The sequence below is a fragment of the Quercus robur genome, chromosome 10 (assembly GCF_932294415.1).
Source record: "Quercus robur chromosome 10, dhQueRobu3.1, whole genome shotgun sequence".
In the NCBI taxonomy this organism is placed as follows: Eukaryota; Viridiplantae; Streptophyta; class Magnoliopsida; order Fagales; family Fagaceae; genus Quercus; species Quercus robur.
Genome location: NC_065543.1, coordinates 45715696 through 45767108, shown reverse-complemented (window position 1 = coordinate 45767108; position 51413 = coordinate 45715696). Strand labels below are relative to the sequence as shown.

At 35.7% G+C, this 51413-nt stretch overlaps 5 protein-coding genes and 1 pseudogene across 5 annotated transcripts; 2 read left to right on the top strand and 4 right to left on the bottom strand.

The window, feature by feature from the left end:
* Positions 1-376: 376 nt before the first annotated feature.
* Positions 377-1837, top strand: LOC126702604 (uncharacterized). Its single transcript, XM_050401353.1, has one exon. It carries the CDS (start codon positions 606-608, stop codon positions 1572-1574), a length of 969 nt encoding a protein of 322 aa, XP_050257310.1. The 5' UTR covers positions 377-605; the 3' UTR covers positions 1575-1837.
* Positions 1838-13871: 12034 nt separating this feature from the next.
* Positions 13872-17363, bottom strand: LOC126701904 (carbamoyl-phosphate synthase small chain, chloroplastic-like; annotated as a pseudogene).
* Positions 17364-17474: 111 nt separating this feature from the next.
* Positions 17475-21867, bottom strand: LOC126701903 (uncharacterized). Its single transcript, XM_050400345.1, has 3 exons — positions 21700-21867; positions 18314-19769; positions 17475-18209 (listed from the first exon to the last, which is right to left on the bottom strand). Exons 2-3 carry the CDS (start codon positions 19753-19755, stop codon positions 17606-17608), a joined length of 2046 nt encoding a protein of 681 aa, XP_050256302.1. The 5' UTR covers positions 19756-19769; positions 21700-21867; the 3' UTR covers positions 17475-17605.
* Positions 21868-23341: 1474 nt separating this feature from the next.
* On the bottom strand, positions 23342-27261 carry LOC126701975 (protein CURVATURE THYLAKOID 1A, chloroplastic). Its single transcript, XM_050400455.1, has 5 exons — positions 26992-27261; positions 25550-25650; positions 25264-25371; positions 24991-25062; positions 23342-23672 (listed from the first exon to the last, which is right to left on the bottom strand). Exons 1-5 carry the CDS (start codon positions 27158-27160, stop codon positions 23607-23609), a joined length of 516 nt encoding a protein of 171 aa, XP_050256412.1. The 5' UTR covers positions 27161-27261; the 3' UTR covers positions 23342-23606.
* A 3166-nt stretch (positions 27262-30427) lies between these two features.
* On the bottom strand, positions 30428-35762 carry LOC126701677 (1-deoxy-D-xylulose 5-phosphate reductoisomerase, chloroplastic). Its single transcript, XM_050399982.1, has 12 exons — positions 35577-35762; positions 34679-34857; positions 34135-34221; positions 33847-33972; positions 33696-33758; positions 33423-33572; positions 33145-33212; positions 32444-32555; positions 32223-32327; positions 31932-32053; positions 31448-31594; positions 30428-30868 (listed from the first exon to the last, which is right to left on the bottom strand). Exons 1-12 carry the CDS (start codon positions 35668-35670, stop codon positions 30700-30702), a joined length of 1422 nt encoding a protein of 473 aa, XP_050255939.1. The 5' UTR covers positions 35671-35762; the 3' UTR covers positions 30428-30699.
* A 10755-nt stretch (positions 35763-46517) lies between these two features.
* Positions 46518-47003, top strand: LOC126704233 (uncharacterized). The gene has a single exon (XM_050403250.1). The coding sequence runs from the start codon at positions 46518-46520 to the stop codon at positions 47001-47003; it is 486 nt and encodes a 161-aa protein (XP_050259207.1).
* The last annotated feature ends 4410 nt before the right edge of the window (positions 47004-51413 follow it).

Here is a 51413-nt window from a genome sequence, read left to right as displayed (position 1 = left end):
CAAAGGCAATAGTAAAACCCACGTTAACATATGCCTCTCAAGTATTAGATTTTGAAACGACTAACGTGTATCATTTAATACTAATTTTTTTTTTTTTTTAAATCTCTATTTGATTTGAGACACCCTACGTAACAAGAAAACGAGGCACCAAATTAAAGCATTTTTTCATTCATTCTAGAAATGAAGATAAGTCTAGCAAACACGTGTGAAACCTTCACAGTTCACACTCTTCCGCCTCAATAAAGTGTAAACACAAACAAAACCAACCTGTATTGTTTCCGTGTGAAAGAAGCAAAGAACAACAAAATGTCAAATTCAATTCAATAAAGAAAAAAAAAAAACCTCCTCAGATAATAACGCCGACTATCGATCACACCCTCCCAAACTCTACACCCAGTCTCACCCGATTAAAACCTCCCTCTTCCACTCTCTCTCTCACACACACGCAAAATTGAAAAATTCTCTCAACCACTCACACCTATATATCGCAACCCAAAACCCCACACTTTTTGGCCATTTCAACCAACCCCTCTCTCTCTCTCTCTCATATCTGAAGCTAAAAAGGAACAAAATTTGCATTTGAGGCAAGTGGGGTTTGCTCCAAAATGCAAGAAAGTTCAGTGCTTTCCGTATCTCCATTATCTCCACCAAGCTTCAACAGCTACTCTTCGGAAAAGCTCTCAGATATCGCCGCCAGAGTCGTGGAGGAGCTTCGAAAAGAATCTGAATCCGACCCAGATTCTGATATCTTCAACTGGGCTCCGAAAACTACACAACCTCAACCTCAACAACAACAACAAGAAGAAGACAAAGCAAAAGACAACAACAACAACAACAGCGACAAAGAGAAGCGTGAGTACGAGGAAGAAGAAGAAGAAAAAGAAGATGACGATGATGATTTCGAGTTTGCTTTTGTTTGTAGAGAGCCAGACACGACAACAATCTCGGCCGACGAGATCTTCTCCAACGGTCAGATAAGACCCACTTACCCAATCTTCGACCAAAGCTTGCTTCTATCTCTATACGATTCCCACATCGAAAAAACAAACACCACCACCGCCACCACCACCACTATGAGAACAACAGCTATCTCCACCACCAAAGCGCCGCCGTCGTCGTTTCGTCGTCCTCCTCTTAGAAAGCTCATGATCGAGGAGCAAGAACGAGATCGTGACACGTCGTGCTCTTCCTCCGAAGCCGATGACCTTGAAGGTGTCCCAGATGGGAGCTACTGCGTTTGGACCCCACACAGTTCTTCTTCATGCAAGAAGAGCCACTCAACTGGGTCGTCCTCGAAGAGATGGAGATTTCGGGACTTGCTTTACCGGAGCAATAGTGATGGCAAGGACACTTTCGTCTTTTTGACACCGAGCAAGAAGGCTGAGAAGATTCCTGTAAGAAACAACAGCAGCAACAGCAATAGCAATAGCAATAGCAACAACAACAAGAAGACTACTGTAGTTAATAAGGTTGCAGAGGAGAATAAGAGGAAGTCATTCTTGCCTTACAGGAAGGACTTGGTGGGTTTTTTCACTAATGCCAATGGCCTCAGTAAGAGTTTGCAGCCATTCTAAACACAGAATTGAGAGGTGGGTTGGGTTGGTTTTTTGTCAATTTCTCTGAGTGTTTAGTGGAGTAATTTTTGTTAGCTAGCTAGGCCTTCCTAATGATTCATTAGGATTCTAATTTTCAATGGGCTTTTTTTTTTTTTTTTTTTTTTTGTTTGTAAATATTTGTTATGTTTCTTTTTAGACTTCAATCTTCCTATAGTGTTTATATGTTTTTTTTCTTTTAAAAGAAAAAATTGAAATGATAGTTTTGTTTTGCTTTGGTTTTTTATATCTAAGATTTCTCTATTAGAAATATGAGGAAGTGTGAGCAATTTAATTACAAGACTATTAGCAGAACGATGATTGTGTTTTGTATGGTTAATTAGGTTCATTTTCTTGAACTTCCGAAGCCTGAAGTGGCTCATATGTGTATGAAATGGATTGCCATTGCGCCTATTGTGATGTTTAAAAAAAAAAAACTTTTGTTCTTGTGAAATTATTCTTTCATATGAGTTTGATTCATTTCGTAATTTAAATTAATTTTAAATTAAAATGGTCTAGTTAACTAATGCTCTTTTAGAAAGTTTGTTAATAAATTATTTTAGGGAAATTTTGATTCCCCTGATATCGGAAATATAAAAATCCATTGACTACTATTTCAAGAAAGTTTTAATACTACTATTATGAAAACTATAAAAAGCTGTTGATTACTTTTTATTTTTTCATAAAAATTTTCTATAAATATTCTCTAAATCAATGTTCTTAAGATATCTGACTTTTTTCTATTTAAAATAAGGGTCATGTTAACAAATGCTTTTAGGGCAATTATGAATAAATTATAATAAAAAAGTTTTGACATTATTTTATGAAAAATATAAAAAGTTATCAACAATATTTATTGTTTTATCATTTCCTTAATAAAATGTTTCTAAAAATAAGTCCTAAACTAATGCCGTAAAATGAACTATTTTTTAAAAATAAAAATAAAATGAAGATTTCAAACGAAAACGACAAGTTCAAACGAATATATGTGATCAGTCCTAACGAATATCTTAAAGATCTATAACTAACCACAAAAAATATATTAGATCAAGATTTAGTTGTTGTGGTTGAGGATTATATTTCAAAAAATTAAAAACCAAGCCTACAAAACGGCCTGAACAGCTCAATTTTTGGAGTGGCTTGAAAACAATGGTTAACGTTAATTTGGGTGTGTAAATGCGTGTTAAACTTAAAATAATTAAAAGTTAGTTTTGCTTTTATGTTTATGAGTAATCGTGTGGGTCTCACACGCCACAAGTGTGTACCCAAACTAGCCGTATAGGAATTCCCAAAGTTTTTAAAAAAGCGATTGAAAGTGAAAAATTTGAAAGTATTTCTATTTTAGAAGCATAAATGGGTGTCTCTAGCTTGTATTATCTTCCACAAAAATGGAAATTTGACTTTTAAAATTTTTTTTTCTCACCTAGTTGTTTACGTATTTAGTTAGTATAAGTTTTGGGGTTTTTTTTTTTTTTTTTTTTTTTTTTTTTTTTTTTTGTTGTTGTTGACATAGTAAAAGTGGATGACGTGATTTTCGTGGCTTAGTTATACATCTTGATTCTAGAACGAGCTTGATAAAATTAATATTTATATATATCACTCACGGAGAGATTATTATATTTTTCTTTTGTATCATGATTATCTACAGAAGATTAAACTCCATGATGGAAAAAAGAAGTCAAAAAAATAATCGATTTTTGGTAGTAATATAAACATAGATCTCATCATTGCAAGCCGATTTAAAGCTCATAAGTTAAAAATTAAAAAAATAATAATAATTATAAGGGAAGAATACTACTATTTGGCTAAGTATTAATTGTATTAGTAATATATTAAAAGGTGCATGCAACATTTTTATTTAGTACGTTGAATAAGAGATTTGTGGTTCAATTTACGTCTACATCAAAAATTAATTGGTATCTTAGTTTGATGATAAATAGCTATCATCAGGAGCAGATGTCATAAATTGAAACTTTCTCCAAAAATAAAGGCTTAATAGTAGATTCTAATTAGTTCAACTAGTAAAGCTATCATCAGGAGCAGATGTCATAAATTGAAACTTTCTCCAAAAATAAAGGCTTAATAGTAGATTCTAATTAGTTCAACTAGTAAAGTTTCTTGTCATTAAATAAAAGATCTAGGGTTTATCCACTTATACCAAAAATAATGCTAGAGATACAAACTATTTTACAAAAAATTCTACAAACTGCTGATGTGGTGAGTAATTATTGGTAAATAAAAAAGTGATATTAATGATAGGCCTAAATAAAAACTAATAAGAGCTAGTCACATCAACATTTTGTAAAATTGTTGTAAAATAGTTTGTGTCTGTAGCATTACTCAAACTAATTTGTGTATTGGTTTGATAATAAAGAACAACCATAAAAAACGGAGGTCATAAATTGAAACTATCTCAAAAAAAATGTTTAATAAAGAATGCATAAATTACTCCATATTTTCTCATTCATTATCATTTTTTTTGGGATAGAATTATCATATTATTTTATAATCTTTTAATATTAAAATTGTTTCTCATTTAACAACATTATCACATGGCGATTTTTACATGGATATTGTCCCACGTGATGTTTTTTTGTTGATTTTTTCTTACGACAATTCGGGTATATACGCCGTATGCATTTTGGTTTTGGTCAATATAATATTTTTCTTGTTGATCCCAATATTTCCTAATCATAAAATATAAACCCTATAGGCTGCGTTTGAAGCAAGTGGAAAATAAAATTATAACGTAAAGAATTGGCTATCGAAAAAAAAAATTATACTAAAAATCTCAATAAATTTTCATAAGTTATAAAGTAGATATCAACTATAATAAAATAAAATAAAAAGTCTGTTGTAAAATAAACTATCTTGAATTGCACTTGTTAGATGTTACGTTAACATTATTTTATATCCAAAAGCTTAGACACTATGATATGTCGTTATAGTGTTGTACACAAGAAAGCCACTGTTTAAGCCATTATAGCATTAAAGTTTTTTTAAAAAAAAAAAAAAAAAAAAAAATCAAAGTCCTAGCGCGTGTTTATAAGGTATATCCTTTTTGGTTAAACAAATATTAGAGACTAATGAGAATGCAAAAATAATCAAAGAGTTGGTAATATCCATGTATGAGCTTAGTGTGTATATATATTTTATTCCAAACCAATTTTGTATATGGTGGAGTTGTGGTCCAGTGTTCAAACAAAAGTAGATAACTGAACTTTTTAGATATATTTTGTGTCGGTAGTATTGCGTCCAGTACATTGAAGCATTGGATTTAGATATGGATTGAGTTATTTTGTATAATTATTTATATATAAATAAATAATTCCATGGTAGATCTTTAGAATTCAATTGTTTGATGCTGCCAATATAAAAAATTATAGTCATTCTAACATATATTAATTTCACTAAAACATTAGGCTGAATTTGATCTCAAAAAATAAAATTAAAAACAAGATTAAAGATGATCACATATAGATAACTTTTTAATCTTGAGCTTTTTACATTTTTTATTTTATTTTATATAATCATCTTATTTCTTCTATAGTCTGACTAAACAGGAAAAAAAAAAAAAAAAAAAATCTTGATACAAAACTTTGCTCCCCAATTATTAGACTATTAGCGTGCGTTTGCATACAAATAAATGTTTGTGCTTGCATTTTTGGTTGGGTTCCATGACATTGTTCATAACTCAGTCAAAAACTTAGCAAAAACGTAGATAAATGGCACTGTTCACAATCCACGTATAGATAACTTTTTAATCTTGAGCTTTTGACATTTTTTTTTTATTTTATATAATCATCTTATTTCTTCTATAGTCTGACTAAACAGAAAATAATAATAATAATAATAATCTTGATACAAAACTTTTTTCCCCAATTATTAGACTATTAGCGTGCGTTTGCATACAAATAAATGTTCGCGTTTGCATTTTTGGTTGGGTTTCATGGCATTGTTCATAACCTAGCCAAAAACTTAGCAAAAACGTAGATAAATGGCACTATTCACAATCCACGGCATTATTCATCATTAAAAAATATTTTGTTATAGTGTTTTCAGCAATAAGTTTTCTGTTTTCTATAAAATAAGTGGTATCCAAACATACCCTTACTAAAACTTAAAAAAATCTATTTTATTTTCATAAATTTTCTCCTGCAATCCATAGTTTTGATACTTATTTCAATAGTTTTGATACTTATTTCAATAGTTATGAAAATGATATTACTGATTAAAGTGAAAAATCAATCTTTTTATCTTTTTGTAGTTTTATAACTAAATAATTTATCTTATTCTCATAAGGGAAATTGTCTGAAGATCAATTAAAGCCGCTTTAGTAGGAAGATAGTTCCACAGGGAAAGCTCGAAGTAGTGTGTATCATGTGTTGTGTGACCCATTTGGTGCATTTTTTCTCAGTCTTGGTCTCTCTCTTTTGTCAGATTTCTCATCTAATCCCACTGCAAAAGGCATAGACCAAAGCCTTGGAAAATGTGTAAAGTTGACGGGCACAATACACATTCTCTGTGTGAGTTTTTTGAAGTGGGAATTGTGGAAAACTGAGCTGAGAGTGAGGAGAAACTGAGAAGCTTGAGAATTTTCGTCAAAGCAGACAGATTTTTAGCCCTTTATTCTGTTCCATTTTCTTTTTTTGACGAATATCTTTTAAAAGATTGGATAATTATTGGAACTAGTTTTTAAGTTATGAAAAGATAGAATAATTGGAACTATTAAAAAGACCATGATAGTACATATGATTCTACTGCTCGGAATATAGACAAATCATCTCAGATAAAGGGTCAAGTACTTGGGATTCTATTATTCATGAACCAAGAATAAAACATAAGGACCCTGGACCGTACATATATCGGTATATGGTTCTTGGGGTAGAAGAATTATTCTCATCCATAATCCAAATCAACATTTGGGTCTCACTAGTGTACAAGTCTCACCAATTGTAAGACATCTAATCTAGATAAACGAAATGTTTTTTTCTTAGATGGTGACTTAAGTGATTTGGTACGACTTTCAATGAGGAGATATCTAATGGAACTGTAGGGACACGATTTGTTTAACGGCCCAAGATTGACGTTGGACTCATATGCAAAGGGCCCCAACAATATGATTTGTAGAGAGTGGGCTTGAAAGGCATGACCTTGGGCACAGGTGGACGGTTTGATCGTGGCGTCTATGGAAATTCTTGTACGGGCGGGTCTGGCTTGACTAGCTAGACCCTCCATTGGTGCGGGTTGTAGGATCCCAGTCCTCGGACGCTGTCCAAGGATCTCCTCATCCTTCCCTTTCTCCCCCCTTTTATACTCATGTTTGTTTTCCTCTTTAAAGTCCACGTGTAAGTTTCACTTTTCTGGGGTGCAGACCTATCCTGTCAACCCATACCCAGTATGGTTTGGGGTCGTTGGGAAAGCTAAAGGGTATGGTTTAAAGTATGGACTTGTCAGATATAGGGATTGGTATTATGATGTTGGCAGTTTTTTTCCTTACCCTGCCCCTGAACTCAGTTTCCCCCTTTCTTCAGGCATTTCGTGAGGTGCCGAGCAAGAGGTCGTCCTCGGCAATGGCTCTCCTCGGCTTGGACTCTAGGCCCTGGGCCCCCATGTAGAGTGGGACTGGGCCGCGAATTCACTAGCCCCACAGGAACAATTTTATGGAACAATTTTATACACTTCTCTTAGGATATATAAGATTCATAAAGGTAAGATAGTTATTTTATGAAGTTGGTCTATAAATATAATTTCCCACTTTCAATTTTTTTCTTTTTAATTATCTTCCTTGAGACAATTTTGCAATCATGGTAAATACAAGAACTAGTCTTATGAAGTGAAAAGTAAAGGGAAAAATAATGATGGATTTATATTGAACTTGTGCTATTACCGATCACTAAACTTCTTGAGGTGCACTGCTAAACTCCAAAATAAAGATTTAGCGACAGCATTATGTGGTAAGTTAAAATTTGACTAAAAAGAAGTGAGAGAAAAGGATTTGAATCCAAACTTTCCACTCAGAGAGATCAAACCATGACAAAAATCTATAGTAGTACTCTTCACAACTTACTAATTTGAAAATGGAATCACAATTGAACCAAGTTCAATATTGTAGTATTATCAAGCGTAGGTGAGTCATGCCAAAGTTACCATTTGGGAGAGGATAAAAAGCCTACCAAAAAAAATATAGGAGGGGTTAAAATATGGGGGGAATATATACAATATGTTAATGGAAAATGCTTTTGATATTCCTTTATGATTAAAAGAGAAAAAAGAAAAAGAAAGAACAAAGGTAATACAAAAGGAACAGAAAATAAACAAAAAGATGATTTGTAAATGATTGAAATGAATTACTTTATTCAAGCTTCTTCTACACTTGAATAAAAGAAAGAACAAAGAAGTTGGCAAGAAGGTATCTGGGTCTTGCTGTAGAGTATTCTATTTTCACTATTTTTGTCATCTTATCTTTTATTACTTCTTTTGGGGCATACAATGCCAAAGCCTTTGGCCTGTAGCTCTCATAAGAGTACCCACATCTCTTGGATACCCAACAAAATCAGCACATATATAGAAGAGTCACAGACCTAGCTTCCATGAGTTCCACATCAACACCCCACTTTGCTAAGCCTCTTTTTCTATTTTCCAATCAATATGCTACGTACCTTTTATTTTCGTGGATCAAGCTAATTCCAACCAATAACCCATCAGCGTCAACTTTAAAATTCTTTCAAAATTTTGTATTTATCATTTTTTGTCTTTGAAATCTACATCTCTTGTCATTACATAGTTCTATGTCATAGTGTTATTACACTATTACGTCAAAGAGCATCTAATAACGCCATGGTTATTTGAGGTTCAAGTGATAATCAAACGGTAATAATATTTTTTGTGATACTTGAAGTTTATGATTTGAACTCTATCCCTCATTTTCCCTCTATCTATCAATAAAAAAAAAAAAATATATATATATATATATATATAAACCGTGACTATTTGAATATATCATGTTATAATATCTTTTAACCAATTATATTTCACCATGCAACAGACTAATTAACACAGTGTTGGTTGAATGGAAGCAAATGGGAACGCAGGGGCGGCTTGATATATTTGGGGGCCTAAGGCGAAAATTGATTATTTTGTTTTAAATGCAAAATTACTACTAATTAACATGAACTACATAGAATTTTTCTTTTTATAGAAATTTTATAAACAGAAAAAACTTGACAAAATTTTTCATACTTATTGATGTGGCAGATTGTAGTGGTAAGTAAAAGAGTGGGGTTAGTGATAGACTTAGATGAAAACTAGTAAAAGTTTGCTAACTCACCTCTTATTATTATTCTTATTTTTTTTAAGAAGTGCAACATTCACAATATTTTTTTACAACAAATTCTAGGTTTTAAGTTGTTTTTTGTTTTCTTTTTGAAAATATCACTATAATTATTTTTTTGCCATTAATAACAAGTTATAACAACCTACTACTTAGCATTAGTTGTAAAATTGTTATGAAAAATATTGTAAATGTTGCATTTTTCTCTCTTTTTTATTTGTTTCTCATATGGGAAAAAAAATTATTTTATTTATTGATTATAAATAACCCTATTGGTTAAAATTTGGGGGCCTTTTTTTTTACTTGGGGCCTTAGGCGATTGCATCTTTTGCTCACCCATTCAGCCGGCCCTGTGGGAATGGGAAATGAAGGAGAAGGTAACCCCGTGAATGATGAGCCAAAATAAGGCAAATATACAAGAAACGATCTTCTCTCTTTCAAATTTTTTTCTTTTCCTATGTAAGTACGTATTTGGATGAGTTTTATTGTTTTGCATATTTATTGAAATTTGGTTAAAATATAGTTGTATTTAGAAAAGGTGAAATGTTAAAAAATTGTGCATAAAAAATTAAGTAAAAAAATACTATATATAAGACAAAGTGGTTGACAAACAAATATTTAATCTGCAGAAAAAATGTTGTAATAATTAATAGGAAAGATTTATTTTACCTTCTTTTCCATCAACTAATAGAAAAATCTTATCATTAATAATCTTGTAACTCGATTACATTATTTTTAAGTTCTAACTTTTTTGTAAGTTTTCTTTTAACAAAAAAAAAAAAAAATTCTTGTAAATGGGATAAAATCTTTTGTCGTTGAATAAGAGATCTATATAATTTAGTGAGAAATCATTCAGTCTTAATAATTCATTTTAATTCTCAAGGAATGGAAGAGGTTGCTTAGGTGGATCCCAATCAAACTTCTACCTCTTTCCTAATGCAAGTGTGCCATGCACCAATCAAGCCACTTGCAAAATATCACCTAAAAATGAATAGCTTCCAAAAGGAAAATTCTTCAACTTTGGATGTTGGTGCATTGTTTATTCATCTTTTTGATTGGTTGATTTTGTCTGCTAGAGTGGGTAAGATTCCTAAAAGAATAGCTGGCCATGTTCACAAAGAACCCCACTTTAAATGCTCTTTCATCTCAAAAAGCCTTCATTGTTTTTCTACAATTAAGTATTAGTCTCAATCATAACCATATCAAAAGGTATTTCTATCTCTCAGAAGCTATATACAATTATACAATTTAAAAAGCTAGAAAAAGATCCTAGCTAGCACTACTTTCCTCATTTTACATCAAAGTTCTTTTTTTTTTTTTTGGTTTCCCACAAAAAGTGTAAAATGTACTAGAGAGTTAGATGCTTGATGGAATGGAGTGGTAGACAATGTGATTACTTACTGTATGACTAACAATACTTTCTTCCATTGGTGGAACACACTACTACAGTGTACCGACCTCCTATTTATGTGAATGATCCAATCTAACCAAATTGGATGTCACCAAAGAGAATGAAAATACACATAATGCAAAATAGAGATCTATTTTCTTTCTAATTGCACAATAAGCCTTGAAGCCCAAGTTAGTGGCCCATTTACAAACAAGGGCTCTATGTCCACTGAAAACACATTTAATCCTTTCATAAAACCATGGCCCAAGTCCATTGGTCATTTGAATTTTACAGCGAGGGGAGATGTGGTTTGGCAAATAGGAGAGTTTTTTTTTTTTCTAATTGACTCCCTTGTTAGTCATGCCCTTAGTCAACATGCTAGCTTAAGATACATCAACCAAGGGTTTGGCTCTATTTAGCCGTACGGATGTTTAGTCTTCATGATGTATCACTGAATGCTTCATGGTGTCATCATCAAATAATTCAAACCGTTATTTGTTAATTGTTTTAATGTAACACTACTAAATGTCTTCTTCCGCAACAAATACCTTAATCATGTCTGAATGTTTTCTACCACTACTAACGACCCACGCAATTACAAGATAAGGTTTGTATCTTATTATTTCAACTATTTTTTACATTAGATTCTCAAAAAAAAATAATAATAATAATAAAATAAAATCTCTATAACACCATTTCTTATCTTATTTCAATTTTCAACTACTCATTAATCATTATGTTATGTCCTTGCCTAGGAAAAATACAATAATAATGACCAACATGCTACCTATTGACAAAATTTCCAAACTCGGTTCCTTAATATTTTTAAGTTTAATTGTCGTTGTATTGAAGTGCGACACTTGTACTCTTGTCTTAAAAAAAAAAAAAACTCCAACAATATGAAATGGGCTTAAATCTCTCTCTCTCTCTCTCAAATGGCCTAATCTTAATGTATGGCCAAAAAAAAAAAAAAATGAAAAATGCGTTAATTGCACTTTCCCCACCTTAATTATGGGTTACATTGGCAAATTTAAAGTTTATGGCGTAGATTAAAGTGGATCCCATAGTTAGGGGGAAAGTGAAATTAACCCCTAGAAAATTATTGTCCTTAGTTTACCAACACCACAGCTTGAATTTCTATTTCATGCATTATAATTCCGTTGCCTCCGCTCCCTTTTAAGGGATTTATTGCTTCTTTAAGCCAATGAAACATTGATACTCTCATATACAAATATCAATTTCCTTGACTTAAAATCTCATTCCAAGTTTGAAATTAGCATGGACAATGAATGAAAAGCCATCACATAGAAAAAAAATTATTTAATATTTCGAGAGCAATATTATTTAGGCTCACATAAATGACGGATTCTATTTTAAATTTAACTAATTTTATTCACTATTATGCAAGATGAATAAACAACTTCCGGTCTACTAAATACTTATTCTACAATAAATTAATTTAATTTGTGTATACCTAGTCACATGGATTTTCAAATGCGCTAATCATCTTTTTGTCCAACATATATACCTTCTAAGTTTGGCTTTGTTTTTGTTTTTGTTTTTTTTTTTTTTTTAATTTTTTTTTTTTTATTGCGAGCAATGTCCACTTAAAAAACACATGAGCTTTTCTTCTTGAGAAAGTGAGAGGTTGGAGACAATCAGACAGCTTATACTACATACGACATCCATGTTTAGTGGGAGTGTTTGAATTTTATTGTATTTTGTCTCCCATTATAAGAAGCTTTTTTTTTTTTTTTTAACCCCATTATAAAAGTCAATATGTGCATTGAATCTCTTACTGGTTTTAATTTAATAAAACAGCAGATTCTAGAAATGAACCTTCTATATCAAACAAGAAAAAGCGGCTGTGGTAAAATGCACAATAAGCCTTGAAGCCCAAGTTAGCGGCCCAACCACCATATTTACCCATGGATGACATGGGCCGTGTCAGATGTCCATTTACAAACACATTAAATCCTTTCATAAAACCATGGCCCAAGCCCATTGGTAATTAGAATTTTGCTGCAATTGGAGAATGGTTTGGCAAATAGGAGAGTGGCTTTTCTAATGGGTGTTAGTCATGCCCTTATGATCTATGTTAGCTTGAGATACATTAACCGAGGGTTTGGCTCCATTTAGCCTAGTGTTCATGTTTAGTCCTCATGATGCTTCACCAAATGTTTCATGGTGCAATGATTCATATTATTTTGTGCTGATTACCTCAATGTAACACTACTTAATGTTTTCCACCATGACAAAATGCCTTGTCAAGTCTGAATGCTTTCCACCACTACTGACAACACAAGCAATTACTAGATAAATTTTGTATCTTATTATTTCAACTCTCTCTTACATTAGATTCTCAAAAGAAAAATATCTTTTACATTATGAACATTACTTTTGTTACATATTTATCCCTTATCTTCATAAAGGAAAAGTACCATACCACTAAGTATCTCTTTTACACCATTTCTTATCTTGTTTCACCTACTCATTATGATATGTCATTGCCTATGGAAAATACAATAATAATGACCAACAAGCTACCTATTGACAAAAGTTTTAGACTCCAATTACTTAACATAATTAAGTTTAACTACTGTTGTATTGAAGTGTAATACTTGTTTTAAGAAAAACTCACCACCGCTCACGTTAGACGAGTTGGTACTTCCCCAAGTCTTAAAGGCTTGAGGAGTTCATGAACCTAGGTTCGAGTGATCCCGGGGTAGGGTTGTACTGTCGATTGTCAAAAAAGAAAAGAAAAAAAAGACTCCAACAATATGAAATGGGCTTAAATCTCTCTCTCTCTCTCTCTCTTTCTCTCATGAAAACAGCCTAATCTTAATATATGGTCAAAAGAAAATGAAAAAATGGGTGAATTGCACTTTCCCCATCTTAATTATGGGGGCACATTGGGCAATTTTAAAGATTATGGTGTACATTAAAGTGGATGCCATAGTTAGGGGGAAAGTGCAATTAAACCCTAAAAAATTGCTGTCCTTAGTTTACCAGGGCCACAACTTTAAATTCTATTCATGTGCTATAATAAATATGAAAACTTTATTATTCTCCCCTAGAAAGCATCAGTGCATTACAACTCTTAAAACATAAGACTCAATACTTATTCCTAGTTGAAATAGGACTTTATTTTAAACCCAAACTAAATAACTAAACTCAAATGAGACCAAAATAAGACCCAATGGACTGCACAGCCCTACCATAAATTATGAAATTACAAAATTACCCCTACCACTTAAAAATAAATAAAACAAAATAAAACTGAGATTGACCCTATGCCTGCATCAGCATGTCTTAAATTATTCATTCTTGTACAAATCATCAATGGCTTGTTCAATTTAGCACATTGTCAATTATTTTACCAATCCTATAAACATTAGCAAAACTGACAATGCAACACTAGTCTTCTCCTCTCCACATAAAATAGCCGATGTGAACTTCATGGACATTACAGAGATTGCTTAAACTGTCATCTTGTGTGCTCAAGCGTTTTCTTTTGCTCGCTTCATCAGCTCTATGAATTCCAGAAAAGCTGTAGCAAGAATACCTTATGTCAATACTGTGGTGGAAGTTATGTCATACAACCTATATAAACATAATTCACAATATGGGCTAAGAGAATTAAAAAGGAAATCCCCAAAACCAGCTCTTCTCTCATTCGTTTAGCCTCTTCGACTTAGCCATGACTTACTTTAATACATATCTCAAGGAATGCTCTAATACAAATGATGTGAGCACCTTCCCAATGGGTGAAAATTGATTCTATACGTTAATGATAAATGTGTGTGCATGGGGGGGAGAGAGAGAGAGAGAGGGGGGGGGGGGGGGGGGGGGGGGTATGCAAGACCAGCACAGCTTCCATCATTAAGATTGACATGAGTTACTTCCACACCCTCTGGAAGTGATGCAGGGTCAACTGCATAGTTGTGATTCTGCCAGTTTATAAATTTAAAGTGAAAAATACTCCCATAGGAAAAAAAAAAATTATATAATTTACAAATGAATTACATTACTTTGACGAACTGTGAATTCTTAGGTTTAAATTACTAATATATTACTGAAAAAGAAAACATTCGTCAACGTCATATTTAGCTGTTCCTCAGAGAAAAGTTTAAATGTGATTTAGGGAGAGAAAAAGTCAATAGGTAGAGTTAAATAAAATTAACACACCTGAGCACTAATTTCAACATGCCCACTCCGAAGGTTACGAACTGGATGAGTTCCACCATGGTGACCAAACTTCATTTTAAAGGCTGTACCTCCTAATGCCTGGCCAAGCAACTGAGGACCCATGCATATTCCAAAAACAGGAACCTTACCCAGAATTTCCTTCACTGTTTCAACTGCATAAGGAACCGCAGAAGGGTCTCCAGGGCCATTGCTGAACCCCATATGGCTTTATCTTAAGAGTCTCTGAAGCTGGCCATGTTGATGGGACGACTGTAATCTTACAACCATAGGATGACAAGCGTCTAAGTATGTTATGTTTGATCCAAAATCATATGCAACAACCTTCAGTTCATACACAAACACGAAAAAGAGTAAGAACAAATGCCAATTTATTCAGGGATGGTACTTTCAAAAAAAATTAAATAATACTTACAGGAAAAGTGTTTCCATCTCTCCCATTGGTGTTAAAATCCCACTGTGACTTTGTGTTGTCAGTCCATTCATAAGGGGTCTTGGATGAAACACCACTTATCAAATCAACACCTGCAAATTAAAAGCATGAAAACTGTGGACTTAAAATTTTGGCAAGAAAAATAGGGACCTAAAATTTTATTATTTGGCCAATGACCTTTAGGTTAACTGGCACCTCTTGGTGTTTCCAATGGAGATATCCAGGATATGAATCCTCCCTCCCCCACTTGAAATGTTTTTTTCAAAAAAAAAAAAAAAAAATTTGCAAACCCCTTTAACTAACAGCATCAAATCCTTACCAACAATGTCCCATGAATGTGACAATTCCAATAGTTCCTCATCTGATTTAGATTCTTCTGTGCTCAAAACACCGATAAGACTTCTATCTTGCCTTAATCTACAGGTAATAGCATGTGTGTCAACATCATCTGTAGGATAATGACACAAAATCAAAAGATGAAGGGAGGTCAGAAGTTTCATGGAGAGCAAAGCTCAATAATTTAAAATTACACATGTCGAAAGTATTGGTCTTTAAGATAACTCATGCTATATTAAATAACATTTACAAATCCCCATGATGTTCCTTTCTGCTAAATAATCACCAAGTGTTTCTGCACATCTCCAATTTGAAGTACTGGAAGAAATTTATAAAATTATAAATGAGCACAGCTCAACAACAAAGTTGCTAGCATGAAAGTTTCCAAAGCAGCATTAACAAACTGTACCTGATACTTAAGCTTCTAATGACTAGACCACCAAGGAAGCATTGCATTGATTCTTCATTATCTGACATTAAAGACATCAAACTTAGATTTCAAATAGTATCCAAGACATAAGAGTTTGCAATGACTTAAAGTACAAATTTCACCCACCAAAATTTACACCAGTGTTGCCAATATGTGGGTTTGTCATCAGGACAAACTGTCCAGCATAACTAGGGTCTGTAAGAATCTCTTGATACCTGCAGAACACATGTATTACAACCATAAATCAAATTCCAAATATGAGCATCCGTGTTGCACAACTAGTTAACTCATGAACCTTAATAATAAGTTCTCTCTGTTGTTAAAAGTGCACCTAGGCATGGTTAAAGCACAAAGTACCAAAGGAAAAGCACTTATTGATCTAAAATAGAAGCATGTTACAAGTGTTAAATGTGTAACAGTATGAACTTCTTGTGGAAGCTCCAGATGCAAAAAAGTACACCTTACATTTCCATCATAACATAGAATTCAAACAATCAAAATCAATCAGCATCATCCAACTAAGAATAACACTTGATTAGTTTTCAGCCATCAAGTATAAATGTTACTGCACATTCAAATGGGCATATAATGTTCAATACTTCGTGTTTTGTGAATCCCAACTTTTCCATGCAACTTGCTGAACATACCCAACAATGGCTTGTTTTCTGATAGATTAACAACATTGTAAAGCTATTTTCAAATCAATCCTAGAAAAGCTAAAATTCTGTTATCTTTATGAAAAAAAACAGTTCTCAAATCTCAAATCAGCACTGATATGTTGGACAGAATTTGGTCATAATTGGCAACGCAGGTATCTGTCAGCATATTGATGTGCTAGAAACACGGAAGATATTTGATATAATGTATGACTTCATATGTTTCACATCACTTTCTTCACTAGCTGATTCTTTTTTCTTTTGATAGGTAAATTTCTTCACTGGCTGATAATATCTATGGTATCACTTTTCACTACACCACGTCCTTGTGAACAGCGTAAATGTGGGAGCATCTACATCACTAACAGCTATGTTACTGTAAATTTAGTGAGAAAATGCAAGTTCCTTGACTTAGTTGTACTACCAGAAAACATAAATTAGCTTCAAAGGTGTGCAGTTATTTGTGTAAGTTAAACCATAACCACAAGTAAAATTGACGAAACACCATCAATAACAATAGAACAGTTTCTTCTAGCTTATGGAAAAAGGCCACTCTATCTTCATATCAAAAGTCCAAGCCAACGCAAGGGTGCCCAGTGGATAGTTGAGAATACACCATGAAATGTGTTGGGACAAACAATCTCTCACAGAATAATGACAAGGGATTAACCTATGTGGCATGCTTAATAAATCTTAAGAAATGAAAATTTCAAAACAGCTTATCCGGGTATAAAGAATTCATAGACCAGCTCACCCTGTCAAAGATGTATTGAATACCACTTCACCAACTTGTGTTCCTGAAGCACCAAATGACTTAGCCCTCCAGATTGAACCATCTTCAAGCACAAGTCTAGCATCTGAAGTTTTCCAAGGCCTTTCTACCAAACCTAAAAAAAATCGAAGTTGCACCAACACGGACACGGGTACGACACGAGTACGGATACAGGAGTACGGCAATTTTTGAAAAATAAGGGTATGACACGGCATGAGTACGGAAATTAAATAATTAATTAAATTTTATATGTAGGCATATTTTTAAATATTTTTAGACATAAAATACATTTATGTCTAGAATTTAAATTATGTAAGAACTACAAATAAGTAAACTAACACCCAAGTAGTACAATAATACACATAAAATGTTTAGAGTACAAACCAAAAGTTTAAATAGGCTACATTCAACATCAAACTAAAAACATAAAAGGAAAACAAGTTTTAAACTTTCAAGATTATCCCAGAACAACAACATCATCATCATCAACATAGTCATCATTCTTAACAAGACTTATCTCCATCTCTGGCTCATCTAGTGTGAGATGAGCAATCTCAAGCAACCCAGGTCCTCCAAATGGTTCATCCCAAGTATCTCCACCAATGTCCCACTTCTTAGAGTTTCCTTTAGTGTACTCTTCCCTCCTCCTTGAAAGAAGTCGAAGATTAGAATGAACAAACACTAAATCTTCAGCACATTTAGGAGCAATTCTATTCCTCCTCATACAATGGATGAAGCCATATGTACTCCAATTCCTCTCAACACATGATGATGAGCAAGGCTGTCCAAGAAGCTTTAGAGCTAAAGTTTGAAGTTTTGGTAACTTGGACCCATAATTTGACCACCAAACCATTGGATCGAAGGTCCACCTATCATCCATGTTATCATTATCATAAGCCATAATTCTTGAAAACAAGCCAAACTCCATAGCAACATTCCTCCTATCATCAGGATCAGGAAAGAATCTTTTGAGGCACTTGTTTCTCTCCCCAGAAATTTCAGCATCCTTATGTGGCACAACACGGCCTCTGACTTCCTCAATCCATTGATTAGTATAATACCTAGTTAAAAGCAAATAAATAAGTATAACTAATGAGTTTAGTTTATTTGTTTAGAAATGCCTAAAAGAATATAAAAGAAAAGATTAAAGAGATAGAAAAATTACTTCGGATTCAAGGAGTGTGTTAGGCAATAAAGTGGTGTGCAATTTTTAGTCCACCGTTCAATGAGTATACTATGTACCACCTCATAGAATGGAGACTCCTCATAGTCTTCCTTGCCTTCATGCCGGTATATTTCTTTCTTCACATTTTCTATCATGGAATCCCACATTTCATACACCTTATGAAGAATAGGTGCATCCATGTTAGCCACTCGAAGCATCTCATAAATAGGTCCTGTGAATCTCAGAATATATGCAACCTTGTCCCACCACAAATCATTCAAAACATAATCCCTCACAGTTTGAGCTTTTCCTACATCATCTTCTCTATATGACATCCATTCCTCACCAATGACCATATTTTGAAGATGCTGTTTTACTTGAAACAATCTTTTAAGCATGATGATTATTGAAGCAAATCGTGTTTCAGCAACAGCAAGTAGCTTCAAAGGGGAATATGAATTAAAAATTGCTAATCTCATAGAATGATTTGTGATGAAAATACGAATGAAAGTTGCCTCATCTGCAACTTGTGCAATCCATTTACATTCATTATATGGAACCTCATTCTGCAAAGTGTTCTTAGGTGCACATATATTCCTCAAGGCCAAATTGAGGGTGTGCACAACACAAGGTGACCAAAATATATGAGGATATTCAGCTTCAACAATAGATCCTGCAGCCTTCATAATAGATGCATTATCAGTAATAATTTGGACAACATGTTGATGCCCAACCTCACCAATGACCCTTAGAAACAAGTCAGAAATGAAGTGTTTGTCTTTATACTCTTTGGTACCATCAATGGATTTGATAAAAAGTGACCCTTTCTCTGATGTAGCCATAAAATTAATAAGTGGCCTTTTTTGAATATCTGTCCACCCATCACTTACTATGCTTAAACCCTTTTCTTTCCAAGTTTCTTTAATTGACTTCAACAACTTCTCAATATGTGCCCTCTCTTTATGCAACAAACTTGTTCTTAATTTATTGTAACCCGGAGGAATATAGCCCACTAAATTATTATTAGCTGCAAATTTGATCATCTCAATCCAATACGGGTTCTTAGCAAAGTGAAAGGGTAAACCAGCAGAATAAAATGTCCTAGCAATAAGAGAATCTAATTGCTCTCGACATTGATTGTTAAAAGCCTTCTCCAAAGGAGAATTCCCAACCCCTTTTTTTTCCTGAAAAAATGGATGACTTGTAGCTGTATCACTCTCACTAGGACCCAAATTAGGATTACTAGCAAAATCAGTTGGTAAAGACACTAACTTAGGCTTCTTCAGTCTATGCAAAGATTCCTCATACGCATCTTCTAATTTCTGCATTTCATTCTGATACTCATCTCCAACCTTAACACAAGCTTGTATTCCAAAATTAGGCAGTTTAGTAACAAATTTCCATAGAGGAGCAGCTGACTCATTTGATTCTTCAGTACTCATTTTAGTAAAATCACCTACAATATTTAACTTTAATAGATAAATAAAACTATAGCAGGACACACAAAAACAAAAATCACTAAATTCATAATAAACATTATAATTTATAAGGCAAAAGGCTGAGTAAAGAGACAAAAAAAAATTAATATATATATACATAGTATAACACAGTGAGAGTGGGATTAAAAAAAAAACGCGTGAAAAAGAAAGATTATAAGTAACACGGTAACAGTACACCCAAAGCAAATAAAAGAAAAAAAAAATCAAAAAACAGAGAGAGAGAGAGAGAGAAGAGAAGGTTGGAGGGGTCAGACTTGTCCACGTCGAGAGAGAGAGAGAGAGAGATCGGAAGGGACAGAGGGCACAGCAATTGTCTATGGAGCTCGCCGACTCACCAATTAGCCCGATCTAGCACCGGCGAGGGATAGAGGGCAATGGGTGGAGGGAGGGTTGGGCTGTGGGTTTCACGGTAATGATTTCTCACTTCTCACTTCTCAAACTCAAGCTTTTTTTGTTTTAGGGTATATCACAAAATCAACAGTAATGATTTGTCCATTTGTCAAAATCTGTGATTTTTTTTTTTTTTTTTTTCACTGCTGGCGTGTCCACCGTGTTGGTGCCGCGTCGGCGCCGTGTCGAAGAAGCGAGAAAAAAAAAAAAAAAAGACACTGCTCGGACACCAGAGTCTGGCGAGTCTTACCAGTATCGATGTCCAACACGTGTTGGACACCAGTACTTTGCCAAAAATGGCGTGTCGGTGCAACCTAGAAAAAAATATAAGATTGCATTGACTTTTAAGTACCATAAGTACATAGACAACAACATGAGTAATGATGGATACAGTGATATGAGCATTCACATCAGTTCGACTAAAATAGCATAAGCCCCTAAATTTGGCCAATGAACCCAAAAATAAAAACACCCCATCAGCTCATATATCCATTATACAAATAAGATTTTGCTATAGTGCTTGTTCAAATTTAGGAGGCACTGTAGCTTATGCAAAACAATTTTTTATTACTTTTCTTTTGCTTTACCAAAGGGTGAATGAAGAGAGTGAATGTTGGTTATTCTGTGTGAAGAAATTTTGATATTTTAATAAAATAAGAATATAGAATAGATAATCAGTGTGGGTGTTTTGAAAAGCAGTTTAGCTAAAATAGAAAAAAGCAGGTTCTTATTCTAAAATAAACACAGTAATTTTTACATAAGCTTTCTGTCTAAACTACCATTTTGGGTCTCTCAATTATGTTTTAGTGTTCAATTTAGTCTTAAAAAATGGGTTCAATTTTACACCTTGCCTTCACTTGCCACCAAAATTAAAATAGAAAAAGCAGGTTCTTATTCTAAAATTGATTTTTACATAAACTTTCTGTCTAAACTACCATTTTGGACCTATCAATTATGTGTTAGTGTTCAATTTAGTCTTAAAAAAAGGGGTTCGATTTTACACCTTGCCTTCACTTGCCACCAAAAATTTAACTGCCAAAATCAAACAAATCATGCTTTGCTTTGAACCCTTTGGTCTTTTATCAATAACAATCGAATTTGAATCACTCAATCAGTCAATTTATAAATCAAATTTCACCATAGACAGAATTGACACAATCAATAGTTGAGAAACAACATCAAATATATGATACATATATGCAAAAGTAGTGAACTTTATTAGAACACAGGAATGACAGAGCTTAAGGAATCACCACAGTATGATACATATATGCAAAAGTTGTGAACTTTACTAGAACACAGGAATGACAGAGCTTAAGGAATCACCACAGTATGATACATATATGAAAAAGTAGTGAACTTTACTAGAACACAGGAATGACAGAGCTTAAGGAATCGCCACAATATGATACACACAAAAAAATCTAAATATTTACAGTCTTTTTTTTTTGGGGGGGGTTTTAAATGTTGAAAATAAAGAAATGTAGAGAGGGTTACCTAAGGAGGCACGGTGGTGGTTGGAGGAGGAGAAAGAGACAGAGCATCGACAGTGAAAGGCGGAGACTTGATCAAGCAAAGCAGCTGAGTGGGTTTGTCACCGTCACACCCAATTCCATTGCTTTGCTTCCCATTCTCCAAGTCTCACACAGAACGAAGCGGCACTTTTGAGTTATAGAATAAAATATCTTTTTTCATGTGCTTATTTATAATAGTATTGCAAAAAAAAAAAAAAAAAAAAAAACGTATATGAGCTTATTTATAATTGTACCTTAAAATATAGGAGTAATACATTCGATTTATTTTTCTTATTTTATTGTACAAAATTATAGGATTTGTTTAGTTAGGTGTTTGGGAAACTCAAAACTCCATTCATAACAGCAACTTTTCGTACCTTTTTCACAAATGCTCATTTTAGAGCCAAAACATCGATTTGCATCAACTTATCTAAATGCACCCCTAGTAAACAATTGGTTTACTTTGGTCCAATTGGTCAACTTGGTCAATTTGGTCCAGTCGGTATACTTCGGTCCACTTCCATTCAGTTTGGTTCATTTGGTTCATTTCAATTTAATTTTTCCAGTTCGATCTACTTTGGTCTAATTGGTCTACTTCGGTTCATTTAGATCTATTTAGTTTTAATTAGTCTACTTTGGTCCATTCAGTCCAATTCAATTTACTTTAGTCCATTTTGATCCACTTAAGTTCATTTTGATCCATTTCCGTCCAATTGGTCCACTTCTGTCCAGCTTCAATCTTTATATGAAAATTGATTTAGTTCTCACAGGTGTCAAGACTTCGATTTTTTTTTTTTCTCTTAAAGTGAAAAAATAATAATAATAAAAATCAGCTTTAGAATCTATATTTTTTTCATTCTTTAGCAAAATGTCAGGTCATATTATGTTCAAAAAGTTACATGAGTACACATTTGAAATGGAAATTACCAGCATTCATATCAGGCTCAATACACTTTCAATCAAATTTAGTATAAAAAACCTCACTTTTGTTATTTTAATTAATCTATTATTCATAGACAACTACATCAATCTCAATATTCTACCATTATTTTATTTAAAATAGTATGATAAAGAGAGACGTGAGAATACGAATAAAAAAAACCTTTTTTTTGTTTTTTGGGGTATCGAGTGTATAGTGCTCTATTAAGCCAATGTTCACTTTTACTTTATTTTTTAAACAATTTATTGAACATGATGCATGAGTCTTTTGGCTGAGTGTAGTTAAATTTTTGGCTAAATGTGGTTTTGAAGAGTCTGATACTAATGCTGACAGCCTAAGACTAACCATTTTGGCCCAGATTGTCCACAGCAGTTAAAGCTACAACCTAGTCCACAAAATGTAGCCACATAGACAATCAACATGTCCAAACTTAATAAAAGCTTGCTACATGATGTAATCTTCACCTCTGGCTGGTTTCTTGCAGAAATTTCCACAACATGAAACATCCTAACTCTAGTTTGATTTTGTGAACTTTGCTAGTGTAATATAGCTGGTTTTGACTCTGGCACTGGTGGTTCTTATCCTAGTAGGTGCATCAACCGGTTTTCTCTTTTGCCTCCAAGTAGCTAGCTCTTCTCTTATTGCAATGACAAGGGAAAGAAAAATCAAAATGCAAACAGCAACAAGAGCTAATATTTCATAGGCAGCGTAAGAGCTGCTTCATAATCACTATTGTGGAAGTATAATCAACAACTGCATACATTTAGAGTTGTAAACACAGAATTGCCCAAGTCTTATTTTAGGGATAAAATGGGAGAATACAACAGTAATGAGGATTAATACAAAACCTATTCTACATCACAGGATACAGATGCCTCTCATAAAGGAAATACAAGGAGACAAAACATGATGATAATCGCAGGCTTCAATTGCCACAAAATCAAACAGATCTATTCAGTTCCAGCAATCTTCTTCTTCAATGATTCAATATCTGTAGCCAGTTCCTTTCTGCTTGACTGAAGTAAAAGAATAACATCATTTGTTAGAATAGGTGATCTATATGCTAATGAAAAATACATGAGGTCTATCAGTATCATGATAATAACTAGCTTATCTTGGATACAGTAGATATTCTGAGATTAAGGTCCAACCACATCGAACCCTCTCTCAGGTTTGGCTCCGTTTTGTTTTTTTTTTTTTTTTTTTTTTTTTTTTTTTTTTGGTGGATAATCAAGAGACCTTTATTGAAACAAGCTGGGATGGCAGAAACTACAACAAATCACACGGCCAAGCCAGTAGGCCAGACCCAAAACAGCAAGAGCCCACGAATAGGATAAAAGCAACACCTCCTAGGCCTAAAAACCAGAATTACACCCCAACTAAATAAACAGGAACACGAGCAGGGACACCGGCCACAACATTCTGACAAAACAACTAACACCACCCCCATAAAAGCAACAAACCACTCTAGATCACTACGGCAGCCTTCAACTGGACCATAGATCACTTAGAACTAAGCAGGGCCTTCCCATCTTTAGAACGGAATCTGCAAAACCCCATCTGTAACAGAATTCTTGATTAATTATGGAGCAAGCATAGGGCATGCCACCCTCAATTTGAGATTTGACTTGCTTCCTAATGAGTTCCCCAATCTGGTCCTCCGTTTTGACCAAGCCTAGGAAAATGATAGCGTTCCTCTTAGCCCATATTTGATAAACAGCAGCACTGAATGCTAGCCTACTACAGACAGCCTTCAAAGAATTCCCTATTCAATTCTTCTCAGCCCAATCAATTAACTTATCCCATTCATCCCCAGTGAAGAAAAGACGCTCCCTATTTTCCACAGCAGATATGGTTTGGTTTGGCATTCTCTGGATTCTTTTTTTGGTTACAGTAAGTTGAGGGGACCTTGCCCCAGGGGACAAACCTGAGTCCTCCGCCTAGTGCTACTAAGCCAAGAGGCTCTTGGCCCTTTTTGACTAGTTAAAAGTTAAGGCTTAATAATGTGATTTTATTCACGCTGATTTGAGGTCAAGGGGTGAAATTTCTACTTTCTAATGTGATTTTATTCACATCGATTTGGGACTGCAGGATGAAAATTCGAAGCTTTCCAAATTGAAAATGAAACAATTCAAGCTCTAGTGATTCAAAGGAACAATAAATCATGAGCTACAGAAAAATGGGAAACCGAATCAATTGGAGTATTGCATGTGGAATGAAAACATAAATGCAACAAAACCGATCTAATTGCCCCTAAAACCACAAATTCTATAAATAAAGTACTTATGATTTTAAAGCAAAAAATATATAAAAATTGTAGTCTCTTCGATTTACCTTGAAGAGAAGGTAACGGTATACAAACCATCCTGTATATCCTAGCCCTACCAACTCCATAATCTTTGGAAGCTGGCAAAAGAAGACAACCATGTCAGAGTGCTTGAATAATCCGCTCTTATGAGAGAGAGAGAGAGAGAGAGAGAGAGAGAGAGAGCAATTTTTATTTGCTGAAAATTTATCAGCCTACTAAGGACTTAAACCACATAAATTTCTTTGATATAATCCAGTTTAAGAAAATAGAAGCATGTGCTATTTAAAAAAATCACCTACCAATGGGACCGAGTTGATGGCACTAACGAGAATCGAAGAAAGCCAAACAGCAACTACTGCCCCACCCCCATAGAGAATTACTGTGGACTTGTTCTCAAGTGCATCCCACTAATTATTACAAAAGAAGGAAATGACTTAAACCCATAGAATTTTTCCTCAAAACAAAATAAGTACCATTAGTAAACTGTAAAGAGTCAGAAAACAAAATCAGTTAATTCAAAAGACACAATGCACGAGAAAATTGGTAAAATTTCTTCAGTAGTACTATGCCAGCTTTCCTTCTTACCTTCTCCTTCAAGTCTGTAAAAAGTTCATTAGCATCAAGGGAAGTGGATGTGTCTTCTGAGGAAGAGGCTCCGATCTGAGACAGAGAGGACCTACGGCACTCTGTTCAAAAGAGAAACAAGAATCTTAGTTATACAATTTAAACAGTTTCAATAAACTGTTTTACTTCTTTTTCTCCAAAAAAAAAAAAAAAAAAAAAAAAATCATTTCTTTCTTTTTATGACAAGGCAACGTTCAAGCAACTTTTACAAATAGAAACAAATTAAAAATGGAAAACTCAGCTCAATCACAAACCAATAAACAGTTAGAACCAATGATATTGAAGAAAAAAAATACTCAATACATAATACACAGACTCATGCATTCTCCAAAAAGCCCATCAACGTTATCTTCCCTTGCATGTCTTGCACATAAGTTTTTAAGCACCCTCCAAAAGTGTAGTAAGTCTTAGAATGCCTTTATTAAGCATTTAGATGCTCTCGGTCAATTCCCACATTTAATTGCAATTCACAATATGGGAACTTAAGTTCCATTTGCTCACTCATCACCTACTATCAATCATACTAGAAATTGAGTAGGCTGGCCTCATTCCAACTACAAAGTTTGTACATTAGGTTCAGTTATCCTCTGCTTCAATTAGAAGTATGTTAAAATTGGATTACTGTTTTATATCTATTTTCATATTTTAACTCCCTGATGCCTATTCCATCAATTAAATGATCGCAAGTCAGCAAATCCCAACCACATTCCTTCAAATCACCATTTTCAACAAGCATTTAGGCTATGACTCACTCAACTAAAAACACACATTCGTGTACATCTCAACCACCTTACGTAGCAAATAACGAAGTTAAAAAATTTGTGGGGCTTTATGAACCAATATGTAATGTAATTTCCAGAAATTTTACTATATTATTTGGTTTCCAAAAGTTAAGAAGAACCCAGTTGAGTGACACACAAATGAAACCCACACATTACTAAAAAATCCTCATTCCCAATCTACCATAAGTCCATAAGCTGGGACCACATGCTCCATAGCAACTCAAACTCAAAAAATAAAATAAAACGATGACCCATTTAAATACATTTTTAAAAGATTACTTTAGTTTAGTCATTAAGCTCTAAATTTTTTCATATATTATTTGGTTTCCAAAAGCTAAGAAGAACCCCGTTGAGTGATACACAAATGAAACTCATATCACTAAAGAAAAGAAAAAAAAAAAAAAATCCTCATTACCAGTTTCCCATAAGCTGGACCAAAATATACACATAGCAAGTCAAACTCAAAACTCAAACAGGAAAACAAAACAAACAAGAAAAACAAAAAATAAAATAAAAAAAATGACCCATTTAAATACATTATAATAAGATTAGTTTAGTTTAGTCATTAAGCTCTAACTAAGTGCTTCACCAAATGCCAAAAAGAAAAAAAGACAAATATACCTGCAAAGTGCTTAGTAGAAGCTGGGAAAGAAGCAGAGGACAGGCGAGGAGGTGGGAGGTAAGGCAAGGCAGAGCAGCGAGCGGTGGTGGTGGTGGTGGTGGTGGAGAGTCTAGGGACTAAGACGGCGGTGTTAGTGTAGGCCGTCGCATACGGCGTCGCTGCTGCCATGGATATTGATGATAGATAGACTGAAATGTGGACAACCAAACAATCAATGTGTTGCTCTCTTTCTCTCTCTCTCTCTCTCTGTATTTTTTTTTGGTCACTTCGAGTTTGTGTTCTGAGTTCTGACTTTGATAATGTTTTTTTTATTTTTTTATTTAATGTTTTTTATTATCCTTTCCTCGGTGGTTGATAAATTCGGTCTAACGTTTTTGATTGGCTACTTCCCTATCCGATATCCACGTTTGTGGTTCCATACACTCTCTATTCTCTTGGTCTTCAGCTTCTCTTTTGTGTGTCTAGATGCACACCAATATTTCACTAAGAAAAACGATAAATAAATAAATTAATTAATTAAAATTACGAAACAATGTCATGAGAATGTACTTGTTTATGTGACTTAAATAATATAAGGGTTTTATTAATGAACGCCCTCAGGGCATGCATTAAAATTACAAAATGATGTCATGAGAATGTAATTGTTACTATTACTTAAATAATATAAGGTGTAAAGAACTGGTTTGAGTTTCTAGCTCAAGATATGAATGGACTTAAACTCAAAAAGCCCAAAACAATGAATTTGTATAGAAGGGTTAAAAAAAACTGGGTTTTAGCTAACCAAACAACTAGTTAGGTAGGCTTTATGATAAAAGAGTGAAAATATACAAGTTTACACTAAAGAAAAAAGTCTTCGGCAAAATCTGAGGAGACTGATTCTTATATAATGTTCTTAAGTAAGGTTACAAGTCTAGTTCTAAATTGCTACAATGTTTTTTTTTTTTTTCTTGATTTTCCCGATCCCTTCTCTATAGAGGGTCTCTTACATTATATAGTTCCCTTTTGATGATATTGGCCTTCCATTTGTTGATCATCCAAGTCATCACTTGAGTGTTTGTCGTATCGGACACCCTTACTGGCCCCTTGTGAGTTGGGGTAGCTGATACAGCATTTTTCAGGAGTCTTCTCCACATAAATGCGGTCAGAAAGTTAGCAGTAAAGCATTTAATGCGGTGGCAGCAGCTTTCTCTTAGATACCTCTGGACCTCCATCCCTCTTGTACGTTTGTAATGCACATTCCTACCAGTAGATCTTCCTGAAAGGCTACTTTGATCGACATGATATACCTTTGATCTGTGTTCTGTTTATCCGAGGATATTCTCCTCCTCGGATCGCCTTCCACAGCCTTTCTGTTTGCATCTTACTTATGAGATTTTGAGCTTGACACCCTTACTATTGTTTACTCATCCTCAGACCAACCAACGTCCTCGGCCAAGGCCCAATATACAAATTCGAGCCTTTATCGCTACATAAGGGTTTTACTAATGTATGTTCTTAGGACATGCATTAATAAATCATTTTAGGTAACTTTTTATGAAAAATATAAAAGTTACCAATTTTTTTTTTTTTTACAGCTTTTTTAATTCTCCATAAAATGACAAATGTTTCCAAAAATAGATGACTAATATGTGCTTTTAAGGCGCACATTAATTGGACCCAAAATATAATAAGTAAATGTTTAATTTTTTTGGATAAGATAAAATTTTAATTTATAGTAAAAATAAGAAACTGAACCCTTTTTTTTTTTTGGATAAGATATAATTTTAATCTATGATGATTGTTCTTAACATGCATGTTCTTAGGACATGCATTAATAAATCATTTTAGGTAACTTTTTATGAAAAATATAAAAGTTACCATTTTTTTTTACAGCTTTTTTAATTCTCCATAAAATGACAAATGTTTCCAAAAATAGATGACTAATATGTGCTTTTAAGGCACACATTAATTGGACCCAAAATATAATAATTAAATGTTTAATTTTTTTGGATAAGATAAAATTTTAATTTATAGTAAAAATAAGAAACTGAACCTTTTTTTTTTTTTTGGATAAGATATAATTTTAATCTATGATGATTGTTCTTAACATGCATGATTTTAAAAATCGAAATAGTCAAATAATCGAAAATATGCCCGGCTTTCAATTTTTACTAGTTGAACTAGTAGTTTTTATAGTTGAACAAATACCGATCGATTTTTTATGTAGGTTAGATTTGAACCTCATATTTTTATTTTATAATTGGTAATATTTTCCAAACTAGTGTAATAAAATTTGTAATATCATTCTTGTTATAAAATATTTCAAATCTATTAAGGTCGGAAGTTATGAATGGTAAAAATGATAAAATAACATCAGTGATACACTAGTTGAAAACCATAAAAACTTGTTAAAATTTAAAATACATTATGAATTTTTTTTTTTAGTGTTTCTATGTTTGGTTGAATAAATCAAGTGATTCATTAAAAATAAAATAACATGAAATTATTTAGTGCACATGGCACATAACCCTACCTGTGAGTCTTACACATGTAGAGACAAAGTACCCCATGTGCACAAAAATTAACAGAATGGATTGAGGCTTGTCAAGTTTCAAGTCCAGTCTAACTCTGGGCCTAAAAGAAGCCCAAATGTACCTATGCAATGCAAGGGCCTAATCATTGTGCAGATTGAGCTTGGTTCAAATCCGGGTTGCAGCCTAATGTGTCAATTTGTCCCCAATCCAATCCAAAGTCCGACGAAAATACAAAATTGTTTCAGACCAAAATCTGTCACTCTCACTCATTTAAGTCAAAAAGATCCAACTGGTCTATAATACAATCCACATTTAATGTGCCAAACTTCCACTTAGATTTTTAGGTCCTGGTCAAATTTTGCTACCTCTAAACTCCACTGAAGATACAAAGAGAAGTATCCTACCACATGCTACAGGATCTAGAACATCAAAAACAATAGGCACTACAAGCTTATCAGAATCCAGAATCCAAGGGGTAGAGGGTTCCCATGACTTTTGTATCATTTTCAGTATCTGTTTCTTGCTATGAAATAAATAAGATAGTGAATTGATAAGATAGTGACATTGTTTTAACTCTGCAGAAATATCTTTCTCAAACTACATCCCTGTTGGGAGTGGAACACACGCAAGGAAATTAATTTAGTTAGTTAGGAGATTTGAGTCTTACCCATCATTAAATGCACGAAAAAGCCAATGCTTTCTAGAAACAAAATTTGTTTAGAACAAGGCCAAAGGCATTAGAAATGATTGTCATAGTGAAGAGCTTTCTGATCCTATTTGCACAAGGTACTGGAAAAGAAGTGGTCAAGACAATCACAGAAGTTGCATCCTCGTGGCGAAGTGAGATTATCATCAATTTTTTTGGTCTTTCTGTTAACATTCCCATTGATTTCTTCTGAATTAAGCACTTAAATGGCCAAGATACGCATTCAAACATTCGAAAACCTATCATTGGGAACACATTTCAGATACCTATTTTCATTTTTATACATGTTCGATACAATTGCTCAATTTTCCCCAAACCCATTAATGATACAGTCACTGGACCCACACCCACCCCCCCCCCTCTTTCCTTTTTCTCTCCTCTTTTTGCCAAAACCGGCAAAACCATCCTTAGCAAAAATGCTAATTTTTGGCAACATCTCCATTCCAAGTTGGACCAACTTTATACAGGCCAACAAGGGCTAGCTTCACTCATGCAAGAACAGGACTTGCACGGGAAGACTCTTGCAAACTGGCAGCATATTTCCGTGCCCACAAGTCATAATGTATAATTTCCTCAAGGGAAGGTGAAGTCACCAACTCCTTCTGATGCTGATCACATGTTAGCTCCACAACCTTGAAAATATCTAGATATTTAATCCTGAAAACAAAGCAAACTATTCAATGGCGAAGAAATCACATCGGGAAGCAGTATTTATATAAGAACAGGATTGCATTATAAATGACTAAGTAGGCAAACATCTGAGGTAATTTAATAATTGGATTCCAAATAATATATGTTAGGCAAACCAGGATAGTGAATGCAAATGCAAAGGGCAAGAAAGCCGGTCCAGTTTGAAAGTATTAGTTTCATGACAGATGCAGTTTCTACAGATGTAAATAAGTAGTCATGCAGGTTACTTGAGGTGGAAGAGGATGACAGAGGCTCAGGGCCCATGGAAAATTTCCCAGGGAATTTCAAAATAGAAATAGACCAGAAAATTTTTGGAGAAAAATACCAATAAACTGATCTTCAATCTCTGAAAAAATTACAACCTTTACAAAAGGAAAACATATAATATTTTGCATATTACTGAAAAATAAGCAACAAAAGTTACGTTATTTGGAAAAAGAGTCCCAAGGAAAGCAGAAATAGAAAACACACTTATCAAGAAGATATGCACCAATGTTCGAAAGGAAACATTTGGACTGAGTGAAAATCAAGAAATGGAACACATACTTTTCATCAATAAACATCTCTACAGCTTTCTCATTAGCAGCACTAAGAACACCTGTCATTGTGCCACCAGCCCGTCCAGCAGCATATGCAAGATCCATCGAGGGGTATTTTACATTGTCAGGAGCTTTAAATGTTAGTGAACCAAGCCTGCATAACCCCATTTTAACTTGAGTCATATTAAACAAGCACGCTGACATGAAGTTATAAGCATGTTCACCATTTTCAGCTTGATCATCATATCTTAAAGACTCTTGGCAAGAAGAGGAGTTGCTTATCTTCTAAGATGAGAGTTCTCACTATAATTTTTGGAAAGGTATCCAGAAAAAGGTTGTTTGAGAAAAGCAGTTTGTGCGACCAATTTAGTGAGCATCTACTACTAAGGAAATTAACCCTGGAAATGCAGGTAAGTGATACCCGCCTAGAATTTAAAAAGGAAATGACAGGGAGTTTAAAACCATAACATGATTGGGGAAAGACTATGTACTTGCAAAGATCAAGGCGAGGCCAAGTCACTTCAGAGCAATAGATTCTGTCTGGCCACGACATTGTGTAGAGAATGGGCAAGCGCATATCAGGCCACCCCAACTGTGCCAGAACAGATGAATCCTGGAAAGAAAGAAAGAAATAGAGATAGATATAAAATGAGAAATTTCACATAAATATTCAGAAGCATTATCGTATCAATTTCCCTGCCTCTACAAAAATAAAAGCATTTGCAAATGTCAGACACTTTAAACATAATTAGAGCAACACTAAAAAATGTATAAAACCAAACCTGTGTTTCAACCATCGAATGGATGATAGATTGCGGATGAATCACAATTTCAATATCATCATATCCAGCTCCATACAGGTAGTGGGCTTCAATGACTTCTAGACCCTATCCAAAAAAATAGGAACTTATTTTCTTATTCCTGGCACCTCATACCATTATAGCACATCAGTCGGATGGAGCACAGTATTTCAATCTGAACTACAGACAGAATAAGAACAAACCTTATTGAAAAGGGTAGCAGAGTCAACAGTGATCTTTTTCCCCATATTCCAGTTAGGATGCTTCAAGGCATCAGCAACTTTAACATCTTTCAGTTTATCAACAGGCCAATCCCTGTTGGTAAACAAGTAACCTAATTGTAAAATTCAGGTCCTTTTTTCATTGATAAGTAAAGATATCTTTATTAATATGAGAAAATCAAATACACAAGAAGTTCATCAAGCCACTCCTAAATATTTATAACCTGAAATCTAAAATTCTTAAATGTATTAATTATCAGTGGTAGGAGATGTGAGTCATGTGACACTCCAAAATTGGCCATGAAAGAAATTATATGAGTCAGATATACTACACATGAGAGGCAAGGAGCTTTCAATGGCTTTGCAGGAAGCTATCATTAAACTGAAAATATAAGAAAAATGTCTGGGGCCTGAGATGTTTTCTTGATGCTTTCCTTTTGTTCTATAAAAGGTAATGTATACTAGAGTTCATTAAAACTGTACTAAGAAGATTTTCAAATCACTAAAAAACATTGATCACTAAATACATGTCTCATCAAGCAAACTAACATAGAAGAGCCAAATTAAGCCACATTGGTAATAATTGCATATTGACTCCAGCTCTGCAGATTAGAAGGATTACTGCCCCCTGTACATTAAAAGTTACAAGCTTAAGTATTATAGCTTAAATTTTGATTTCACACCTGAAAGCCCCACCAGACGCGGTTAAAATAATGCGTCGAAGTGCACCTTCCGGCAAGCCTTGAATACACTGAAGAAGAGAGATTTCTTTAAGCTTTTCTTCTTATAAGCGTATTGTGGAGTAAAATGATATAGTGATCGTTCAAGTGCCACAGATAACATGAACCAAGTAATATTCAAGAATTATTCATATCACCACCAAAAACAAAAAACTAAATGTAATGGAAGTATCTGAAATTTTGTTGGATCAGCTTAGCAATCAATACACGTCTTTTCATACCTGAAATATGGCAGAATGTTCTGAATCAGCAGGAAGAATTTTTATGTTATGCTTGTGAGCTAGAGGAAGGACAAAGGGACCTCCAGCTATCAGGGTCTCTTTATTGGCCAAAGCTATGTCTTTCCCTGCTTCGATTGCAGCGACTGTAGGCTAAGGAAAAAAAAAAACAGGAACACTTCAGTTAGCCAAATATGTGTTTGTTCCTAATAAGTGATATCTTGCTTTTGGTTTCGCCCTTTCAATAAAAAAAACACTTAAAATTGAAGGATTTACCTTTAGTCCTGCACAACCTACTATTCCTGTAACTACAGTAACTGCATCTGGGTGGCGGGCAACCTGAAAAAATATGCAGAAAATATCTATTGAATAACAAGAATGGCTTTCATTATCCAGACAAAGACCAAATAAATAGATTGTATGCCACCTCTATAACTCCTTGCTCCCCAGGAATAATCTCAGGTTTTGGTTCAACATCAGCCAAAGCTTCCTTGAGTTCATCAACTAAGGACTCATTTCTAACGGCTACTAGTTGAGGTTTGAATGTTTTCACCTATCCAGAAAGAACAAATAAGTACATAAAATGAAATCATCAATAATACTGGATCATAATCAAGTGACAGCTCAGACTATCATCTAAAAATTTAATTTAAGGCTTGCTGTAAATCGGAAAATCTAAACCAGTTCTATTATATGTTATGTATCTAACCGTTACCTGATCTGCAAGAAGAGTTACGTTTGAACCAGCTGCAAGTGCCACAACTCTGAATTTATCAGGATTCTCTGCCACAATGTCCAATGTCTGTAGAACACCGAAGCTAATTCTAAGCAACTAATTATGGGTCAAGACATACTTCACATGCCAAGCATTAGTTTGAATTCAGAACAAAAACGTTCTACCGTCAAACAAAAAATTAGACAGAAAAAAACAATAACAATAATAATAATAATAAGAAGTTAGAGACATAAAAAAAAAATTCACTACAGATTCCACAATTACAAAAGGAAATACCAAATAGACGAGTTTCTTACAAAACAAAATGAAAAAATTTTAGTGCCAACTTGACAATACATCATGTCATCAGTGTTTATTGATCTCAAAACCTGCTAATCCTTTTTGGTTTCCAATTTCCCTTTATAATACATCACAATTTACAATATCTAGCTAGTACCAACAACACATTTTGTAAAGGTGCATCTAAATGTTCTCCTTAAGTATAATTTTATTGTGGTCACAAAACAAATTACTTTTGTTTTACCTGAGTTCCAATTGACCCAGTTGATCCAACAATGGAGATAGGCTTTGGACCATCCCAAGTCTTACGACCAGACTCAGGAACGGCTCGTCCTGGCCAGGCCGGTGGAGGTCCCTGTGCCAAACAACGAATATTTTTCCCAAATACCACTCTATGATCCTTCCTCTTCAAATTATATCCAACTACAAATCAAAAAGAACAAAAGATTAAACCCCCAACAAAAGGGTTTTAAAGTCAAACTACTTAACACAACAATATCTAATACACTAATAAAAAATATTGAAAATTTCACCAAAAAATCATTGAAGCATAATTACTGAAATTCATATACTGTGAATAATCAACAACAACAACAACAACAACAACAACAAAATCATGACCAAATTACTCTACAAATCCGAATAGCATTTTCGAGAATATACAACACCAAATTATACTCAAATAAAAGTTTAATATATCAAATTTCAATTTTCACAGACCCAGATACTCAAAAGTTCTAAAATCCATACACACACACTAAAAATTCAACCAAAAGCAATAATGCTAAACACCAAAAACTACCCACTTCCAAAAAAGGAAAAAAAAAAAGCTTATTTATTTATTCAGTTAAACCTCTTTGTAATTAAAGCTATATTCTTTGTTCATAATTTCAAACAGCAACCAACGCAGAGAATCAAATGTTAAGAACTGGAAGTACATACAAACATAACTGTTCTGTACTTAAGCTAAAGAAAGCAAGTGTTTGGCAACAAGTTTGAGTTTTTCTCTCATATAAACAAAACTGAAGTACCCAAAGGAAAGGAAGTATCAGAAAGCAACTTTTCCAGGATTTTTTTTTTGCAGAGAAGGAAAATAAAGTTGTGAGCTTTAGAAAGTTAAAAAAGGCAGTGAGTGAGTGAACCTGAGACTGAGAGCTTGTGGGAGTGGTTGGACTTTGTGGAGTCCAAGAACGATAAGGCTTTGATTTCAGCTGGAGAAACCAAATTCAAAGCCATCACAAATAAGATTTCAGAGAACAAAAAATGTTGATGTGGAAATGAAAAACTGGGTTTTTAAGAATAAAATTTGTGGTCACAGAAATGCAAAAAGTTTATAATATATATAGGCCCTGGGTTGGGTTGTTTAGTTTTATGTGGCACGGGATTGATAGAGGGTTTTTTTTTTTTTTAAATGAAAAATGGCTAGAGGGCAATTTGAGTTGGTCTTTTTTTCAACTGGGTGTGATCATAAAAACAATCTACTGATTAACTTGGTTCTTAATTATTATGAGAGTCTAAGTTGGATTTAGGAACCATATCGATCAGTTTTAAACAATTTTGGACATGCTCGCATTAACCCAAATCTCAAAAGTATTAATAATCGAACACTTCATTTAGGGTGTTGTACTCGTTCGTATCAATATCGTACCTATGTCAAACATGAGCCATAACGGCCATTTCATATTATAATTTTTTAGAAATAACACTTGTACTTGTGTATATGTCCATTCTTCCTAGATTAGCAGTATTTTAGCCTTAATTTTATATAGAAAATGGTTATAAATAATAAGTTAATAAATAGGAGTGGAGGGACGAATGGATCGGGGTGAGAGAGGGAATCAAGGAAAGGGTGGCCCCTGAGTGCATTATTCGGATTTCAGTTGGGTCCAAAACCTCCAACCCAACTTTCTTTGTACCAAAATATGTAATTGTAAAGAGTGATGTGAATCATGTGATGTTGCCAGGTCTATTATTATTGCCTGCCACGTACAAACCTTTTTTTTATCGTTTTCCTTTTATTATTAGAACTTTACCATTTTGTGGTTCAAGTTGGTCAATTATAGTAAAATCTTCTCCTCCAATTATATTATATATTGCTCAAGTTTCGCTTATATAAAAAACTAGTCGCTAACCCGTGCGATGCACGGGAAAACTATTAAAAAATAATAAAACATGCATATATTAAAAGACAATTTAAGTTAATGTGTGCTTGCAAGGGATACATACCTAAATAGTTCTTGCGGTAGAAATAAAAGACTTATCTTTGAGATAAAGAACTGATGTAAACAAACTAACCTTACATAAAACAAATTTTAAAAAAAAAAACATAAAACTGATGTCACGGGAAATTCAGCCACATAGTAGTAATATATATATCTCTTAAAACCTAAACCTAAACCTAAACCTAAACGTAAGGACTAAATATTTATGCGCCTTCTCTTGCTTTCCTGATGTATTTGGTTAAAAACATAAAACCGATGTCACGGGAAATTTAGCCACATAGTAGTAATATATAAATCTCTTAAAACCTAAACCTAAACCTAAACGTAAGGACTAAATATATAAACAAACTAACCTTATAAAAGCTAAACTTTATAAGCTAAAATCTATACCGTAAGTTGTAGATTTTGAATGCTATACCGTGCGTTTAGGGCTTCCTACATCTGGAGAGAGAGAGAGTTTGCAGAAACCAAAGAAAATCTCTTTATAGCTTAAGAAACACAATATAATAAAATCAAAATAATAAAATTTTCAGAGGACAAAATATTATAGATAATTTAAAAGAATTTTGGTTTAATTCTTGAACACCGCAACTCCATAAAATTCATACTAATAATAATATTTTATGATAGCGCAGTTAGAATTTTGGTGGAAAATTGTGGTGCCAGCAAAGGTTTCGGTTTTATATATATATAGATGAGTATTCAATGGTGAACAAAGTACTATGTATTAATTAATATATAAACAAAACTAACCTTACAAAAGCTGAACTTTATAAGCTAAAATCTATACCGTGTATTGCAGATCTTGAATGCTTTAGGGCTTACTACGTTTGGAGAGAGAGAGAGTTTGCAGAAACCATGACTTTATATTTCTTAACTTGAGAGAGGGGTAAGGTTGCTAGGGTTTTGTAGATCTTGAATGCTTTAGGGTTTCCTACGTCTGGAGAGAGAGAGAGTTTGCAGAAACCGTGACTTTATATTTCTTAACTTGAGAGAGGGGTAAGATTGTTAGGGTTTTGAGGAGTTATAATTTTTATTTATTTTTTATTTTTTAAATATTGTGCTGACGTGGAAAATTGTGGTGCCAGCAAAGGTTTCGGTTATATATATATATATAGATTAATTAATATTTTTTATTGACGATAAAATTAATTATTCTATACTTATAGATTAAAATTTTATCATATTTATAGAAATAAAAATAAAAATAAAAATAAAAAATTTATGACTTCCTGTAATGGTCAGTATTTTTTTTGGCTGACAGGCTGAGAGTAATGTATTTGAAAGTACTAGATGCCAAAATTAAAATAATAATAATAATAATAATAATACTAGATACTCTGCTTGGGTTGCTAATTGATTCTTTGTTATAATAAGTCCAAATATTTATTTTTTCTGAGTAATTAATTATATATTAGATGCTTTGGCATAAGGAGAAACCTGGAAAATACAATTTTTTTTAGGACTTTAAGTGGGTGATTTTGTTTTTCTAGTTGTTATTACTCGTTCGCATGCTAATAAATCAGTGCTTATTTTTTTGTTTTTTTAGTGGATTTGAGTCAACTGACCTTTTGTGCAAATCTACTTTGCAATTTGATCATGGTTCTCCATGATGGGTTCTTTCAAGTTTATTCAACTCAATAGTCAATACAGTAATACAGTCCCTACTTACTACTTACTTTTTTTAATGAAAAAATAAAATAATAATAATAATAATAAACAAATACAGTCCCTTGTTTAATAACTTTTAAGTTGAGTATTTTTATTTTTTTCCCCCAATTATTAGTTTTCCATAGCTCTCTTTGTGTTTTTTTTTTTTTAATTTAAATTATATATATATATATATCTCTCTCTCTCTCTACGTAGAATAATGGTTGTAAAGACCTTATTTGAGTCCCTAGTCTAAACGATGGATGGACCTAGACCCAAAAAACCCAAAATAATAAATTTTTAGAAAGTGGATTGGAGGACTGAGTTAGAATGAGTTGGATCGTGAATAAAGTAGGCCCAATTAACCAGAACAAAGAAACAAGTTAAATTGAATTAGAGAAAATCGTCATCGGCGCAATCCGGAAGATCAGTTCTTATATATTCCTTTCAAGTTCGATTACAGGGTTGGTTCTTGATTGCTACAATATTTCTCGTCTTATTTTTCAATCCCCTATCTATGGAGGATCTCTTACATTATATAGTTCCTTTCGGATGATCATGATCCTACACTTGTCGATCATCCAAGCTGCTACTCGAGTGTTTGTCCCATCAAACACCCCTTTAGGCATTCTGTGAGTTGCGGTAGCTAAGACAACACTATTCAGGGGTCTTCTCCACATAAATGCGGCCAGAAAGTTAGCTGTAGGGCATTTAATGCGGCAGTAGCAGCTTTTCCCTAAATATTTCCTAACTCCCATTCTTCCAGTACGTTTCCTGTAGAATCACTTTGAGTGGTAGAATAGGCTTTTGATCTGTGCTTCATTCATCTGAGGAGATAATCCTCCTCGAACCACCTTTCTCGACCTCTCTACTTGCATGTTACTTGTAGGACTCTGAACTTGACATCCTCGCTACTGTTTATTCGTTCTTAGACCAATCAACGTTCTAGGTCAAAGCCCAAGGTCCAATATACGATTTTGAGCCTTTATCTTTACAATGGTTTTATTAGTGTTTTAGAGATGAGGATCATCTTCATTATAAAATAAATAAATTAGTCAGTAATATATTTAATACACAGAAAAGTATAATTATAATTATGATATGTATTTTAGACTAAGTATATAATGAGTATAAATAAATAAAAAGAGTATTAGATAATTTGTAAAATTGAACATATCTAATTTAATCAATATTTGTTTCAAGAAAAACAAACCCAGTTGGGTTTCTTTATCCAAAAATATGATAAATTAGCATTATTTATAATTTAAAAAATCAAATTAAAAAACACTTATTATAGTGATAACATGAAAAAAATATACACATTCAAAAGCTTGTGTGATAAGATTAGAAAAGTTTAACAAAATGTTAAATATTTTTAAGTTTTATTATATATATATTTTTGTGAAAAGGGAATTTAATAATATACGGATAAAATGCATTATATAATGAATATTTAATTTTACAGTAACTTTTATATATATATATATATATATATGTATGTAAAATCTTATAGATTAAATTCATGAAAAATTAAATCAATTATAGAAATATTTTTAATAGAAATTATCCTTATGGTGCTACCAATGCTTTCAACTTGTATAATACAAATGTTTTTTTTTTTTTTTTTTTCTAATTTGATTCATAATCTATCTATACTATCTATAACATGATTCCCCTCTTTGAATTAGATTTTTATGTAATTTAGAAATACTTCTAGACCCTACACTTAACATGGACAAAACTTGGGGACAACCCCGTAAAAATATATTTCCAACTCCATATAAAATGCTTACAAAATAAGATATTCTCTTACTAATCCATATCTCCAAAAAAATCTTATCCAAAAAAAATAAATAAATAAATAAAAAACTTCTTAGTCCACTTTGTATATTTCCTTCAAGACCACGTTCCAAACTTTAAAAAAAAAAAAAAAAAAAAACCTATATCAAGACTCACGGTTTCTCTCTCTCTCTCTCTCTCTCTCTCTCTCTCTCTCTCTCTCTCTCTCTCTCTCTCTCAAATTGGTGCTCTCCCACAAAGAAGATAAGGGTTCCATGGTTGGTTCATAATGATTTTTGGTAGGTACATTTTTTTGTTACTTTCTTTTCTTTTTTTGTTTTTTGTTTTTTTGCTTTTTTAATACTTATATTAGATTTTGCTGAAACACCATTCCAGGCCAAGAGTTAAACATCTTGCTCATTTTGCACTAATAAGCAACAACAAAAATGGAAAAAATAAATAAATAAAATTGAGATGACATCGTTAAATGACAACTTAAGAATTTTTTTTTTTTTAATAACATAATCTAAAAATTGAGATAAATGGAAAATTATGACATTGGACCAAAAAAAAGCCTCATCAGGCGTGACGAGGCTAGTTTCATATAATCATTTTTTTTGGCAATGAGATATACTTAAAATGAAATCTTAACAAGAGAAGTACAGATTTTGGTATTAGGAGTAGGTTTGAGTGGTTTGACCAAGTATCCGTTTGTTTAGGTTTAATTAGTTTTATTTGGTTGAGTACAGCCAATTTTTTAAAGCAAAATTCATTTTTCTCTCTAAACATATCTTATTTGACAATATCCTTATAACTCAAATAGTTGGCATCTCTTAGTATGTTCTAGATATCTAGGGTCTGAATTTTCTCACCTCTATTGTAACTATCTAATTAACAAACGAAAAGTGGGTTCCAATTAGTTCAATTGGTAAAATTTTCATGGTTGAATAAGAGATCTAGGGTTCAATCACCTCTTACACCAAAAATCGATTGATGTCTTTGTCTGATGATTAAGAACACAATTATCATAAACGAAAGCCATAGATTAAAATTCTATTATATAAAAAAAAAATGAAAAAATGAAAATTTTTATTTCACACACCAGTCACAAAGTGAGTATCAATTAAAAGATATGGATACTAGATGTCCACACTTTGTAAGTGATATGTATGAAATGTGAATATTAAGAGTGTGAGACACTCGTTAAGAGTCTTATACCTCAATTGCTTAACACCTCCTAGAATGTTCATAACATATAGGATTCCAATCATCAAAAGTAGAAGGCATATGTTGAAATTATATCCCAAAAAAATAATAATAATAATAACAAACGAAAAAAAATGAAAATATTTATTTCACACACCATACACACCACTCACAAAATGTGAGTACCAATTAAAAGATATGGATACTTGATATCCACACTTTGTAAGTGATATGTTATATGTATCAATGTATGAAATGTTTATATTAAGAGTGTGAGGCACTCACTAAATGTCTTGTACCTTAATTAATTGACACCTCTTAAAATGTTTATAACAGGTAGGATTTCAATCATCCCTGAGTTGTGACAATCAAATTATAAAATAAAATAAAAAAAGCTATTTTTTCAATACTATAGTATAATTATTACCAAACAAGACTAAAAATGAGAAAATTAATTGAGATGATGAAGATTTTAAGATATAAGAAGGTCTCCAACGAGGAATCATAAACCAATCATATCTTTATGAAAACACACACACACTGAATTCTTCGAATTTTTTAAACGTAATAGGGATGACCCTTCTATTCTCACTATATTACAGATTGTTTTTATTCTTGACTATCCGCAACAAACAAAAATGAAGTAAGTACTGAAGAAGAAAGGTACTGAACTTATGCAAAACGTTTGAAGACTAGTACACAATCAGTGAGACAAATCACGTGCATGTACTATTGGCAAACGTTTTTCACATTTAATGAGTTCTTTTATATATTCTCCCTAACTACACAAAATGAATAAATGCAAGTTTTGTGAAAAATTAATTTAGTTTTCAAAGCCAGTATTTGCACACTTCTCTTTTGTATATAATTTAGCATTTCTCGGGTTTTAGATGGCTCAACTGATCAAGAGTTTTGTTGTTGATGGGAGTGACGAGAATGCATTACTTTGACGAAGCCAACACTAATGACGAGGTCATCCCTAGCGACGAGGAAATCAGCCATCACTGACGAGGGAAGGAAAGTCATTCAATGATGCTAGCCAGTAGCCTGGGCGGTTACGAAACCAGCAAAACAGACCGTTGGGAGCCTAATAAAAGCCCCATAATTGGGCTAGAGGCGTTACTAAGAGAGGCATTAACACTCCAACGGCTAGCAACCAAAATCACATATATAAAGCCCTTGCATTGGCAGCACAAGGTACACATACAGATACTCTAAGAAAATACCTATTACTTTTCTATTTTGGCAAATTGCTTTTCTGTTCTAACTTTAGTATCGGAGGCGTTGTGGCAGGCACCACACTGGTAACCCCTTTTTAAAGGATACATTGGTGCTAACGGGAGGTTCCATTTGCCCATTTCGACTGACGAATTCACACCTCATCAGTTTGGCGCCGTCTGTGGGAACGACATTCTCAGATTCATATCTGAAAACGTAGTTTCCATCAACCCTCTACATTCAGATGGAATCCAACCCAGATTCAGCAACCTTGGCCCTGCAAGTTCAGGCCCTTGTAGCTACCATCGAAGAACTCACCAAGCAAAACCAGGAAATGAAGCTACGACTCCAGCAGGCTCAACAGGAAGAGAACCGGTCCAAAGGCAACCTGGAAGGAGAAGGGGATAGCCACAGGAGAGGTACCCCTCAGAGGTCAACTACTCCAGACGAGCAGAACTCAAATCTCCTTCGAGAAATGAGGAAGGAAATGGACGAACTGAGGAGCGCCATTAAGGAGAAGACAGACCGGAGCGTAGACGGAATGGTAAAGGCTACGGACTCGCCTTTCACCACGGCAGTACTTGAATGCCCTGTACCATCAAAGTTTCGCTTACCTCAACTTGAGCCGCTCAACGGACTCAGAGACCCTCAGGACCATCTTAATACCTTTAAGACGACTCTAGGTCTTCAACAACCACCTGACGAGATACTGTGTCGTTCCTTTCCTACCACTCTCAAAGGAGCTGCAAGAGAATGGTTCACGAAGTTACCAACCTCGTCCGTAGACAACTTCGAGCAATTAAATAACGCTTTCTTGCGCCATTTCATAGGGGGGCAACGACCAAAGAGGCCGGCAGACTACCTACTCACCATTAGACAAGGAGAAAAGGAAACCTTGAGGTCATATGTCAAACGCTTCACCCGGGAGACTCTGGAGGTGGACGAAGCCGATGACAAGGTGCAGCTGACGACCTTCAAAGCAGGACTAAGGTCCAGAGATCTTGTGGCCTCCCTCGCAAAGAACCCGCCAAAGAAAATGGCAGAAATGCTCCTGAAAGCGCAGAAGTACATGAATGCTGAAGACGCCTTAACGGCCATAAAGGATGCAGAGAAGCCAGGACACAAGGCAAAGAAAGAAGACGACCGTAGGGGGCAAAAGAGAGAGCGACCAGACCGTCGGAACAATGACAGGAATAGGAGGAAGGATGATAAAAGTCCTCGGATGGTAAGATTTACTCCTTTGGTTATGCCTGTTGACAAAATTTTCACGCAGATCAAGGACGAGCATTACCTCAAATGGCCAAGACCATTGCACTCATCCCCCAATGTCCGCGACAAGAACAAGTACTGCCGGTTCCACAAAGATCACGGTTACAACACGGAAGACTGCAGAGACTTAAAGGAGCAGATAGAGGAGTTGATACGTAAGGGGAAGTTACAGAAATATGTGAAGAAGGGAGAATATAGTAAATTCAGGGACGATAATAAAGGCCAGCATGAATTCTTTTCCCGGGACAACGATCGTCCGTCCCAACCTCCGCACAAAGTGATCGGGGAGATACAGACGATTACAAGAGGGCCACTCTCGGGAGGATCGTTTAAATCACTCAAGAAGGCATACCAGAGGTAGGTAAACAATGTCCACGCTGTACCCCCGTCAAAACACAGATGAACATACCCGGACATTTCCTTCAGTGAAGGAGACGCTATGGGAGTGAAGCAGCCCCACAACGATCCCTTGGTCATAATGTTGAATATAGAAGGGTTCAATACCAAGAGGATCCTCGTCGACAATGGCAGCTCCGCGGACATCATCTACCTCCCAACCTTCCAGCAGCTGAGACTAGATCCGAAAAGACTGCGCCCTTTTGACTCTCCACTCGTCAGCTTCAACGGAGACAGGGTCTACCCCAGGGGCGTAGTGACATTGACGATGACGGCGGGGGCCTACCCAGTGCAGTTGATCCGTCAAGTAGACTTCCTGGTGGTAGATTGTCCCTCATCCTACAATGTCATCATTGGGAGGCCCACGCTTAACAAGTGGAAAGCGTCAACATCAACCTACTGTTTGAAGGTAAAATTCCCAACAGATAATGGCGTTGGTGAAGTGAAAGGGGATCAAGTCCTGGCAAGAGAATGCTATCAAGCCGTCCTAGCGGCGAAGGAGAACCACACATGGATGATTGAAGAAAAGGAAGAAAACAGGATAAAGGCCTTAGAAACTGTGGAATTGGTAGAAGGAGAAGTGAACAAGACGACCAAGATAGGAACGACGTTAAGTCCCGAGATGAGAACAAGACTCATAAGGTTCCTTAAAGAGAATCTAGATGTCTTCGCATGGAGCCACGAGGACATGCCGGGCATATCTCCAGAAGTCATCCAGCATAAGTTGAATGTGGACCCAGAACGGAAACCCGTCCAGCAACGACGAAGAACCTTCGCCCCAAAACGAGATCAGGCAGTTGCAGAGGAAGTTACCAAACTCCTGACGGCAGGGTTCATCCGAGAGGTATACTATCCTATATGGCTCGCAAACGTCGTCCTGGTAAAGAAAGCAAACGGGAAATGGAGGATGTGTGTAGACTTCACCGACCTGAACAAGGCATGCCTAAAGGACAGCTTCCCTCTACCAAGAATAGACCAGCTCGTGGACTCCACAGCCGGGCACAAGTTACTGACGTTCATGGACGCCTTCTCAGGGTACAACCAAATAAAGATGGCTGAGGAAGACTAGGAGAAGACCGCCTTCATCACAAGTCAAGGACTCTACTGTTACAAGGTAATGCCTTTTGGATTGAAGAATGCCGGGGCTACGTATCAGAGGTTGGTGAACAAAATGTTCAGCCAACAAATTGGCAAGAACATGGAAGTGTATGTGGATGATATGCTCGTCAAGAGCAAAGAAGAGCTCGCATATCTGGACGACCTGAAGGAGACGTTTGCAACCCTCAAAACACACCAGATGAGGTTGAATCCAAGTAAATGTGTTTTTGGGGTAGTTTCGGGAAAATTCCTGGGATTCATGGTGTCCCAAAGAGGAATAGAAGCAAACCCAGAGAAAGTGCGAGCCATCATCAACATGACGTCACCCAGGTTCGTCAAGGAAGTTCAAAAACTCACAGGAAGGATAGCAGCTTTGAACAAATTCATCTCCAGGCCTACAGACAAATGCCTGCCCTTTTTCAAGACCTTGAAGCAGGCTTTCGCCTGGACCGACGAATGTGAAGCTGCGTTTCAAGAACTAAAGCGTTACCTGAGCAGTCCACCCCTCCTAAGCCCGTCCAAAGAAGGGGAGAACCTATACCTATACCTGGCAGTGTCGGCCTCGGCAGTAAGTGCAGCCCTGATCAGAGAAGAGGGCACGAAGCAGCTCCCAGTTTACTACGTCAGCCAAGCCTTTTAAGGAGCTGAGTCCAGGTACCCAAGGATCGAAAAGATCGCGTTCGCATTGATAGTAGCCTCGCGCAACTAAGGCAATACTTCCAGGCAAACCCCATTCTCGTAATGATGGACCAACCAATCAAGAAATCAATGAACAAGCCCGAAGCAGCAGGGAGAATGGTCTAGTGGGCAATTGAACTTAGTCAATTTGACATCGAGTACCATCCCAGAATGGCAATCAAGGCGCAAGCTCTGGCGGACTTCATCGCCGAGTTCATTCTTCCAGACGAAGACAGGATTACCGACGACGTAGATAAATGGACAATACAAACTGATGGTTCGTCAACCCAGGGGAAGGGGGGAGTAGGGGTCGTCATCACCACCCCTGATGGAGAAGTGCTGAAATATGGGGTCCAACTAAAATTTCCGGCTACCAACAACGAAACTGAATACGAAGGGATACGGACGGGATTGAGGCTTGGAAAGGCACTTGGAGCTAAGAACCTGTTAATCTAGAATGATTCAAAACTAGTAATCGGGCAGATTAGAGGGGAGTACGAAGCAAAGGAAGAAAGAATGTAGAAGTACCTCAGGCTGACAAAACATTTAACTCGAGAATTCGATACAATGGAGTTCATGCAAATCCCAAGAAGCCAGAACATGGGGGCAGACGAAGTCTCGAAGCTAGCATCATCAAGAAAAAAGGAGAGTAGCATGGATTTGACGATGGAGATCCGGAAACACCCCAACATCGAAGAGGTCTCGACATTTGCCATCCAGAGCGCAAACAGCTGGATGACGCCCATAATGTCCTTCCTCCAGGACAGACACCTCCCTCAGAACACAAAAGAAGCTAAGAAGGTTAGGAAGAGGGCAGCCAGGTTCACGATCCTTAATGACACCTTATATAAGAGAGGCTTCTCCATGCCTTATTTGAAGTGTGTCGACGAAGAAGAAGCTAGATACATACTGGAAGAAATCCATGGAGGAGTTTGTGGCAACCACGTTGGTCCCAGATCACTGGTGAATAAGGTGATATGGACAGGATATTTCTGGCCAACTATGCAGGTGGACGCTGTTGAAATCGTCAAGAAGTGCGACAAGTGCCAATGATACGAGAATGTGCAACGGCTACTAGCGGAGAAATTGACAACCATATCCTCCCCGTGGCCATTTGCACAGTGGGGGATCGACATCATTGGCCCACTACCCCAAGGTAAAGGTCAGGTAAAATTTCTACTTGTTGCTATTGATTACTTTACAAAATGGGTTGAAGCAGAGGCCCTAGCAACGATCACCGAAGCAAGAATACGAAGCTTTGTGTGGAAGAATATAATATGCAGGTTCGGGATTCCCTTGACGATCATATCAGATAATGGGAGGCAGTTCGACAGCCAAGGATTCAAAGACTTCTGTTTAAACCTTAGGATCAAGAATCAGTTCTCGTCACCGGGACATTCCCAGGCAAACGGGCAGACGGAAGTGACGAATCGAACGCTGCTCAAAATTATCAAAACCAAGCTGGACGACGTGAAGGGTACCTGGCCAGAAGAATTACCTAATGTCCTTTGGGCTTACAGAACCACAGCAAGAACCCCAACAGGAGAGACCTCCTTCAAGCTTACCTATGACACGGAAGCAGTAATCCTAGTCGAAGTGGGAGTAGCAAGCGTCAGATGAGGGACGTTCAACCTAGGTTGCAATGACGATGAACTACGACTCAACTTGGACTGTCTGGACGAAGTGAGAGACAACGCATCCAGCAAGATGACAAAGTACCAACTGAAGATGGCCGAATACTACAATAAGAGGGTTAAACTCAGACGACTGGACATAGGAGACCTCGTCCTGCGCAAGACCACCACAGCAATTAGAGACCCTACCCAAGGAAAGCTAGGCCCCACATGGGAAGGGCCTTACCAAGTTACTCACTACTCAAGGCAAGGCAGTTATCACCTGGAGACCATTGACGGACAAAAGCTCCCCCGACCATGGAACATCGAGCATTTAAAAAAGTACCACAAGTAGATGTAACAAACGGACATGTTCATTCTTGAAGTCAATAAAAGAATCATTCCTCTAATGAATTATTCCTCTGATATCTTTGTGTAGGCAGGTCTAGCCAGTCTGAAGGCATAAAAAAGCTAAGTAACAAAATTCCGCTTTGACATATGTAAGTTACTGACGATACCCCCAAAGGGTTTAAGGCATATAAAAAAAAAAAAAAAGAGCTCAGTGACAAGATTCCGCCTTGACGGATGTAAGTTACTGACGATACCTCCAACGGGTATAAGACATATAAAGGCTAAGTGATAAAATTCCGCCAAGACGGATGTAAATCACTGATGAAGCCTAAAATGACAAGATTCCTTAAATGGATGTAAGTCACCAAAAAATCTCCAAGTGATAAGATTCCGCTTTGACGGATGTAAGTCACTAACGAAGAAATAAAAGTAGCAAATGTCCCTAGAACAAGTTGTTGACGAAGACGCAATCCTTAAGCCTGGGCAAATGGAAAAATTCAGCTTGACGGACTCAGGATACTGATGAATTCGAAAGAAAAAGGATAAAGAGAGAAAGAAAAGGGACAAGAACCTTGCAACAAATCAGAACAAAACTCAGGTTGTATTCGAGCCCTCCTTAAGGATAGAGAGTGATAAACAAATCACTGACAACAGCTAAGAAATTTGTGTTAAGTATAAGGTACGGACGAACTTAAACATCACAAGCACAAGCATAGTTATAAGCACAAGCATAGTCATAAAAACAGGTAAGCACAAAATCATAAAAAGCCCAAAAACAGCGGGTAATTATCCTTGTTCTTCCTACAGACCCATAAAACACAGGGCCAAGAAACATTGTTCTCAAAATAGATTAAAAATATATATATATACATCACCAAAAAGCCCAAAACATAAAGGACATATATAACAAATAAATTTTCCTAATTATTAGGTTCGGGTATCGGTAGGAGCGTCAGTAAGGGGATCGTCAGCGTCAGGAGCGTCACCAGCAGCATGAGCGTCATCAGCACCAGGGGCGTCACCTTCAGGGGCCGAGGACTGGGCAGCCTCGTCAACCGCTATCTCTTGATCTACCACTTCTATATCCAGGTTCGGCAGATCAACCCCGGTAGGATGCTTGACGAGGTACCTACGCAGGAGCTCGAAACCCTTGAAGTACCAACTAAAGAGCACTGTGGAGTACTCCTCGGTTTGCTGGAAGGCTTCGACGGACCTAGCAGCGATCGTCTTTAGCTTCTCCTTTGCCACCTGTATCTGGTCGTCCTTCTCCAGGTTCAGCTGACGCTCAACCCTAAGATCGACATTCAAGGCCTTGACATTCTCCTTCAAAGCGGCAGCCTCATCCATCGACCCTATTAGATCCTTCTTCAGCGTGGAGTTCTCCTTCTCCAAGGCCTCCATCCTGGACGCCAAAAAAGCCACCTTAACCTCTTGAGTAAGACACTCAGAAGCAAGGTGAAGGCTCTCCCCCAACACCTGACAAAGTAAATTAAGTGCGTAAAAAAAAAAGAAAAAAGGGTGGGGAAATTTATGTGAAAGGAGACCAAGGAAAATGCTGAGGTGGTTTTACCTGCACGATCTTATGCACATGCTGGCTCACAACCACGTTGAGAGGCACTCCATAAAAGACCTTAAGGTCCTCAGCCTTTACAACATTATGTGCCCGCTCCTCGGCCCCTCATCTTCCCAGACGGACAAGCCCACTTTCTCCTTCTCCTTCTCTTTAGCTGACAAACGTTGCCTTTTTGATGACGGGGTGGGGATCTCCTCAACTGAAGTAGATGGTGAGGCCACTCGAAGGCTCTCAACTCCCGAGACGATGGGAGTGGCATCTGCAGAAGGGAGGACGGACGGACCCTTCCTCGTGATGCGAACCCCCTTTTTACCAATGTTCGATAAAGGTTCGTCCTTCTTGGACCTCATCTTGGCGTACATATCTTTGTTGAACTTGGTCGTCATCTCTAAAAAAAAAAAAGAAAAAAAAAAAAAAAGAAAAGAAAGAAAGAGAAACTAAGAAATCCAAAATACACACGGGAAGATCAATACTGACGAGGTAAACACTTACTCTTCTTCTCCTCAATGTTAATGCTGCGCAAGACGTAAGGAGATGGGTCCGGGCCTAAGCAGTAGAAAGCAAGCGTCCATGGGTCCACGAGGTCGTCCCAACTCTCAATCGACTTGGCGTATTCTAGCGCCTTCTCAATACGACCCTGGTACTTGCTCTTCAATTTGGGGCGTCTTTTAACTGCAAAGAAAAGTGAACAAGGGGTTAGGGACGACCAAATATGCAAAACGAACATTAATAGACGAGGAGAAACATGGACACTCCTAAGTTTGGGGTTCCCCACCGACGAAGTAACCTTGGGATATCACCCTAAGCCTCGCTAGAAGGGGTCTCAAAATTGTCCCCGGACTCGAAAAAGAAACGTGACTTCCAGTACCTGAATGACGAAGCTAAACCCTTAATGATTCTAGTCCTCCTCGTCCAAGGGACTAGTTCATAATACCCATACTCTTTCGATTCCTTCAAGCGGTAAAGGTGGACGAGTTCACTCACTTTGATCATATCCTCGTTGGCAGCCAACCATATCTCCATACAGTTGATCACTATCCTCTATGAATTAGGCATAAGTTGCCCGGAGGCAATGCCAAAATAACCCAAGAGCTCCATCACCAAAGGATGGACGGGGAGCCTAAGCCCAGAAGTGAAAGCAGCCTCGTAGAAGCATACTTCACCAGGAAAGAAGTGGCAGGCCCGATCCTCAGGACCAAGCCAACGAACGCGGACTCGCGCAGGAAACTGAAACCTGTCCTTGAACCTAGCCACGGTATCAGCATCCAGCCCACACTCTTCGTTAAGGGCATAAAAAGCCCTAACCTGACAAGGAATGGAAACGGCCGTATCACCCTCAACCGGGCCGTCGCTAGACGACAACCTAGTGTCTAGTTCGCTGGATCTCACCTCCGACATCCTCCTCGTTTCTCCCTCAAACCAAGCTAGTGACTGGCCTAAAACTGGAGATAGTTCCCCTAAAACCACACTCAACCCACAGCCTTCAAAAAGATAGTCCCTAACCAAAGGGAACAAGTCACCGGAAACACCCAAAGCCGCCCCTAAGCGAGCAAAAAAGAAAGAGACTAAGGGGCAAGCTACCCAAACCTCAGAAGAACTAACCATGAAAAGGGTACACAATCCTAAAAACCCAAATATCAAACACAAAAACAACAGAAGCAAAAGACAAGGGAAAAATCAGGAACTCATAAGGAGACCGTTAAGAAAAAGGATCTGAAGGAGAATAAAAGAATAGCGTACCTTGAAAAGCGGAGCGGTCGAAGCCGGAAAAATTCGGAAAGAAGCGTCGCCGGAGCAAGGTTGAAGTCACCGGAGCAGAATCGGAGTAATCACAGAAGTAAGCAAGAAAGATAACACTCGGACCAAAAATCAAAGTAAAGGAAAAAGAAAAGTTTTGAAACCAAAAATCCAAGGAAACTGAAAAGT

Coding starts and splice junctions, on each gene's coding strand:
- LOC126701677 (XM_050399982.1), bottom strand. CDS start 35,670: ATGGCTTTGAATTTGGTTTCTCCAGCTGAAATCAAAGCCTTATCGTTC. Junction 33,973..34,134: donor TAACTCTTCTTGCAGATCAG/GTAACGGTTAGA, acceptor CTTTCTGGATAG/GTGAAAACATTCAAACCTCA. Junction 32,054..32,222: donor ATTCGATGGTTGAAACACAG/GTTTGGTTTTAT, acceptor CTTTCTTTCCAG/GATTCATCTGTTCTGGCACA.
- LOC126702604 (XM_050401353.1), top strand. CDS start 606: ATGCAAGAAAGTTCAGTGCTTTCCGTATCTCCATTATCTCCACCAAGC.
- LOC126704233 (XM_050403250.1), top strand. CDS start 46,518: ATGGAGTTCATGCAAATCCCAAGAAGCCAGAACATGGGGGCAGACGAA.
- LOC126701903 (XM_050400345.1), bottom strand. CDS start 19,755: ATGAGTACTGAAGAATCAAATGAGTCAGCTGCTCCTCTATGGAAATTT. Junction 18,210..18,313: donor ACACACTCCTTGAATCCGAA/GTAATTTTTCTA, acceptor GCTTTTAACTAG/GTATTATACTAATCAATGGA.
- LOC126701975 (XM_050400455.1), bottom strand. CDS start 27,160: ATGGCAGCAGCGACGCCGTATGCGACGGCCTACACTAACACCGCCGTC. Junction 25,651..26,991: donor TTCTACTAAGCACTTTGCAG/GTATATTTGTCT, acceptor TCTTTTGAACAG/AGTGCCGTAGGTCCTCTCTG. Junction 23,673..24,990: donor ACCGTTACCTTCTCTTCAAG/GTAAATCGAAGA, acceptor CTTTTACTTCAG/TCAAGCAGAAAGGAACTGGC.